Source organism: Gymnoscopelus microlampas (genome assembly GCF_963454915.1).
Source record: "Gymnoscopelus microlampas genome assembly, chromosome: 11".
Taxonomy (NCBI): Eukaryota; Metazoa; Chordata; class Actinopteri; order Myctophiformes; family Myctophidae; genus Gymnoscopelus; species Gymnoscopelus microlampas.
In genome coordinates this window covers 13,355,702-13,426,743 of record NC_139948.1, presented here as the reverse complement: position 1 = coordinate 13,426,743, position 71,042 = coordinate 13,355,702, and the positions used below count along the sequence as shown (strand labels likewise).

The 71,042-nt window shown below is 41.9% G+C and overlaps 6 protein-coding genes across 10 annotated transcripts in view; 2 read left to right on the top strand and 4 right to left on the bottom strand.

The window, feature by feature from the left end:
- prrg2 (proline rich Gla (G-carboxyglutamic acid) 2) overlaps positions 1–2,421 on the bottom strand; it is a 4,576-nt gene extending 2,155 nt beyond the window's left edge. Inside the window, exons 1-3 of the mRNA XM_084071592.1 lie at positions 2,193–2,421; positions 1,377–1,475; positions 518–684 (exon numbers count right to left, since the gene is read on the bottom strand). Of these exons, the coding sequence (XP_083927718.1) occupies positions 518–684; positions 1,377–1,461 (252 nt within the window). The 5' untranslated portion in view covers positions 1,462–1,475; positions 2,193–2,421. The remainder of the gene's footprint in view (positions 1–517; positions 685–1,376; positions 1,476–2,192) is intronic.
- Positions 2,422–5,323: 2,902 nt separating this feature from the next.
- Positions 5,324–14,610, bottom strand: rras (RAS related). Its single transcript, XM_084071952.1, has 6 exons — positions 13,720–14,610; positions 12,789–12,876; positions 11,289–11,391; positions 10,155–10,263; positions 8,865–8,983; positions 5,324–7,849 (listed from the first exon to the last, which is right to left on the bottom strand). The coding sequence occupies exons 1-6, from the start codon at positions 13,804–13,806 to the stop codon at positions 7,762–7,764; spliced, it is 594 nt and encodes a 197-aa protein (XP_083928078.1). The 5' UTR covers positions 13,807–14,610; the 3' UTR covers positions 5,324–7,761.
- A 4,910-nt stretch (positions 14,611–19,520) lies between these two features.
- Positions 19,521–23,123, bottom strand: LOC311055655 (uncharacterized protein). The gene is made up of 5 exons (XM_084071911.1): positions 22,874–23,123; positions 22,426–22,526; positions 22,042–22,201; positions 21,517–21,640; positions 19,521–21,390 (listed from the first exon to the last, which is right to left on the bottom strand). Exons 2-5 carry the CDS (start codon positions 22,516–22,518, stop codon positions 20,220–20,222), a joined length of 1,548 nt encoding a protein of 515 aa, XP_083928037.1. The 5' UTR covers positions 22,519–22,526; positions 22,874–23,123; the 3' UTR covers positions 19,521–20,219.
- A 2,472-nt stretch (positions 23,124–25,595) lies between these two features.
- On the bottom strand, positions 25,596–51,105 carry ap2a1 (adaptor related protein complex 2 subunit alpha 1). Of its 4 annotated transcripts, none has more exons than XM_084071927.1 (23): positions 50,672–51,105; positions 50,307–50,356; positions 49,403–49,502; positions 47,318–47,529; positions 42,672–42,865; positions 42,128–42,257; positions 41,549–41,650; positions 40,497–40,756; positions 40,084–40,252; positions 39,183–39,320; positions 38,648–38,830; positions 38,354–38,451; positions 37,969–38,200; positions 37,262–37,453; positions 36,690–36,844; positions 35,045–35,116; positions 34,642–34,724; positions 34,304–34,393; positions 33,705–33,828; positions 32,492–32,608; positions 32,262–32,331; positions 31,564–31,698; positions 25,596–28,094 (listed from the first exon to the last, which is right to left on the bottom strand). In XM_084071927.1, the coding sequence occupies exons 3-23, from the start codon at positions 49,467–49,469 to the stop codon at positions 28,017–28,019; spliced, it is 2,901 nt and encodes a 966-aa protein (XP_083928053.1). In that variant the 5' UTR covers positions 49,470–49,502; positions 50,307–50,356; positions 50,672–51,105; the 3' UTR covers positions 25,596–28,016. The 4 variants fall into 4 exon arrangements, with proteins under 4 accessions (XP_083928053.1, XP_083928055.1, XP_083928052.1 ...); XM_084071929.1 differs by lacking the exon at positions 50,307–50,356 and adding an exon at positions 35,703–35,771; XM_084071926.1 differs by lacking the exon at positions 50,307–50,356.
- A 5,142-nt stretch (positions 51,106–56,247) lies between these two features.
- Positions 56,248–64,420, top strand: prmt1 (protein arginine methyltransferase 1). Of its 2 annotated transcripts, none has more exons than XM_084072990.1 (10): positions 56,248–56,317; positions 58,704–58,790; positions 58,929–59,084; positions 59,377–59,440; positions 59,870–60,012; positions 60,319–60,406; positions 60,995–61,110; positions 61,612–61,762; positions 62,508–62,629; positions 62,842–64,420. In XM_084072990.1, exons 1-10 carry the CDS (start codon positions 56,291–56,293, stop codon positions 62,923–62,925), a joined length of 1,038 nt encoding a protein of 345 aa, XP_083929116.1. In that variant the 5' UTR covers positions 56,248–56,290; the 3' UTR covers positions 62,926–64,420. The 2 variants fall into 2 exon arrangements, with proteins under 2 accessions (XP_083929116.1, XP_083929115.1); XM_084072989.1 differs by having other exon boundaries at positions 56,256–56,317; positions 58,695–58,790.
- Positions 64,421–67,303: 2,883 nt separating this feature from the next.
- Positions 67,304–70,042, top strand: LOC311056317 (heat shock 70 kDa protein 1-like). The gene is made up of 2 exons (XM_084072861.1): positions 67,304–67,402; positions 67,953–70,042. Exon 2 carries the CDS (start codon positions 67,966–67,968, stop codon positions 69,883–69,885), a length of 1,920 nt encoding a protein of 639 aa, XP_083928987.1. The 5' UTR covers positions 67,304–67,402; positions 67,953–67,965; the 3' UTR covers positions 69,886–70,042.
- Positions 70,043–71,042: the final 1,000 nt, after the last annotated feature.

Below are 71,042 nucleotides of genomic sequence, written 5' to 3'. Positions count from 1 at the left end.
CAACCTCTCCAACACACACCTACTCTAAAAATGGGCCTAGTTCCTCAGTGAAAAATGTGCTACTGACATCTGGCTTCAATTGAGGAGCCTTCTAGTCCAAGAGTCACTTTTTATGTACACTGTAAAACCCTGAGCCTTGATTTAACTCAGAAAGTGTACAAATGTAATGGGTCCATTTGGTTACATTTGTACACTCTCTGAGTTACAAATAGATACATTAACACAGAGGATTTTGCTTTGTAGTGTAACTGTAAAGGGTAAGAATTTGACTTTGAAACCAGTTTTGGCTACCTACCACCATCAGAGATGGCTGAACAGTCAGATTTAGAAATCAGATTGCCATTTAGAAAACAATGGGCCTCTATATTAATGACTGCTCAGAATATAGAGCTATTTAACATGTATTTTAACAAAGAAATATATGACTTACAGCAGCTTTAAGCCCAATTCAAATACTTCCAAAATAGCAATTCTACCAGCTCAGTGGATCTGACTGTGTACTGTCTCCAGTCATTACCAGTGCCTGTGTCTCGTCCTCAAACACCTCCCTGGCCTCTTCGTAGTTGCATATCTCCTCTATACACTCCCTCTCCAGGCTGTCTGTCCTAACCAGCTCAAAGTCCCAGCTATTGTAGAGCAGCGAGCGCGACAGGAAGGATGCAGCTGGCCTGTCCCCAAGGAACACTGGAACCACCACGAGCACAGAGAAGAGAAAGTGAGACACACAGAAAGATGAATAGGCTCGGGTAGGGCTGGGCAGTTAACTGAAAACATACCGATATCTGACTTAATCTTGCTCATGTAGGTTAATCTGATAATTGAGAAGATTTTTTTTTCTTTCTCAAAACACTTGTTCTGTATTATACTTCTGTTGTACAAGTGGTGTGTGAAAATAGACGATCTATAAGCTCACTAAGCGGCGCATAGTGACGTGTTGTGAGCTTTTTCAATAGAGGCAAAGATTTGAATTAATATTGATTTGAATTCATACCGCCCAGCTCTAGGCTCGGGCTAAGATAGACATGGACGTTAACTTTCACATGAAATGATGAGATCACATGAACATTTTTGCAATTCAAAAATGCAAATCAATACAGATGATAGATAGAGGAACCACATACAAACAAGGCATGCAACTTAGATAAGAGAGAGCTGTATTATAGTATTAAGTCTGCTCTCCTAAAGAATACAATTATACTCTCACCATCAGAATTGTCATGACTGACTAAGACAAATGAACACACACACACACACACACACACACACACACACACACACACACACACACACACACACACACACACACACACACACACACACACACACACACACACACACACACACAGCTCTAGAATCTTCAATCTAGTAGTGTTTACCTTCATTGTGGTTGTAGAGAACTCTTGCCCAAGCCAGGTGGAGCAAGGATAGCATGGCAAAACATACCTCTGCTGAACCTGGCATTGCAAAAGCAAAAACTACAAAAGAAAGGGGGAGGGGGAGGTATAATTTAATTAAACTGACCATTTTCACTACCTTTATTCCAGTGGTGGAAAGTAACTAAGTACATTTACTTAAGTGCAATTTTGAGGTATTTGTACTTTACTTGAGTATTTCCAATTTCCAATACTTTTACTTCTACTCCACTACATCTCAGGGGCAAATATAGCAAATATGATATTATGAAACATACATTAACCACTTTAGCCCTCTACAAGCTCACAGCGCCCATTGTGAGCTTGTAGATCTGCTATTTTCAAACATTTTTGATTCTGATGCCAATACTTTTGAACTTTTACTCAAGTAAAATGTGAATTTTGGACTTTTACTTGTAACAGAGTATTGCTACATTGCAGTATTGATACTTTTACTTAAGTAAACAATGTGAGTACTTTTTCCTTTATTTCATACACAAGATCAAGCCTTTCTGTGCTTGAGACACAGATCACGGGGCTTTGACACCACCTAGTGGTGAATAGTTAGAACAACTTTCTATCCAATCTATCAACCAAAAAAAGGTAGCAGGTAATTATTAATAAACCCTCCTGCTGTGTGAGATCATCTCTGCCTGTTCAGGCACATTACATAAACATTTGATTTAAAACGATTACATTTTAAATTATACACAGGCTAGCACATATAAAACAGTAGGTTTGGTGAACCAGGGGCGTTTTACAATGTTTCTTGCCACTTACCTGAATGGAGTTTGCTCAGCGCTAACAAACTTTGAGAGTAAATGTACCAGAGATTACTCCTTTCTTTCTTTCCTGATGTCTTCAGACTGTGTTCCACCCAGATGTAAAGCTTTGCTTAGATTAATGTAGCACAATTTCTAACTTTCTCCCAGGGTTTCAGTAGCGAGAATTTGCATCGTGTTCCATATGCTAGGCTGTTGTTCCCATAAATACGCCGTGACGACTCTACCTCACATCACATACCTGTTCCACAACATACCTGACTGCCTGAGGCAGAGAGACATGAGGGAGTTTCCTTGTTTGTGTGTGTGTGTGTGTGTGTGTGTGTGTGTGTGTGTGTGTGTGTGTGTGTGTGTGTGTGTGCGTGCGTGCGTGTAATGGTGGAAAAGGTACTCAAATGTTTTACTTAAGTAAAAGTATCAATACTGCAAGTAAATGTCCAGAATAAAAAAAAATGCTTGAGTAAAAGTACAAAAATACTGGCATAAAAAAAGTACTCATTATGCAGAATGTCTCATTTCATTCACAGGCTTCAAATGTATAAAAAAACTTTTGAAAATAGCAGATCTACAAGCTCACAATGTGTCGCATCGTGAGGCGTTGTGAGCTTGTAGATCTGCTATTTTCAAATGATTAACGTATGTTTTGTAATAATAATCTCAATCTACAAAGTAACTACAGTTTTCAAATAATTGCAGTGGAGTAAAAGTACAATATTTGCCTCTGAGATGTAGTGGAGTAGAAGTAAAAGTAAAAGTGTGTGTGTGTGTGTGTGTGTGTGTGTGTGTGTGTGTGTGTGTGTGTGTGTGTGTGTGTGTGTGTGTGTGTGTGTGTGTGTGTGTGTGTGCGTGCGTGCGTGCGTGCGTGCGTGCGTGCGTTAAAAACATTGAAGTTTTATTTTTACAGGCAAGCAGAGCATGATGTAGGCAGACCAACTAGAATAATACTAATTAAAGGACGAGAAAAAAATATACATATATATATTGTATAGCCTATATAGGCCTACTTTATAATGATCAGAATCAGAAAATCTGCAAATAACTATTAGGCCTATAGACCCCTTAACAGACGACGTCACAGGTCACACTGATAAGAATCAGTATGCGCGCAACCAGTATGCGCGCAATGAAACCCATTCTGTCAGGTCTCGCTAGGACGCGCCTCACTAGCCAAAACACAAGAGGGGGTTGGGGTGTGCTGAAACTACCGCACCCCGAAACAACAGGTTGTGAAACAATCACCTGTGCGTCCAGTCTCAATGTTAGTAAACAAATAATTGGTCTATTACTTGCAGATTTTAATCGAGAACAGCAAAAAAGAAAACTAAAAACCAAATAAAAAAAGTAGCTATTGACCACTAAACTACTGAACACATCATTTATCTGCACACTAGGCTACATCAATTCCCAAACACAGAAAACATGATTACTTAAAACTAGCTATTTGGATATCCAAGCCCCATCACAGGACCACAATGGAAATAAGCCCCCTGTGTTATCCCTTTAACACCAATCCTTGTACAATTTGCAAACTGTTAATAAAGTATTCAACCAATCAATCACATTGTGTAGCCTATCCTCAGTAGGCCAGCTATTAAACCATCGAATCCAGAAACCGTGGCATGATGTGGCCCTTTGGAACTTCTCATCTCTATTCAATGCCAGAAGCTGTTGACAGCAATGACAAAAATGCTGAAAATCTCACAAAGCCAGATCGGTGGAAGATGGTCTGGGAGACTACAATGTGTCGCATAGCGACACATTGTGAGCTTGTAGATCTGCTATTTTCAAATGGCCAAAATGTATATAGGGCTGAAGTGGGTAATATATGTTTTGTAATATTAATCCAAATCTACAAAGTATCTAAAGTTCTCAAATGAGTGTAGTGGAGTAAACGTACAATATTTGCCTCTGAGATGTAGTCGAGTAGAAGTAAAAGTACTGAAAATTGGAAGTACTCCAGTAAAGTAAAAAATACCTCAAAATTGTACTTAAAGGGCAAGACCACTTTGGTAGAGGTTTGGGTTGTGTAGTTACCTTGCCATGATGTAACTCCAAAGATGGGCAAGAAATAAAAAATAATTGCTCCATTGATTAGAAATTGATAATTCAAAATATGCTCCTCATTGACTTACATTGTACGGTAAAACAGCTCTCAAAGTCACTCTTTTAGCACAAAAACGAACGCTTGAAGTTGATTCAGACAATATAGAACATCACCAAACCCAGTACTGTTTTTGTTTTAAATAAAAATGTCAACTTCCTGTTGATTTTGCCATTTTTAATAAGTAGAAAACCCGGACTGGATCAGCGGATCCGGATCCGGATCTTCAAATAGTAAAATCAACAGGAAGTTGACATTTTTATTAAAAAAACAAACAGTACTGGGTTTGGTGATGCTCTATATTGTCTGAATCAACTTTGTTTGGGTTCATTTACGTGCTAAAAGAGTGACTTTGAGAGCTGTTTTACCGTACAATGTAAGTCAATGAGGAGCATATTTTGAATGATCAATTTCTAATCAATGGAGCAATTATTTTTGATTTCTTGCCCACCTTTGAAGTTACATCATGGCAAGGTAACTGCACAACCCAAACCTCTACCAAAGTGGTCTTACCCTTTAAGTACAGTAATTGAGTACGTGCTTAGTTACTTTCCAGCACCACTTCCTCAACCTCTAGCACTCCCTTATTTTTAACTCTATGTACAAAAAAAAAAGGTATTCATTCCTTGTATCACTTCTTGTTTCCTCTTTTTTTTTTACACAGTAGGCGCTATACTGTGCAGATGTATAATGGACCTGTTCGTGTTATCCATGTTATTTAGATACATAGCGTTTGCTTGACCAAAAATGCTAAGAATGTTATTAGATAGCATGTTGTTTAGACAGATGCTAGGTTTGATGTTTATCTGGTATTCTTGTTTCTTTGTAGCACTTAATTGTTTTCTTTGCACTCTATTTACTTGACCATTTACCCCGTCATTTGTTGACTAGGTTTCATGTTGTTTATTCTGATTGTGTACTTTGTCAGTCACTCCCAATAAGAGCGTCTGCTAAATGTCTAAATGTTACATAGTTTGTTGGCTCCATGTCAGAAAGGAAGCCAGCATCACAAGTCACAACAAAGGCAATTATTAAAGTAAATAATATTTTAATCACATACAAAAGTTCTTTGGTTTTATTTCAATACAAAACAACGTTCTTGTAGGTTAAAACGGAGCAATCAACACAAATGGAAACGTCATGAAAAAAAAAAAACAGCTAAAAAAAAGCTACCAAACAGTCCAAAGCGTTGAAAAGGGCAGATATGGAATTCAATTCATTCTACTTTGGATCGTTTTGTACAAGTAACCAGATGGGGGATACAGGCCTTCAAATGTTTTTCATCATAAGCAGGATAAATCAATAAATCCAATAACTACACTCACTTAAATACACAAATAGTGATACTGAAAATACAAAATGAAATGTGGCGTTCAACAAGATGCAAAAGAGTAAGGTGTGACATGAGGCAAGGAGATGCATAAAGATGTCAGTCCAGTGCTTGGATGTTATTAACCACTTGAAACCCTATACTTAGTTGACCAGGGTCTATCCTAGGCCCCCTAATGTTTTCCTGCTACATCAAATCTCGTTGCTGAATATAGACAATCTACAAGGTTGTAGATCGCCATTTTCACCGACTGTCTGCCCCAGAATAGGGACGCTACGGTTCATGTGGTTAATTAAGCAGTGTCCACTAGTGACTACAGTGCAACGTACATCAATTTTGTCCTCTCTGTCCCCAAAAGGCAACAGACTGTTTGGACATCTTGCACTGTGTGAAACACAAACAAAAAAAGACTGATCGAATGCCATCTTTATGCACCTGCCACATTTCATTTAGTGGAAATGAACATGGCATAGAACCATCGATTATGATATACTGTATGATCAGATCCCTGATAAGTCCACGGGAGCAAGAATGTAATTGTCCTTGATCAAGAGAACACACTAAAACACAGTGCTACATATTCACTTAAAAAACACAATAGATGTCAGTTAACAGTGAGCAAGTGATCCATTACTCATTGAATATACAGGCTATGAAATGCTTTGCATACAATGTTTTTTTGCAATATCTTGCCTATGACTTCCTCTCCACACAATCTTGTTTTTGCACATTCCTTGAAGACAAAAAGTGAATACTAACAATCGATGCTTGATTTGTGGCAGTGCGTGCCTGAAATGATGTGCATGGCATTGGAATTGAAAAGCAATAACTTGAAAAGCAGGCCAATACCTGAAAGGGATAAAAGTACCAGAGCACAACTTCAAGTCTACTCACAAACACTCCTCCAAATCACTTGAAAACATCAAACTAACAACAAAACATACTTTTTAGTGTCAAACTACTGTTGCCTACCAGTCCATAGCTGAAATTGTGCAAACGGAATAGAACTTTTGTGGTCACGAATACTGCATTGCTTAATAAAAGTACCAGTGTTTGGAACACTTATCTCCAAGTCTCTTGTGCAGCCTTCTTCTCTCACTAGCATGCATTCATTCAATCCATACAGAAACACAATGCGGAGTTTGACTCATTGCCAACAAATTGCAATGTTTTTAACCACTTAAGCCCTATTAATTTTTTTTCAGAAATAGCCGATATACTAGCTCACAAGGTGCCACATTACGACACGCTTTGAGCTTTAAGATATGCTATTGTTTTTGATTATTTTGAAAATATATATTTCACCTATGACATGCCCAATATAGGGACACCAGGTTTAATGTGGTCAAATGAGCCTTGCCCAGCACTTAGCACAATCACACACCATGACTTCCCTTGGAGGGACTAATAGGACATTTAGGTCATGATGTCTGCCGCACAGCTCAAAAACGGGGGATGTGAGATGATGCAATAGTCTCGCACAACTCTATTAGAGGATACAATGCATTATTTCATACCGCATCCTCCTGACTACATGGCGGTGTAAATTCAAGACAGAATTCAAGTCCACTTGAGAACCGCTGCAATGGCAAACATGTTGTGAAAGGCCAGAACAAGGCAGCTGGCTGACAGCTGTCGGAAGATGAAAGCCTCTATACTCAGAACAAACAAGTGTTTTGGGTGACGGTGGCCTTTGATTCAGCATGCTGTTGCCTTCTGTCACTCTCTTTCTCTGCTTCTAGTTTGATCGGGACCTCTCCCTTTTTACATCCTTTTTTTTTGTTCTTTTTCTCTTTACAGAAATGACAGGACCTCAAATATAAAAAGGTTACAATGATTTAAAACAAAGACGCTTTGAGCAAAAAAGTGCGAATGAAACCATTTGAATTAAAAAGAATAAAATGTTACACTCCATCTTTTTGCTCAGCTCTCTTGGACCCCCTTCTCTAAGCAGTGCCAGCGCACAGACACAGACACACACACATACACACACGCACAATATACCCCCTCCTATCCATGCACCCCATTCCTCTCTTCTCTCCCCACTCTGGTGGACAAGCGCGCCCAGTGAGCAAGGGGGGGGGGGGTGGTTTGGTCTCCATGGTAACAGCAGAGGAGATGGCGGAGTAGGGTTGGTTAGAGGACAGTGCAGGGACACCCACTGCTCTTCTGCTTCCGCGTCTGGTTGGCGGGGATCGGGGGGCTCTCCGTCTCCTGAAATTTTCTGTTCCCGGAGACAGTGGTGTAACGAGGGACGAAGAGAAAGTACCAGAAGGTAGGGGGTGGGAGGTAGAGCAAGAGAGGGAGGAGAATGAGTGATTGAGGGAATTTGTTTTTCTGTGTGTCAACTTGCAATTACAGCTTAGACAATTACTGTAGCTATTTAGACAAATCAATAAAACTTTAAATAAATATATCATTTGGATTCAGTTCGAATTAAAATTTACACTAAAATGTGTTATCTTTTTCAACCATAGCAATGGACAGCTGACGAAACAAGGCAGTGAAAATCTACCATTGCATTGACAAAGCTTGCACCAAAACGATTATATAAAAATAAATAAATAAACTTTCTTTCATGTAGTTTCAGACATCATTGCAATTACCCCTCTCCATCAGGAGAGCGAGACAATGGACATAAAACACAGATTATAGCTTTAAATGAATCAAATCAGGATCAGGGGCAAAGAAAACTTGATTGAGAAATTCCTTAGTCATTCACGCTATTTCACGTTATTTTACTTCCATTTCACACAGTCATCGACAAATTGATAACTGGTACTCTACTCAGAATATTGCCACTGCTACATGGTTAGCCTTTGTGGCACTCGAGAGGGTAAATTCCTTTTGGAATTTGGATCTTGGACTTCATGTAGCCAGCCTGTGATGTCAGTCATCTATGACATCAGTTGTCTTAGTCTATGACGTATGGCTCCAAACTTGGGGACATTTTCAGCACAATCAGAGCCCCTTTGACTTCCATTATAACATTACAATTAAAACGTATATATACAATGTTTGTACTTCTGAGGCCCACAACCACGGGCAGTTTGCACATGAAATTTGGCGCTGATCGGCCCAGCAGTTAGCGAGATTAGCTCCGGACACACACACACACACACACACAGACAGACTCTCTCTTTTACATGGCGAGACTCCTGCAGAGCCACGCGGCGCCATAAAAGGACAATGATGTATTCAACTGGGTCATAACTGACAGAATGATTTCTCGGCAGTACCTTATAGCGCGCACCACCTCCAGGAAGGCTTCGTCCACATTGTAGCGGTTCTTAGCCGAGGCTTCCATGTAGTGGATCCTATTCTCTCTGGCAAATCCCTGGGCCTCCTCTCTGGAGATCTGGAGCAGCAGAGGGAATGCACATATTACAGCTCTTGCATCCATTATTTATTACCCTGTCCGTCTTTGCTAGTGAACACACACTTCTGGTTTATCCAACTCATATTTCTTTAGCTACCTTGAGGTGGCCGAGAACATAGGTCTTCTAACCTGGTTGGCAGCACACTGGCGTAAGGCACAAGACCCTGAGATGACAGTTCCTATTTACAGTTTATGATAGCAAATTTGATAATAATGCAAGCGCTAAGACCAACACAGTGTTAAGACGCACTCAGTGCTAATTTACCCATTTGGAGCGGATACAAATGGAACCAAATGGACACGTTCCATTTGTACACGCTCAGAGTTAAATTAACACAGAGGATTGAACGGTGTACCATTTTCTTTTAATTGAAAGAGAATGGCCAGAGATTTTTTTAAATGGCTTTAATGTCTTCGGTGTAGCCCTGGGGCTACACGCTTCATGCTCACTTTATCCTCCAACTGCTACATCAATTTCACATATCAATACAATTACCTTGGAGAAAGAAAGGTTAGTGTAAGTATAGCTACGTGCTATAAGTACATTGCATAGCCTAAGGTTGTTGATAATCATGACTCACTAACATTACCAGCTGGTAAAGGCAACTGATTTTACCTGTTTTTTGGCTTTGTCAGACATCTTTTCATGTTCACAAACGTCTTTGACCATGAATACAATCTGCAAAGATGACTGGAATGGTGACCGCACTATTACAAATAGCCTTTCAACATTCCAGATGATCTGCAAGTCATTTCAACTTTATTTTGTAGAACTCATGTAAAAGTGATGCCAAATACAGGTGACAAAAATACACCAAGTGAAAAATACATTTATTTTCTGTAAAGATTGAAATGATGAAACAGCAGAGCAGGGGCATCCAGGTAGTCCAATGTATTGATGAGCCCAACACATAATACACTTAACGTCCTGCGTTTGGATCTGGCTGTGAGGCCTGTACTGCCATTTCTAACTGGTTGCACGCCAGTGCCGAACACCAGAAGTAGCCGATCTACAAGATCATAATGCATCGCGCAGTGAGCTTGTAGATCTGTTATTTTCTGATGTGTAAATCAAGACTAAGCCGCCTTATTTTTGTGTAAAAATAAAATGCCTTCAGAATTAATCTATGAATGATCAGGGCAACGTTACCACTCGCTGTTGCTCCAAGTCTGCTTTGTTTCCGACCAGTACCATGGGGAAATCATCTCGATCCTTCACCCTCAGAATCTGTGTGTGGAACTTGTGGATCTCATTGTAACTGTTGAGGAAAGAGGTAGATGGTACATATATTGTATCTACACATCCATTACTGAATATGGCGGTTCATACACTGAATTCTGGTGATTCTTATTGTGTGATCAATTCCAAATCAATCGATGTGTCTACATTGGTAGGTCTCTTTCATGAGTGGTTCTATCCATGATCTCTACTGATTTGCATTATATCCCCCAAAGAATTTGCATTGACTGATGGATCAGTCAATGCACATGCTATCAACGTATCCCAGAATAGAAAATACAGGCAGTATATGAATAGAAAAGGTGGATGCAACAGACCACTGGACTTCATTGCTTGAACGGAGGAATGACTCGCATAATACTTCAGAAATAAACCTTTGATAGCGTCTCCTCCTCATGAAAGTGTTTGCTTTTGTGCTTTGTGGTTCTCAATGTGGGGTCTGGGGACTAAGCTAAATGATTAATAGTTAAACTTCACCATTATTCCATTTACAAGAAAGTACAATTACAGAACAAGAACATGCATGAAATACTGAACATTTTGATCGGAGTTCCACTGTTCGACAGTACCTATAGCATAGACTGTTAAGGAATTCTGGACCATCTGAGAACAGAATCTAACAGGGGGTCTGTGACTGAGGGTCCTTGAAATGAAAAATGAGTTTAATTAACTGTGACTTTCTCTGAGACTGTCCATTAGTACACTCTCAGAGTAGATTCTACAGTGTGGTGTTACTGTTAAATGCAAGACCTAACACCTAAAAGTATCTTTTTGAAAATAGCAATGAGAGGCCAGCTCATCGCAGCCTCACCACATCACACACCGTCACTTCACTTCCTCTTTCTACAGTAACCCAGCCCACTGTTATCACTCCGCCTCAAGTGACATGCCCGTTAACACGCAACGTAAAATTAGGAAGTAAGATCCATCTCTACATAAACGTAAATGTCATTAACAAAAAAGAAACAGAAGACATTGGGTTCCTGTTTGATTATGAATGAGAAGAACATTCATTCATGCACACATGCACACGTTTCCCATTACCTCCCAGTGTCGTTTAGGGCAAACACTAGTAAGAAGCCTTCTCCAGATCGCATGTACTGCTCCCTCATAGCCCCAAACTCCTCCTGGCCGGCTGTATCCAAAACTAAACACACACACACACACACACACACACACACACACACACACACACACACACACACACACACACACACACACACACACACACACACACACACACACACACACACACACACACACACACACACACACACACACACACTTCAAGTTAGTTAAGTGGTTAAAACCTAGTCCTATTCCACTGGTGTAAAAATCCTCCTCTAACCTCATCTACCCATCTACCAATAGGCAGCCAGATGATGGTAGAAAAGGTAAATGTAAAATGTATGTAATGGCACAAATGAAAAAGAATTCTGTTCTGGGTTGAATAAGAATTGATCATTACAAGCCAGAGGAGAATCGCACACCTACAATACAAACACAATTCAATGGCAGTGCACAATTAAACCGTAAATCATTTGAGCGAAAGGCATGCTTATTCTTATTCAACCTGCTTAAAGGGAAGATAAAAATGGGAATGAAATAGGCATTAGGGAATGCAAATCTGGTAAGTCGTTGACCAAAAGAAGGCATCAAAATGGAGTAAAAACTCATGAGGTTTGATGAATATCTGTTTTGGATTGTTAGATCAGGCCATACTCGTCTCATTAATAACTGTGCTAATTCAGATGGCTCTGCACACAGAGCCAAAGTGCAAAAACTAAAAACAATATGTCAGCAGGCCCTTAAACTCTGACATGACCTGCTAATGAGTTTTTTTTTATTATGAAGATCTTTGTACGTTTTGCTTTTGTCATTATAGTATCGATTTTGGCTACTTAAAAGAAGTTCGGTTTTCAAATTGCACACAAAAAGGGTGGTTGTTTCTGCATTTGGTTGACATGTTCGGCTAAGCTTGAGACATTACCTCAAGCAGACAATCAAACTTTTAGCAAACTTTGAGCATTTAGGTCTCCACAGAAGCATCTCTGATGAGCCACACATTATGGCATTATTCATGCACAATGACAGGCCATGAGAAGGAGGGCAAAGTTATATACAAGATTTTATCAACCAACTTGGTGACCCAGGCGCTTGTCAAGTTAAGGCCCCCTCAAACGACTACACCTTAGCCTTAGAGCGTCAACATTGGCCAAGTGCAAGTCATAACATGGGAATGAATCATCCATGCACTCATACAGTACTTTGAGGCTGGGGCTGGATCTGGCAAACTGGCATGCTTCTTCTCTTACCTCACAGACAGGGAGCGGCCACATGGTGCAACGTTACTGTACTCTCCCACATCTGGTCAAATACTAGCCAGAAACACTTTGATTGATCGATTTTGAAAGCCAGTGCTACCGCCTATATTGTCACACATGTGTATGCATTTGGGAGGGATGGGACAATGCGATCAGGCCAAAGCAATGACTCACACACACTCTGAGTAATGTATGTTGTAATGGTCCTTGTGGTACTTACTGTCTAACCGGGTCTCCTTCCCATCCACGGTGCAGATTTTGGTGTAGGAGTCCTCGATGGTGGGGTCATAGTCGGAGACGAAGTAGGACTGAAGGTTGAGAAATGGGAGGTTTAGGAGAGAAGACATTCCGCTGTGCGCCCTTATTTACATGCAAATGTCTTGGTTTGTAAATTGCAGGCCAAGTGACTTTCAGAGAACATTTTGAGGCAGGCAGTGGCACACACTGGAGCTAAACCTAATAATTATACACAAGTAGGCTCATGTTAATATGTTAATTCTCTCACACACACTCCAAAGAGTTGGTTCCATTCTACAAATGGAACCAATTTGGTTCCATTTGTAGTACAGTCTTTGGATTTAAATTAAATTGGATTTAACTCAATCTTCTTTATTCAAAAGGCAGATAAATTACATTTTTTCATGAGCAGCAGTGGTGTACATGTACTCAAGTACTGTAGGCCTACTTGAGTACAAATTTAAGGTATTTTTTTTCACTTTCTTCAGTATTTACAAATGTCAACACTTTTACTTCTACTCCACTACATCTCAGAGGCAAATATTGTACTTGTACTCCACTACAACTACATGAAAATATTAGATATTTTGTCATCTTGATTATCATTCCAAATATACATTAACCAATTCACCCCTATAAATATTTCGGCCATTTGAAAATAGTCGATCTACAAGCTCACAATGCGCATTGTGAGCTTTCAAAAGATGTGTATACATTGAACTTGTGAAATGGGACATTCTGCACAATGAGTACTTTTACTTGGTACTTTAAGTACATTTTGATACAAATACTTTTGGTACTTTTACTCAAGTAAATTTGAATTCCGGACTATAACTTGGAACAGAGTATTTCTACATTGCAGTATTGATACTTTTACTTAAGTAAAACATGCGAGTACTTCTTCCATCACTCACCTGAATAAACTGGATGGTCAGGGCACTCTTGCCCACTCCGCCTCCACCCACGACGACCAGTTTGAATCTCTCTTCTTCTCCAGACATAACGGCTTTAGTACTATTATTATTACTCTTGATTAAAAACGAAATCTAAAAAGTGGAGTTCACTGGAGACGTCGAAAAGACTGACGTTTACCAGAAACTATAAAAAGCAACAGGAAAAAAAACACTTAAAAATCGTCGAGATGCTGAATTAAAATGTGACCAGAGAAGTTATGATAGGGCCCAAAAAGAGAAGTATGTAGAAACCTGATGCATGTTACAAAACAATTTATTGTTTTTAAACATGTACTTTTGTCTTTTTTTAAACGATCTGCGACGGTCCAAGTCCAAACATTTCCCCCGATGGCAACAATGTATGCAACAATGTAGCTTTCTATATATAAAAAACTGTTATTATACTTCCTCCTCGTTACTTTGTATCACTTCCATTCACATCTGGATGGATCGCGCCCCGCTGGTACCGTGGTGGCCGTCTTTTCTTTAAGGATTAATAACAATCTTTGTTTAAAACAATCAAACTTTCTTGCCCCGGAGAAAAAAACGCCTTCCGCACCCGCCTTAAGTCAATTCGTCCCTGGTGGTGCCAACTTTATGACTCTGGATCACAAACGATCCCTTCGATCGACCCCCAACAGCTCCAAATCTTTCCCTTTCTTTGGGTCAGATCGTCGTATGATCACTGTTGCACCTAAAACTCTTTCTCTTCGGTTTTACTCGCTTTTTCGGAACGATCGCCTCATTTTTTCCCCTTCTCTTCTTCTTATGGGTGGCTTTTCTTTTTTTGTTCGCCTCAAGGCAAACTTTTTTTTCTTCTCCTCAGTCAAAGGTTTCTCCTCTCGATCATCTCATGCGTATGTTGGAGGGTCAGTGTTGCCAGGTTTTGTGAGAGAACCAAGCAACTAGGTCTATGAAAACAAGGCTAACAAGCCCAAAAGTAGCGACCACCTGAGCGCTCTAACCATTGGGTAATACCAAATAGCCGATCTACGTGAGCTTGTAGGTCTGCTATTTTCAAATCCACAAATCTTTTAGGGGTCTCTGGCACAATTATCTTCAGAAGGGGGGGTCTCTGCAGACAAATACATATTAATGTGGGGGTCCTTGACATGAAAATGTTTGAGGCTAGGCTACACTTTAAAAACAAGCCCAAAAAAAGCAACCCGCAACTACCAATATTTAAAATTTACAGACAAACAAGCCCAAATTCGCGTATAATAAGCGGACATGGCAACACTGTTGGAGGGAGGAGGCGTGTCGGCCTCTACCGTTTCCTCTAATAAATTCTCACGCATCCCCCTTCCATGCTCAGGATTCTAGGGCGTCACTGGCCAAAAAAAGAACAGATCTACAAGTTAACAACGCGTTGCACCGCGACGCTTTGCTAGCTTGCAGATCTGTTCTTTTTTTTTGGCGAGCTGCTACACCATCCGCGTTGCCAGGTTTTAAGAGAGAAACAAGCAACCAGGTATATGAAAACAAGCCCAAAAGAAGCAAATTAGGCCACATGAGCACTTTAAACCTACACGTATTGGCTATTTGAAAATAGCCGCTCTACAAGCTCACAACAATAACATGTGAAATATTTTGAATATTTATTTTTTAAACATTCTACACACAAATGCTCCCTGAGAAGCACTGGTTTAAATAATAATTGAAACATTTGGAAGCAAGCCTAAATAAGCAAGTAGGCCTACACTTTAGAAACAAACAAGCCCAAAAAACGTAACCCGCAACTACCAATACAAGTAACTTTACAGAAAAAGAATCCCAAAGTCGCTTATAATAAGCCAACATGGCAACACTGTACACCGTCGTACTACGGAGTATATAGGCTTTAGCTCCTCCTCCACCTCCTTATTTGGTCATGTATAGTGGACATTAAACACATACTTACTGTTACTGTATACTCGGACTCTCTCTTTTCCCGGAGTTTCGCCCAGGTGCATGTGTAATAGACCAATTATTTGTTTACTAACATTGAGACTGGACGCACAGGTGATTGTTTCACGCAATCAATTCCCAACCTGTTCTTTCGGGGTGTGCTGGTTTCAGCACATCTCAACCCCCTCTTGTGTGTTGGCTAGTGAGGCGCGTCCTTGCGAGACCTGACAGAATGGGTTTCATTGCTCGCATACTGGTTGCGCGCATACTGGTTCTTATCAGTGTGACGTCGTCTGTTAAGGGGTCTATTTGGGGGGTCCCTAGATGGGTGCATGTGTATTTTGGGGGGTCCCCAGATGGGTGTTTCGCCCAGGTGGATGTGTTTTTTGGGGTCAAAAGGAAGGCATTTGGACTATTGTGTATTGGGCTTAAATTTATCCAGTTTTAGACACCCTACAGTGGGGTTTTGTTTTTCTTCTCTTGTACATATTTTTCACTCTTCATACCAGTAACCTGTAAGCTGATTGTAGCCTATGACGTTCCGTATAGTTGTGTGTGTATCTGTTAGACCTTGTAGTGTGAATTTGTACTTCCATGTACTGTTGTTCTCATGTCTTACTAAATAAAGTACATCAATCAATCAATCAGTCAGTCAGTCAGTTTCCATCTAAAATGCACTGGGAGCAAGTTTCAGTGAAAAGTTTGGAAATGTTCTGAAAATGCTTCTCTAAGCCTAATAAGGCTATTTTGACCCATGATTTTGAGTGTCAGTTTTGTCAAAAGGAAGGCATTTGGACTCATGTATTGTGCATTACGTTTCAATTTATCCAGTTTTAGACACTCTACTACAGTGGTCAGTTTCCATCTAAAATGCTCTGGGAGCAAGTTTCAGAAAAAAATGTTCTGAAAATTCTTCTCTAAGCCTAATAAGGCTATTTTGACCCATGATTTTTTAAAGATTTTGAGTGTCAGTCTTGTCAAGATCTGGGTCCCCAGATGATTAGCTTAATGTACAACATTGTTTTCTCACTCAACAGTAAACAAAGTAACAAACCAACATACAGAATAAGTGTATACAAGGTATCTGCACATTTGTAAAGTGACAATTTAATGACTTTTAAGACCTTTTTAATACTACCAAATTGGCCAAAATGTCAAATATTACATATAAGAGGCAAACATTGTGGAAATAGCAGATCTACAAGCTCACAACGCCTTGTTGCAGTGCTTGTAGTTCGGCTATTTTCACAATATTTATCTGTAGAACCAAGTCAAACTAAATGTAATGCAATACAATTCCAAGTGCTTGTCAGGGTGGGGGGTCCCCAGTTTAAATTGATTATTTTGGGGCGGGGGGGTCACCACTTGAAAAGTTTGGGAACCCGACATGAATAAGGCATGAAACGTTATTATCAGGTCAGAAAGCCTCCAGTTATTACATCCTGTTGATTAGTATATTATATTGGACACAACACACATTAAAAGTTTTACTTTTCCTATTTGAAAACCGTTGACATCTATCATTAGGTTTGTCTAACAGACCTGGCCTGCTGATTGCTTATTGTACTTTGACCTTTAAGATATTGTCCACAAGTCAATGTCCACAACTCATTTCCCAGAAGGACGGACGATGACGCCGTGACTGGGTACTAGTTGCATAAAATGAATAATGCAATACTAATATATATTATATATGAGAGAGAGAGAGAGAGAGAGAGAGAGAGAGAGAGAGAGAGAGAGAGAGAGAGAGAGAGAGAGAGAGAGAGAGAGAGTTAATACCCAAACTCAAAACTAAAAGATGGCTGACCTCAAAATACAAGTGAGCATAGTTTTAGTAGTATCCTCTGCCCCCCTGTCTCCACTCCTCCTTTTTCTGTAAATATACCTGTTTGATGCTACTGAGTTTTCTATCAATATGTATTGTATTGTATTGTATGTATCATATGTATTACTGATGAATTGGGTACAATGTACCACAATGGAAACAAGCCCTGTGGGGCTTTTTGTGTTATCATTTTAGCATAACCCTTTGACTGTACTACATGTACTGTTAACAAACTTGTTAATAAAGTATTCAATCAATCAATCAATCAAATTAATGGTTATTGAGTACCGTAAATTCCTAAAATGGCCAATAGGTACCAGGGTATTCAGTTTAAGGTCATGTTGCAAGAGGTTCCAGGAATCTGGTGCACCAATACTGAAAGCAATCTTTCCCAGGTCAGATATAGCTGGCACGAGGTACCTGAAGAACTATTCACTAGAGCGAGTTGGTGCATTAAACCATAGTTAATGTTGAAATGAATAGTTACACCGCCAAAGCTTGCACAATAATATGCTAGAAAAATATACTACCCCTGTCATAGCTGCTGAATGTGTACAGAGTAGATTAAGTATTATATTGGACAATGTTGTCTCCCTGACAACCAACTAGCCAATCACAACCGGCCCTGCTGGCTATTCCCTATGCCCACTAGCCATGCTACATATCACCAACAGAACAAATGTTGTGTTTAGAACATAACCACTCCTTTATGAAAGACAAAACTGGTGCTCTTGTTAATAAGAGGAAATTAAACATTTGTTAGGTACTCATTGAAAACGCGAACCATATTCACTTGTAATGAAAATGAGATAAGACAACTCCTGTGAAGAAAAACTTAGACTCTTGAGTGAGACCCCAGCCACCCCAATTATAGACTGTTTCAGCTGCTACCGTCTGGCAAGAGGTGCTGCAACCTCAAGGCCTGGAACCAGCAGGCTCCAAGACAACGTTTTCCACCAGGCTTATGAACAATGGACACTTATGGCCTGTTGCCTGTCTGCCCCTGTCACACACACACACACACACACACACACACACACACACACACACACACACACACACACACACACACACACACACACACACACACACACACACACACACACACACACACACACACACACACACACACACACACACACACACACACACACATTATTTAAACAAATCCCACAGACACCCAACACTTTGTTTATAATTGTACATATAAACATACACACACGCAAGTATACTGTGACTGTATTCATGTATGTATACAATATATATATATATATATATATATATCGTACATGATGCATGTACGATATATACACACATCTCAGAGACGTATTGTATGTGACCTGCCTGAGTATATAAATTATATCCTGTTCTGTATTTTAGCACTTATTTCCTGTTTCTATTATTATTTTATTGCTATTTTTGGTGTTTTTCCTGTTGCTGCAAGTTGTTGTCAAGCAGTTAAAACCCAATAATGTTACTCTCTTATACTTTTATAATGGGATGTAACATTAAAGAATCTTTAATCTTAATGTCCAAGGCAATCTTATGCCCTGTTGAAAGACCTCTGGTCAAACGAGCTGGCTCATATTTGACAAGCCATTAAATAAAGGCATTTGAACTTAAATAGTTTAATCTTTCCCTCCTTGTTTTCATTTGTGTCTTGGGCATTGTGGATATCAAACAAACTGTCAAGGTCCCCCATACAAGATTTGTTTTAATACGTTTAAAAAAAAAATCAAAAATATTCCACACTTTGTCCAATTCTTTTTGAAGATTCTTTAAAAAATAGCAGATCTATGTATATATAGACTATAGAGGCAAAGTGGTTAAAACTGATTTTGATGCGATATCAACTGATTTTGCTGGGGACCCCCATGGGTCCTTGGGGGGTTTCCCGGGGGTCTTCAATCCCTCTGTTCTGAATCAACTACAAGTGGATGAATCCCATTAATCACAGTGCCCCCTGGTGGAACTGATAACCAGAGCAAGTTAGAGAGTGAAAAAGGTAAAAAGACCAAGGCGCTGGCAGATTAAAATATGTCATCTTTAATCAACACTGATTTCATTACAAGCCATAGTGCCAAAATACCATCCTCAAAATATTGGCATTTCATAAATAACAAAACAAATTCAAACACATTGTCAGTCAATAAATAGGAAATCAAGATGATAGACTATTATTCCATAATGATAGGAAGACACTGTCCACCGTCATAAAATGCACGAGTACAGTTCTTTCTCAGGTAAGGTTGATAATAAATAAATAGGCATTAGATGAAGCATTCCTTCAACAGCTACCAAAAAAAAAGAAATCAGACAAACAGATATTAGACATGCAATTTCATTCCCCTGATAGGACACGGCCGCGCACGCACGCACACACACATACAATTACATCCTGAAAAAGAGTACCCCACGTTTTGTTTAGCCACATGAACCCTAGCATCCCTATTGTGGGCATGTCATAATAGGCGAACAATACCAGAAAATAGTTGATCTACAGCTCACTGTGAAGTTGTAGATTGGCTGCTTCCGGCTAAGAGATTTTGTGTAGAAGGAAAAAAGGAGGGGACCAAGTATAGATCCCAGGGGGACACCGATCAACAAAGTATATAGGGTTTAAGTGGTTAAATCTCAATAGCAAACGTGCACACACGAACACACACGTGTTCCCCACACTATTCTCACTCTCTGCCCCCCCCCCCCCCCACCCAAACATTTCAGTTCTTATCAGTGGTCCCCGCCCCAATCAGCATCTGTAAGGTAGGGCGGCCTGTCCCATTTTGATGCGGGGGGCGAACAGCACACCAAGCATCATCCTCTCCCCCCAGCCCAGCAGCTTGTTGAAGGTCAGATTGAGCGGAGACAGGAGGCCCTGCTCCTCCGGTGAGGTCTCCTCTGACTCTGCCGTAACAGAAGGAGCCGGCTTGGTGTCCGTCGAGGGCTGTTGGTCTACTATGGCACTGCGCTGTCTGTCCGCTTTCCCCCTGCTCATGTCCCTGACTATCTTTCGGGCTGCGCTGGGCTCCCCCTTCTTTCCCGTGTTATGAGGGCAGCTGTTTTTCTTCCCCTGGGCCCTTCCCTCTCTCTCCCCCTTCCCTCTGCTTTGGGCATACTTGGTGCGTGAGGAGCTCCGATCCCTTCGCTTTGGCGCTGTCTGTGCAGGGGAGCTGACTGCTGCTGAATGCTCGGTACTCAGCCTCGTTGCCTCGTGCACAGCTCCCATCTCCCTCTTGTGGACAGTTTTGGGAATAGCAGTGCACGCTGTCCGCCGGGTGTTGTTGCTCTGCAGGGGTTTCGGATGGTAGTCAGGAGTGGGGGCGTTTCCCAGCGGAGACAGGGAGAGGGTGAGGCTCTTGCGTTTGTCTGACAGAGAAGCAAAGCCTGTTGGGATTTGCAGCTGATTGGGCTTTGGTTCTGGTTTAGCTGGCTCACAGGGACTGAGGGCTGGAGGAGACTCACACGGCATCTGGACTTCTCTTTGGTGCTGGTTCAGGTTCAGCGTTAGGTTGAGAGTCCTGAGTTTTCCAGAGAGCGACAGCGTCAACGGCGACGCGTTCCTCCGTTCTTGCTGCATGTTTCCTGTAAAACTCGGAGTGTTCTCGTTTTCAGCTGAACGGAAATAGTTCTGCTCTGCTTTCTCTGTGTTGCATGAATTCTCACTGTGAACTCTGGTGGCCTCGATTAAGTCATTGGTAATGTGGGTGCCCTGGTAACTCATGTTGTTACTCATGCTCTGATTTGCTGACAGCGGACTAGTGCATCTATAGCTGTCATTGTCATTGGTCTCCACAGATGTGATTGGCTGGGCATCTGGGTTGCAGTCTGAGCTCTTCCGATTCAAGGTGCCCTGGAAGAGCTGCAGCTGCCCAAGGAAGTTGAAGTTCGGGGAAATCGAGGGCCGGCGGTCTTTCACAAACCTTCAAGAGGGAAATACAACAAGAGGTCAAGACTACAGTGAGGATAGCTTCTAGTTTAGGAATTAAATAGGAATATGAATGCTGCTATTCTACTACGATGTCACAAACATAAGAATGAAAACCCACCTGTAGGCATGATCGAGGTCCATCCCCAAGCTATACATGATGTAAGCCACAGCCAGAGCAGGGGAACGAGAGATGCCTGCCGCGCAATGAACTAAGACTGAACACCCTGAAGACATGGCGCCATCTGAGCATAGATCGAGAGCAATGGAAAGAGCAGGAGAGAGAGACAGAATTTAGGTCAGTCTTGCAGTTCAAAACCAAACAGCATATGCTAAATTGTGCAACACTCTCATTAACCACTTGCCCTATTTTATATTTTGTCATACGATGGTGTTGTGAAAATAGCATCTGCTACTTTTGCAATTTATTCCAACTTTTTTTTTAAATTGCCTATAACGGCATGCCCAAAATAGGGATGGCCTCTTTTGAAAGCACTCTACTAACAACATATGTTTCAACAAAGGGCGTGTACATTAGGAAAACGTCTTTGATTGTTGGAATAATGTTCACTAAAGCATGCAGGATCCACAGCTATTCCAGTGGTCTGCCGTGCAGCGAATAATGCAAGTCTGGCATCATCCTCACCGATGAAGCCCAGCGCCTGGGGGATCCAGGGCAGCAGGTCGTCTCGATGGGAGTCGTCAATGGGGATGCGTAGGTACTGGGAGCAGGGCAGGAACGTGGGCTGCGGGCTGCAGCGGCTCACACTCAGCACATACGAGATCCCTCTTGCACTGAGACCATCCTGTATTATCCAGTGAGACAAGAGGGGAGGGGGGAGGGGGGAGAGAGAAGACGTCATTGTTTTGAGTTTGCAGAGGGATGCATATTTGGTTTTGCAGCAAGGGTTCTTCAGGAATGCCTTTGCAAAAACAGAGCAGGGTACTAGGTATGTCCAGTCCTAGATGTGTTTTAGCACAATTTGTAAGGGAAAATCTCAGAGGCTGACCAGAAGAACACCATTATTACCTGAGTAACGTCAGTCTCAGCACCCAGGTAAAGATGGGGCAGGATGAGGGACAGCGGTGGCCGCTCATTGTCTCTCTCTCTGTAGAAGACCATCTCTATATCTGATGCAGAAAACATGAAGTTGTATTTAGATTAATTGCAGGAAACTCATTTTAATTACATTTTCCATAAAACTCAACATATAATTTAACTTTTATATTGTTTTTACGAATGAAAAATAAAAATAGTCACATTGAATATTACTTTTGCAATTGCATCGAATAACATTGCTGAAACAACATGGTTTACTAATATGTAATAACGACTACTGCAAGTGTAATGATTGTTGAAGTGGTTGCTGCAGAAGCCCTTATTGTCATGCAGTTTGCATTCTATATCAACATGCATACCAAGTAGCTTAAAAATAAGTAATCTAATAGTGACAAAATATTTTGGATTCAATACTTACAGTGAGGATTTCTTTTTAAATTATTTTTTAAATTTCCTTCAAAACTGCAGATATGCACTGCTCACACGAGACTACCTCGGCCAACGTTATATCGGTTAGATCACTGCAGCGGCTCGGTGCAAAATGTCACTATAATCCCGTCCAAGAATTCAGATCGTGGAGAAAGTCGTTTTTGCAGAACATTAAACAAATAAATAAATCGAACTATAAACGAACAACTAACGTGCGTCTATCGTTTCCTCTTGCCTCGTCCTCGAGTCTCTGCGAATGCCGTTGTGTTGTTGTCTGTCTTATACCTGCTCCAGGGGGATATAGGGATGAGGTAATGCTGTTTCTGGAAGCTAAGAATAGTCGCATTTTGGATGTGATGTCATTTTCAGCCAATCAGCGAGCCGAGTGTCAGTGTTACACCAGCATCGGTGACTCTCACGAAATCCGTTTAGCCGGAGGGCGCAGTTTAGCATTTACAGGAGATTCGCGAAATGGGCTCTATGCGCAGCAGCCATATACTGTAAAGAAACCGGGCCTCTTCTTTACTTCCTTCACAGGTTCAACAAAGGGAAGTAACTCGTTCTCATGCTATTCATCAAAAATGTGGAACGCCCTACCAAAAGGAGTAAAGGAGTGTAAAACCCTACTCTCTTTCAAAACAGCCCTAAAGATACACCTTCAGGAGGCTGCAATTGGAAAATGGCCCCTGTCTAAGTCCTAACCTAACCTACCCCCCTACCCCCCCCCTCTCTCCTTCTCCTTTTGTACATATTTCTCACTCTTCATACCAGTAACCTGTAAACTGATTGTATGACATTCTATAGTAGTTGTGTATATCTGTCTGTCTCTTATATGTCATCATGATTTGTGTGCATGCTGGGGAACTCATTTGAAACAAGCTCAGTGCTTTTATGAGTCTTCCAGTTTAGTAGACCTTGTATTGTGAATTTGTACTTCCATGTACTGTTGTTCTCATGTCTTACTAAATAAAGTACATCAATCAATCAAGGTGTGTTACCAATGCTACTAATGAAGGCTGCGTTCCATTCTGGTCAAACGGAGTCAGGCTGCTGATATTGTGCATGTTCACTGGAAACACTCTGCTGCTACACCAGTGGGTCTCAAAGTGTGGTCCAGGGACCCTTATAAAATGGTATTTGGTTCCTTTTGTACGCTTTGAGTTATGGGGGAGTTTGGGAACCAGTGCTACTGTGCTACACTAAATGGAACAGAGCCTTAATTTGTATCATTGGTAACACACCTGTGAAGGAAGTAAGGAAGAGGCCCAAATTCTTTGCAATATGGCTGCTGTGCTATTGCAACAGTCGTGAGCGAGAGTTTGAAACTTCTTCAACATTATTCTCGATAGAATTAAATAACCACCACCTCCCGCCATCACATCACATCATCGTGAACTGCAATTGCAAATAAAATAGCCGGAAATGAAAGCAGCGCCCTCTGGCGTCGTATAATTCCGCGGGTCACCGATTTTGGGGTAACACCCAGCCTCCGACATGGTGTGTACACGCTCTATTTGTCCCCACGTCATCAGTTCAGCCGGAGAGGACCTCGGCGTTTTATTGTGATGAATCGTACCTTTTGATTCAACAGCCCCCCCACCCTCCCGACACACTATTGTTACAGAGGGGAGGGGTATTTGCAAACACGCATGATGCAGCTGCCATGTCCACTCACCAGAAAAGCATTTATTTAGGCGTAGCCTACTTGCGCAAAAGACATGTAGTATATCCCATGAGCCAAGTGTTTGTGTTTCATGCTTTAACAATAATCCTGTGTTCATTCCGTATTATTGCAAACGCTATGCGTCATTAAACGGGCTGGGATGGCCTCTTTGCTAAGTGTGCGTGCGTGTGTGCGTGTGCGTGTTTGTGAGAGGTAACCATGATATCTGCACTGCAGCGCATGCAGCCGCATCATTGCAGAACCCCCCCATGAAACGGACGCACCTTTTATTGCATGAATGACACAAGAACCCATCTAAAATGACACCAACCAACCATAAGCGTTTCTGTCTATTTACTTGCTTGCATCCGATTTCTTGTGGTTGCAGATTTCTGTCAGCGCTGCAGTAGATGGCCTAGTTTGCCTTGATATGGATTGGATGGTGGAGAATTCCAGGCAGGAAGAACCAATCGAGGAGAGTACTGTAGGTCTTCAGAGGTTGACCTATAGAGGCTGAGTATTCCCAATGCACACTGGTTATGACAATTATTAACCAAGAAGCAGTTTTTATACAGGCTACATTATGCACATAGAGATATATTAATCCTATATTTCAGATGTCTTTACATCGTTGCACCTACGCCTTACATTTGTATTTGCATACACTACATATATTCTGGATTCATTGTGCACACCCCCATACACATCCATGTTTACATTACACTTTTTTACTTCTGTAAACCTGTGATGTGACAATAAAGCTGATTCTGATTCATATACATTAAAACCTAGTCAAAAACATCGTAACCTAGTTAGATCATTTCATTTGTTTATGTCAGCTCCATCATAACTTCCTCTGTATCGTGTATCCTGTCCCCAGCTGATGAAATGACATCATGTTCCTTCATGAATCAGTGGTTCTGTTTGGCCCAGTCTCTTTAATAAAAGCCTACGGCTGTGTGCAATGAATCCTTCTCATTTTTCTCATTCATTCTCTCTCTCTCACTCACTCACTCACTCACTCAAGAATGAGACAGTGAGCACTGTGTAGAGTATATGGCATAGTTTTACTTTCACATTATTCAGTACAGAGTAAATCTTAAATCTAACACAGGTATTTGACAGGTTTTTTTCTTTTAACACCGATACACGGGGCTGCTTTAGCTAGCGGATACTGCATAGACGCACACACACACACACGCCCGCACACACAATGACAATGACTACATTTGTTTCCACTACAATGATCAGTGTCCTGTGCACATAACACAGGACGTGATACCTGTTGAACTAATATGACCATGTATCATAAATGTCATTAGCTTTTCCATTTTTTTTTCTCTGTGGTTACATCGAACCTTGCACACCTGCACACACACGCACCCACACACACATGCATACAATGCCCACCCTTTAACGACAATCCCCTGTAGTTGCAACTGACAGTTGGCTGTCATATTGGTCAGCCTGCTCTCTCCCCTCACATGAGTGTGTGTGCATGTGTGTATATGCATGTGAGGAAGGATAAAGCTGAGATCAGTCTTAAACCTGAAATGTGAATGCACACACAAATAAGTGCCATAGGGTACACACCTATGGAAAGGTGTCAGCATTTGAAAGGATTGAGACTCTTTTTCCATGAATCGCAATCTTCTCCCAATATATATATATTTTTAAGTGCGTAGTCAACGCACAGATCTGAGAAATGTTATTCTATGGTAGCGATTGTTCTGTCAGACTCTCCTCTCGAAATATTAAGGATGAGCCAAAAGAAATGTGAAAGCATGACCGCCATTGCCTCGGCAGCTGCACTCTTCATGTGCAAGTCAGTCGAGGTCGGCTCTCGTCCCTCTCAGCTTGGCCACCGCCAAGGAGTGCAATCTATGCTTTCTTAGGATATGACCCGCCACGGGCAGTCAAGAGATCGAGTTGAGGTCCTTAAGACCCCATAACGGCCCCCAGAAAAATGACTGCCAAAGGTGTGGTCGAATGTCATTTCGTTATGACTCGCTTGGGTCTGATCGTTAGGGTCACGCTTGGGACGGCTCTAAGACATCTTTGTGAGCTCAGAGGAACGCGCCGGCTTCATCTATATGTTTTAACACTGTAAACCTGGACAGCTACCCTGCTACTGCGCTTTAACTCTCACCAACTCCCTCTCTTTCTCTCCACCCCCATGCCTCCTATCCAAATTCTCTCTATGCCACCTGCCACAAACATGCTCGCCAGGGATGAACCCAGAAAGCAAGACAACATACAAACACATCAATAACACATCAATAAGACCACTATGAAAAAATAAAACACAAAAAAACACAAGTTAATCAAAAAAAATAATAAAAGAAGGCTACTCAATTAACGATTTCATAATATTTAATAAACACAAATGGAATCATTATAGTTTCTATATAAAGTACTGTGTATGGTGTAGTGGGGGGGGGGTGATGGTAAAATGTGTGTGCCGGGATTATGGAAGTCTCCGGAAGCCTCCTAAAGTGCACTGGCCATTTCCACTGGAATTATTGAGTAAAGGGGGCGGAGACTGGGTATGTGTGGGGGGGGGGGGGGGCTTTGGGATTTTCTAGGAGTAGCTCCGCAATAACGTGGATACTAGGCAGGGGGTAAAATTGTGTAGTTTGAGACCTCAGATGTCGGATTTCATTAGTGTAATTCTGCGTTGATACCCCGCCCACCACCATAGTCCAGCATGTAAAGCCCAAACGTGTGCGACTGAATGAGACCATGTATGTGAACATGTGTGTGTGCAGAGTAAGTTCTCCCGTTTGCCTTCAAGGAATGGTCTACCATTTGAAATTATGTAAAAAAGGAAGAAAGAAAATAAAATGAAAATAAAAATAAACTAAAAAATATCCCCGATATACCACCTTACCCCAAGTGTGTGTGTGAGCGTGGGTGTGTTTGCACGCACGCACGCAGACACAGACACGCGTGCCAGCTGTCATCACAACTACAGGAGCAACTCAGGGTTTGGATAGGCAGGACGGAGCGGAACGGAACACAACGCCACGACTCTGGGAGCACATGCGCACGCACACGTTCATACACATACACACACACACATACACAGCCATACACGCCACATACACAGGTAAACACCGATAAAAACAAGAATCATAGCGCTCATGATAATAAACAGGAATTATAGTAGAACTGGAATCATAATTTGTGACAATAATAATGACATTAATATGGCTGCCGCGGCTAGCGACAGCTGCTTTTTCCCTTATGTAGGTTACACCTCTTTTTTTTTACTCATAGATTCTTTGTTGGAGGAGAGAGGGACAAGGGGACAGGGAGGTTGGGATTGGTCCGGGCGAAGAGGATCGTGGAGGTTTTGAAACGCTGGTCCTGTAGTTTCATCGGCAGGGGGATACAGAGCACGATGGTCTGGGTGCTTGGGGAGTGGGGGGAGTTGGGGTGGTGGTGAAAGGATTCTGGACCCCCGCCTTTAGAACTGTTCTGCCAGCAGCTCACAGAGACGCTTGGAGACCGTGTCCTTACTGCAGCGCAGTGTCAGACGGTACATCTGAAGGACAGGTAGACACACAGGGAGAGGACATTGTTTATCTTTTAAACTAGCCTTTGTAGATGTGAAATGAATCAAGCTTGAGCAACTGCATGGCCTATTTGTCGCCTAAAATATAATCAAACAGATTTCGATGGACTGTATAAGTGAAATAGATTCTTTCCCGTTCATTTCATTGTTCAAGCTTTTTTTATGCCATAGCCTGGAGGGCCGATTGTTCTGCAATTGGCTAATTTGTCAGGCCAAACGAGGTTAGACTACATCCCATAACCTGTAAGGATGATTGCTCTGAGATTGGCCACTTCATTGTTACACCAACCAGCCAACCAATGATGTACTGTAACTACAGTACATGACATCAGCTTCCCCACTGTCCACGTCCCACTCAGCTTCCGTACTGTCTGTCTCTCTGTTTCCCTACCTTCTGTCTCTCTCTCAGCTTCCCTACTGTCTGTCTTTCTCAGCTTCCCTACCGCCCGTTTCTCTCTCAGCTTCCCTACCGTCCGTTTCTCTCTCAGGTTTCCTACAACCTGTATCCCCTCTCAGCTTCCCTACCGTCCATCTCTATGTCTCTCAGATTCCCTAAATCTTTCTTCCTCTCAGCTTGCCTACAGTCTGTCTGCCTGTTAGCTTTCACACAGTCAGTGTCGCTCGCAGCTTTCCTAACGTTTGTCTCCCTGTCAGCTTTCTTACTTTTCATCTGCCAACACTGACTCTCTCTAAGCGACAAAAAGAAATACATTAAAAACAGAAATCGGTGTATTTTCTATTTTCGTCCAAAAAAATAGTTCAATACAAACCGAGAAACACTTACAAAAGGAGGAAAAGGAGTCACAAAATGGCATTCTCCATAGACATTAATTTGAGTGTGTTCACACTACAAACAGATAGCAGGCCTATAATCTAATCTCTCAAAACAGATTCTGCTACCAGAATCTGTCAGCACTACTGCCTTAAACATGTAACGTTGTTAGTAGGAACGAACACAGAAGCACCCGGAAGGAAGTTGACTGAAAAGGGGAGGGGCCAAACCAGAGTTCCTGTATACAAATTTGGTTGTGCCTTTGGGGCAAAAACAAAGAAAAAAGTTTTCCTTTTCTTTTTACAGAATGGGTTCCTAGATTGACTTCAGTCACATCACTGATGAGAACTCATCATTGACATGGAATATACAGAGATAGAGCAAGAGAGACATGCCAGTTTGGAGGGCACTGACATCCTGAAAACAAGACTGCAGTGGAAATAGTTGTGTAATTGGCATTCAGTGTTCATACTGATGTTTTACCATATCAGCATATTCAATCATGAAGTCATGTCAAATCTGTTTGACCTTGAAAATGCTCATCATCCTCATCAATCAATCAATCATAGTTAATAGTGTGAGCTGATTTAAATGTCTAGATAGGACAGCATGGATATGTTGCCTCTATTTAGACTAGCAGTATCTGTTACCAAAGGTTTCACACATTCACATGGAACCTGGTCTGACTGTACACCTTGTCAGTAAGACTCCCTTCATTAAAGGAAACACCTTCAATTAAAGCAAAATTACACTTTGTTAGATGTCAAAATAGTGGTGAGATATCTTCAGTAGTAGCTCCATGGATGAGAAACTGATATTAAAAAAATTACTTCCATTGCACAGTGAAACAGGTCTCAAAATCACTCTTTTAGAACAAGGAACACAAACAAAGTAGATTCTGCCAATATACGTAAGATTACAAAACCGGGCACAGTATTTTAATTAAATAAAAAAGTCAGCTTCCCATTGGTTTTATTTTTTGAATTAGGAAGAAGATCCAGACTGGATCTATGGATCAAATAGTAAAGCCAACAGCTTTAAAAAGAGAAAAAAATACTACGGCACTCTCCTAAAATGTAAGAACAAGAAAAACATTCTACCAGCTTGTGCCAAGCTAAAATCCTTGAAAAGTACTGTCATGACTCTTGCATCCAACTAAACATCCCCAAATATATATATATACAGTATATATATATTAAACTCAAGAGTTAAATTAAGGTGCCTTTCACATCTAAAGCTCACTAGTGGATTTATTCATGCACTCTTAAGCGCCATTCACACTGAGCACTATAACAATATCGTTCACCATTGTATTTTATTTATAGTTGGTGTGAACTCTGCCATCCACTTGACTTAGAACGATTTTTAAACTATATTGTTATAGTTATAGTGCTCAGTGTGAATGGCCGTTTACAGGCACAAACAAGGCTTCTAATTAAAAGTGCAGTATTAAAAAACATATTCAACTCCTTTGAACAGTTAAAAAATATAGCAATTTTACTTATTAATCTATACATTTTTATGTAATATAATCCTGACCTCATTGCGGCTGTGAGTCTCTAATTGACAGATGACCCCATCAACAAATTATGACTCCATGAAATCAAGGCTTCATGGGGTGTGTAATTGATAGAAAATAAGTAATTTCTTGGGTGAACTACTCTTTTAACTAGGCCATTGTATCAGACAGACCGCTGACAACGTTGTCAGATAAAACTGTATTGCTTGGGCAATTCATTTTTTAAAAGTATTTCGCATGCCTTACTGGGTTTTTAAAATTACATATTGGCAGAGTCTGCTGTGTCCCTTTGTTTATGTGCTAAAATAATACATTTGAGACCTGTTTCACTGTGTAATGTAAGTTACAGAGATTGCAGAGACTATTTCTGACTATTTGTGAATGTCAATTTCTAATAAATGGAGCAACTATAGCCAATCTCACCAATATTTGGAGTTGCATCATGACAAGATGTCTACAAAAGCCAAACCTCTACCAAAGTATAATTTTGTTTTAAATGTGTTGGTATGGCATCCATTTTCTGACAGCTAGTTTGTTTATTTTCTGAACCATATTTATCCTAATAATCAATTTTATGTTCTGGTGTATCCCATTAAGATACACACAGGGGAAAAACCCAAAATGTTCCTCATGCTGTGTTGGTATTGATTCTGCTGTGACAGCAGTGGCTCTTGCTTTGCTCCATCAACAGAATCAAGACTAACATCAGCTTCCCTGGCTAACTGGAACAAAATGGCTTTCCTTAGAACACAGTTAATACTGAGCTTCTTATCAGAAAACGTGGCCACACTTCTTGTGCTTTGAGCATCAAGGCAACATTTAGTTAGACAAAATAAACTGCCAGAAAGACAGAGTTTGAATGTCCTTTGTACAATACGTCTGGTAGAGGAAGGGGGGTAGGGGCCCTAAAACAGCAAGTACGGTACTTAAGACATGACTTTGTAGCTAGACAAGCAAGCATAGACAGACAGACAGACAGACAGACAGACAGACAGACAGACAGACAGACCACACAAGAGAGAGGTGAGACACTTACCACGACACCAGGCTTGGGTTTCAGCAGCACATAGATAGACGAAGACAGCAGTGAGATAAGCCCTGACAGCAGCATGGTTAAACAAGGACAGAAGAATGTGCTATGTCCTTACCTGGGCCTGTGCGTTGGGCTCCAGTCTGAGCAGGCAGCCCACCTGCTGACCCTTGGTCTGAATGACGCCGGCGCACACATAGTTCTCTGGGTTAGGATCCACGTTTTCCAGCAGGGCACATCCCAGACCCAACAACTACACACACAAGCACACAGTAATTGGATGGGTGGCATCACCTCAATATGAAGGGAGAGATTTCATTTCATTCCATTTATTAGTTTGTATAAGGCACCACGTACAAACAAAATGTATCTCAAGCAAAGGGAAAATGTACTTTGTACCAGATTTACGTAGCTATGAGATAATTTGCATCTGTAGTCCCTGGGCAGGTGAACAGAAACAAAAACCTATCACTCAATCAGCAATACAACTAGCCCAATAACCGATCATACCCACCTACATAACCTAACATCCATCAAAACAACACATAGGCTGCACATATCCGGAGTTAGACAGGTAATCAAAGTGTTGGAGCTGAACAACACTCTTAACGGCGGAGGAGCAGCATTATGGATTATCTTATGCACTAAATGGATGTCGAATTACAACATTAAGTAGTCAAAACGTAATATTTTATATGAGTATCTAAATAGAAAGAGAGTCAGAGTGGATGTGGCTGAAAAAAACGCTTGACACCTGAGAGGAGGGAGTGGAGAAGTACAATCAATATTTAGAAAGTGGTCAACATGACTGTGTACCTTAGCCTTAAGTACTTCTGTGTCCATGCCATGGTTGGCCTTAAAGATCTTTTGTGCTTCTTGCTGGGGCCTGACAAGAGAAGGGAGCCGACTTTAGTAAGGGAATTAAACGCCATCAAAACAGGTTGAATTTGTGTCCGAAAATACAAAGGAATGATTAAATGTATTTGTTTGTAAAAATGTACTTCAAATGGCCATTTTCAACTAGGTTCTGGCAAACACAGACGTACTGGCTGAGCTGTTTCCAGCGCTGAAAGAAGTCATTTGAGGCCATCTCAGTGGGCTGGAAGAACTTGTTGATGGTTACTGGCAGCTTGAGGGTGAGATTCTGCAGAGCACCTCCATATCTGCACCACAGAAACATAAACACACACACCACGGCACAGACAAAACATGAACTTGGGATAACACTGTAGGGCGGATGGTCTGTGTATCTGCACAATGCACATGGTTTGTGTACATATAACATGCATACATAGTAGATCAAAACTGAACAGAAACCGGGGTGTGTATACGGTATCAAAGTGTCTGTGTGATGGAATTCAGTGCCAGGTGGTATATACTGTAGGTTTAGGGTCATGGTTTAAAATGCAAAATCTTGTAGGTTTAGGGCCATGGTTTAAAATGCTCATAGTATAGTAGATATCTATGGTCTGTGTTTGTGTACAATATATGGCCAAAGGAGTGAAAAGACAATGACATGCATTGACATTAGAGATGCAACGGTTCTCGGTTTAACTCATTCAGTGCCATTGACGTCGCCGACGTCACGTTTGTATAAGCCCAGGGTGCCAATGACGTTTTTTTTTTTTTATGTTCAGAACCCAAGATATCATGATTTGAAGATTTGCTTCTCCATTCACTTCTTGTTTAACATCTTACTGAAAAAGGCTGTATCTCGCTTCCTAAGCACTTTTTTTTTTACAATGTATTTTTGGCTCTGGCACTCAGAGCCAAACTGCCAGAAATAAGTCAGGCACTGAATGAGTTAATATAGAACCGTGCCGTACGCAATCCATGGTTCAATACACACTTTTCTTTTTGTTTACGCAATTACATTTTGCATGACTTTACATGCACTTCTGCCAAATCGATTGACTGTTTTTAACAATTAAAAATTATTTTGGTTAGTCATGCACATGCCTAGACGTTTTTGTTCCGTGACAAAGAGAGTAGAGATGAGCATTAATGCTTATTCCCGCAAATCACTTTCTTTTTATGATTAAAGGCCAGTCATTCTGCAAAACATCGGCGGACATCCAGATGAAAACACTTGCCACCTCTATCAATTTTCTAAATGCAGTGGTTAGTTAGTGTTAGTAGCAATGTATTTGTGGGTGTAATTGATGGGTGTACAATTGTGGTTTAAGCTTGGATATGTGGCTGCCCGTCTCACCGTCACACTGTAGGAATGTGCATAGCTGCGTGTCGGTGTGTGCGTACCTGAACTTGATGTTGAGTAGCGGAGCTTCAGAAAAGTCATTGATACATTCAATGTTGAGGACCTGCTGCACCTGTGCACCTCCCTCTACTAGAGGCTCCACTGGCTTGGTCTGCACGTTGAGCTGTGGATCTCGGCAGTCAAGGAACACTGAGACACACTCCAGCTGCAGGCTGCTTAAACATTACGCAACAACACTACCACACATGGCACAAAACTAAGGTACGTTAATTCTAACGCACCTTTTTTAAACCAATTTAGTCTCCAATAATATAATCTCCCCCCTGTCTTCGACAACACAACCAATTTGATATTCTCGAAGGAGTCCCAGACTAGAGAGACTGGATCACAAGAGTCTCTGCCTATCTCATATTAAACAACAACCGTCTTATAACCCTAAGGATGAGCGATTTCTTTATGATCTTCAAAATGTGTCTGGGAATCTAAAATCCTTTGGTGTGGCATTGGCCTAGTCACCGACTAAAGCCTGATTTATATCTTATCGTATGAAAATGTTGCACGTCTAAAATAGCCAACCTGCAAGCTCAGAGCTCGTAGATTTGCTATTTTTGATGCATCACTCCTTCACTGTAAAGGATATCAGACTGCAGATCTCCAGGGCAGCTAACTGTTGTTGTGAAGCCGGCGAACTGCACTGATGTTTTGTTCCCGTAGAAAAGGTACATCCTCCCTGAGTGACATATGTGCACACACACAGGCAAAATTAGAACATTACAGAGGTATGACTCACAGGCCCAAGGCTAATTAATGCACACAGCAGAGACTCTGGTCTTGTATTTTATTAATGGCAATAACATTTTTCTATTCTGGCTTCATTTCTTATTTGTCACACAACCATGTCGTTGACGAAAATGACATTATTTCCAACTTGCGTGGAAGTGTGAATCTGACTTCATCCTCCACATTGCTCTGACTCACCCAGGTTCTGACGGTACTCAGACTTGATCCCGATCTGCAGCAGTTGGTTCTCAAACAGCACACCGTTGTTCTTGCACACAAACCTAATGGGTGACAGCAGGACCCAAACGAAGAACTTACAAGAGGCCAACAGAACTACCATGCGGACGTGTTATGCAGAAAACCATTAAAAATTGCAGTTTTTGTGATCTATGGAGTGCAATGACAAAAAAAAAGCCTGGTGTTAAACTGTAATGGCAACGTTTGAAACAGATAACCGTTATGAGAGGACAAACCAGAATGTGTGGTGCGCAGTTAGAGATCTTACTGTTAGCTGAAGACATTAGAGAAACCCAAAGGAGAGGTGGCACCACTGAGCCGGGGGTAAGAGGGAGAGAGAGAGAGAGAGAGGGGGGGGCCTTACTTGTTCAGAAGCTCGTCAGCCTCGGGCAGAGGAGGGGCGGGATCTTCAGAAGCCGCAGAAGGGGGAGCAGAGCTGAGAGATCAGACAATAAGATGGATGGATGGAAGGATGGATGGAGGGATGGAGAGAGTGGGACCAGCAAAAGAGGGGAGGAAACGAAAGCCCCAGAAGAAAAGAAATAAGAGGATTTGTAACGAGGGGGGGGGGGGGGGGTTGGGGGGTAAAGCGGTAAATGAAATAAAAAGCACAAGTGATTGAACCGGTGTGATGGAGTGAGTTAAGAAGGAGGCCAAAGCAGTGAGAGAGCAAGAGGAGGGGGAAGAAGGAGAATGCAAGATGGTTTTAGTAAAGCATCAGAAAAGTCACGTATTATTTTGTACAACATTTAAAGCATTTAACAAAAAACAAAATAAAATGAGTATTTTGTGGCTATTTCAAGTATAGTAGATATAGTTGGAACAGACTTTTAAGTAAATACGTACAACACCATGAGGCTACTACTACCCACAAGACAAGTCATGATGACAACAATAGAGTAATACAAACTATGGAAGTATCTTTAAAAGGCTGAGGAAAACTATATGGATGTGTGTTTGGACTACGCCAGCCATGTTTGTAGTTTTCTGGGTGACGCTGTAGACTACTACTGGGCCCTTACTCCGAGTCACCAGGACCCTCGACCAATAGGGAGTCAGAGGTCTCGGTGGGCTGTTCCAGTTCTCTGCCAGTGTCCAATCACAACGGAGGACAAGAGATGGACGGGCAGACACACGCGCGCACACACACACAGTCGAGCCAAATGCAAAGAGGACACACATGCACGCAGACACACAGATGTAATTGCACGCACGCACGCACGCACGCACGCACACACACACACACACACACACACACACACACATAGACAGGGAAGTGAAGGGAAGGAGAGACAAAAAAAAAAACAAGGCAAGAGAGAAAGACAGTCACATACATAGCAAGATAAAGAGAACAGACACAGATTACACAAACACGCAGAAGAGACCGACAGCCAAGAGACAACGACAGACAGACGACCAGCGTGTCTCACAAACAGAGGTCCTTAAACACATCAGCAGCTATTTTACATGGTACTTTTAGGAAGGAAATGAAAACACACAAAGAGTACAAAACGAGGAGCTTAATCCTTAATCCATCACAGAACTATGTTAAGTACCCTATAAGGCACTGTTTCCCAAACACTGGGTCGGGACCCATTTGTGGGTCACGGACACATTTTTATGGGTCATGGGTAAATATCTCTTTTTTTAAATAAAAAAAAGGAAGAGAAATTCCATAAAAAAATATGTGTAGGAACCAAACCCAAACTAGTGAAAATAGCAGATCTACGAGCTCACACTGCGTTGCATCTCAACACGTTGTGAGCTTGTAGATCGGTGATTTTCACTAGTTTGGGTCCCGGAGAGACAAAATCTCTCTTTTGGGACTCTAGCTAAAAAGTTTGGGAACCACTGCTATAAGGCTCACTTAGATATAAGTGAAAATGAACATCAATTCCTTTGACATTCCCTCTGGCATCTCGGCAACATTATCTCGCAGCTCAGTTGCTGCACAAACACACACTACTTTATTCTAAACCCAGCTCTCTCGTGGTGGCGTGAACTTTCACCTTAGGAAGCCGTCATCGTTCACACCGGCGGAGGGGGCGGCGGGACCCGCCTCGGAGAAGACGTCCACTAATAGGCTGCCGGCACTGGGCGCCGCCGAGCCGATGGGAGCGGAGGAGCGAAGGCCTAGCAGGTCGGCCGATGGGGAGGGAGTGGACTGGAAAACACAGGACTGAATGAGCGAGGAGGTGTGTGTACATCAATCACTACACAAGGTGTAAAATTACTTGACAAACTCAGTGTAGTAATGTTATGCAAAACCCATTACTCTTATGCTAAAATATTGTGGAATTATTTTCACTCTAGATAAGGTTGTTATTCAAATATCAGTCTCCAACCTCAACACTTGAATATAATTTAGAACAACATATCTGCTAATACATTAAAAGCTGATCTCCATCGTGTCTGGGGACAATGTGCAGGGTCCATCGCCCCACAGGAGATGATGATCCGCAATAGCCAGGGTGTAAATGTGACATGAATAAATCGCATGCAAGTAGGCCTGTCACAATTATTACATAATCACCTTTTTTGCAAATGGGGTCAAATAGGCACACATCATTTCTCAACTTACAGCATTTGAGGCGCCGCCCATGGCTGACGAGTCTGGCCCCCTGTCACCTCCTCCGTTCAGCTCTCCTCCCTCTCTCTTGCCCTCCTCCAGCTCCGGCACCGACACGGCACCGGGTCCCTTCTTCTTCTTTAACTTGGCCAGGATGGAGGACTCTCTCTCTGGGAAGGGTGGCATCTCCTCCAGGACTGTGGCCTGCGGACACACAGAGACAGTATTATTGACGCATAGCGATAAGGCAAAATCAAATATGACAATACTTTTTGACCAAATACCTTAACGTCGATATTTTGATGCTTATCATATTGTGATGCCATCTTTTTTTATATGAAAGAAATACAAAAATATAAAATCTACAAGATCATAGCGCATCACATCTCTGAGGTTGTAGATCAGCTTTTTTTCCTTCTTTTTTACATTATTTAAAGGTATAAAATAGTGCAAAAAAACAAGAAGAAAACACTTAATGCCATTTCACGATATTCTGCTATCCAAAAGTCCAACTCTAGTCTCATCACGATATCGATATAACATCTTAGTGATGTTCTTGCTTTGAGCACAGGAGTCTCGAGTTACTGTAAAGCCTGATTTATGCTGAAAATAGCAAATCTATAAGCCCAAAACGAGTCACAGTCAGTGCGTGCAACCAAGTATAAATCAGGCATAAGATTGATTGTTGGTTGACTGTCCTTTAGCCAGGCCGAACTAACCAGGACGTCAGTGCTGGCGATGGAAGAGAGCTTGAGGTACTCGACGGCGCGCTGCTGCAGCTCCACGTCCGAGTTGCGGATCTGGCTGTCGGAGCGCAGCACCTCCTGGATGGTGGCCTTCGTCTCAGGGAACAGGTTGATGAACTTGATGTAGGCAGAGAGCAGCAGGGCCCGCGTGGGCACCGAACACAGGTGGAACTTAGAATGGAGCAGGTTGAACTGGACCAGGGGGCTGGAGGAGAGAAGGGCAGAGATACGCAGAAAGGAAGCACGGGCGTGGGCATAAGGAGAAAATGGAAGAGGAAGGTTAATAGATAATAAAAATGTTAATAACAGTACAACGGTCTTCCGATTTTCAACCTGTGACGGGGAGGTTCTGACATACCTAGAGCGCGGGTCGCCAGCGATAAGGTTGCCAAACTCTCCGAGGATGTAGCCTCCGACCTTCACCATGTTCTCATGACAGGCAGGGGCCTGCAAGGCCTGGAACAGAGGCGTGGTGCCAAGTTAAACAATCAGTCATAGATCTCAACTCAGCCACTATAAAACAAAGAAGTTTTTTATAATGGCCTTTCTGACCAGTAACCATCACCACGTACATAAACTTTTCCTAGTTATTACACCCCCCCCCACACGGTTTTTACACATTGTCCCGCTGCCATCTGTCCATCCGTCGTACCTCAAAGACGGTCTTGGCGGCGTAGCCCTGCACGTCGTCACGGTTGATGACTATCTGGATGACACGATACCAAACTTCCTCGCTGACATAGTCGCCGGCGATGCGGATCAGGTTGAGGATGGTGTCGACGTACCATGAGTAATCCACGGCGTACTTCTCTGCCAGGATGGCCACCTTCAGCACCTGTACAACGGCAATAAGGAAGAGGAGACATGGGGCGTTGCTTAGACATGGACACTCTTTTCTGGTGATTTGGCACAAAGGAAATGTTCTAATCTATTAATAATCTAGATTATTAATCTATTAATAATAATATCCAAAGTGGAATATTTGTCAGTTTTCTGTGGCATTTTGTCTACGTCCTTATATTCTGCTGCTTTCTTGTCAAAGAAAGATAGATTTCAACGTTTTCCACAAGGCGGGTGAAATCTTCCAGTCAAAAGTGCCACCCACGTGCACAAGTGAAAGACTCGGTGGAAAGACGTATTTGAATTCACTATCAGGTTTCAGCGGTGTGCACACCACACAAACACACCATCTCCTCTCTGATGGAGTAGTCGGCAGTCTCCAGGTAGCTGAGCATCTCGGCGACGATCTGCTTGGCGTTGCTACGGTCACACATGGCATAGAGCAGGTCAGCTGCTCTCTGACGCACACTCACATCCCTCTCAGTCTGTAGAGAGAGAGAGACCCGTATGACATATACTCTCACAGATGACTACATTATGATTATTCCATACCACATTTAAATATGACAAATATCAATGAAGAATACATGAATCAAACAGATTCGTTCTTTAATAATAATAGAATTAAATCAATCACACGTAATAACACATAATTATCCTCCATACTATGAAACCTAAAAGTCTGAATGTCGTGGCATCATGCTGACATTTAATCAATATATTGTACAACTCACTGTGAGATGGTGAAAGAAAGAAAAGAAAATAGCTTGGCCTGCCCTAAAGCCTTACTGAGGCTTTGTATGAATTAAACAAAAAAACATCTAACAAATCCACAGCCTGCATTATTATTATTATTCATCATGTTAGAGCAAATCCCCTTTAAAATATGTCTGGTCAATCAGATTCTCAAAAGACAAATATAGTTCAATAAATTAAATTAATATCTATTCATCATGGTGTCTTTCAACAGTATAAAGGAAATCATTCTAAACCAATTGTCTATCTCTCTACTGCTTCCCCTTCAACCTGTATTTTTATCTACTGTAAGTCTGATTTTTATCAAAGAAATGGAAATACATAATTGAATTGTGCAACTAAGAAAGTTTAGACAAAATATGATACAATCAAGACATAACAATTCCAAAACATACTCTAGGGGTGTGTGTGTGTGTGTGTGTGTGTGTGTGTGTGTGTGTGTGTGTGTGTGTGTGTGTGTGTGTGTGTGTTCAGAGATGGGACAGGAGCAACCTTGAGGGCATTGATAACGGTCTCGATGTGCGTCTTGACAGCCTCATGGGAGAACTCGGAGCTGGCCAACGTGCACATGCTCTCCAGGGCCAAGTAGCGCAGGTTGGTCTCCCGATGCTGCAGGAACTGGCCCAGCTGATTACAGGCCCGCACCAGGAGGTTAGGCTCACTGAGGACCAGTGACGGACAGGGGGAGAAAAAAGAACGTTTAAGACACGTATATAAACATAATTCCTCCCATTTTGTCTGTTTATAAATGTATGGGTCAAATGCATTAAACCTGGAATCCATAACATTTACGTCCTTCGGCACTCGCTGGCTTAAGAGCATCAGTCTGATTCTAGACTCTCATTACAATGAGTGAATGGATATAAAACGTTGAGTGAACACATGTTTTGCTGAGCAGGCCCCACCTGTCATAGTGGATGATGAGCGAGATGGCCTCAAACAGGATGGCGTTCTTTGCGTTGGAGTGCTGCACCTTCTTGGACTTGGGTGGCTCCTGGGCCTTGTTGAGGATGGTCTCCAGACACTCCACCAGGCGGCCCTTGACGGCGCCATCCTCCGGCGGTGGGTAGCACTGCAGCAGACGAAGCAGCTTGCAGGACAGCCACGGCGCCGGGACAAAGTAGTAGGTGTAGTCCTGTAGGTCAGTGGAGGCTGACGACACGATCTGAGGAAGAGGGGAGAGTATTGTCATCCTCTGAGTGAACGGAGGAATTACCTGGATTCTTCTGGGGAGAGATGTCGCCCATTTCTCCTCAATTCAAATGACGTCTCTTGGAGTATGACATATCGTTGCGGATCAAAGACTTGACTCCAGAGTAGTACAATTTTAAGTCCCTGTCCACGTATCACCTGTTGTGGTTTAAATCCTCTTTCTTTGTCCGCATTTAATAGTCCAAGATCTATGAATATATATTGTTTCTTCCTCCAAAAGTCCAATATGTTTGCATAATAATATCCAGAGTAGAACATCGAATATAAACACCAACTTTAACCACTTACGGGATGAAACCCAAGGCTGATTTTGTAGTTTGTTTTCCAGTTCAGAAAAAAGATTACAGCATGGTAAAAACATGGCAGGCTGCATAATGCTGACTTTATAGTACACTGTGAGGTAAGCAACACAGCTGCACTTAATAAAATTAATAAAGGGTGTGTTAGATGTATGTATTTCAATGTGCATTGACAATGCACACTGGCACACCTTCATCAAACACACCCATTATTAACTGCATTAGCTGCAACTGCATTGCATACTAGCCTGGCAAGTTTTTAAATCAGTAGTTTTTAACCTGAATTGGATAACAAACTCAAACCACAAAATCAGCCTAGGGGTTTAAGCCCCTTTAAGCCCCCATTTTCTGAAAATGTTTGCCTATATTGACATTCTCAAAATAGGGACGCCAGATTGAAAGTGGTTAATTTCAACACACGCAAAAACACACACAAGGCCACCCACCCTGCTTAACCGGGACACAGCCAGGGACACGCAGGTCTTGAACTCGTCTGGGTTCTTCTGGCTGAGACACGTGATGAGAGAGATGGCTGCTGTCACTACGCCCTGGAGAGAACAACAACAAAGACACAGAAAAACAAAGCAAGAGAGAGACGATAAAAGGGTCCAGGTTAAAACACAGAGAGAAGAGTGTTCCTCACAGGATAGCAAAATAGCTGGTTAACTGGTCAGTTGTTGAATCGACATGCTGTTGGTTGACCTAATTATCTTAATAATAATAACATGTCAAAGCCCAACATTTTGTATTATTATTTTATGGCTCACTCACTGTCTTTGCCCCCTCATCTGAAAGTCAGAAAAGTCTGAGCTACAACTTCTCTCCAGTTGTCTCATAACTCTCAGTCATAAGGCTTTGTCCATGGCAGTCTTATGAGCCACACTACACCAACACTCCAACAGAGCCATCATTAGCATCAGGCAGCATCAGTGACTCTGCCTTTAGCCACAAGGCTACTGAGGACCCCAGGTGGTTTAAAGAGGAACAACATAACTGAGGAAATCATTGCAGGGCCTTGGTCTCACCATGTGCTGGTCGTTGAGGAGGTGCACCACGCGGGATGTCCACTCGCCCATCAGCACCAGGTCAGGGGAGGTCTTGTACAACCTCAGCAGACACAGGGCGGCGGACTGTTTCACACTGTCCATGGTGTCACTGTGGGCCAGTACATTCATACACATGAGCCGGCTACACAAGCGTCAAACAGCCCTTTTTACAGGGACAAAAGGCTGATTTATACATCGTCATACACCGGTGCCACTCGCTGAAAATAGCCCATCTACAAGCTCGTAGAGATGTTATTTTTGGTGAGCGACACCATTGTATGATTGTGCATCTATAAATGAACACAATCTATGTGAGTGTGCCTGTGAACTCTGACAATGGGTACTGCATTAGTATTAGTTAAGCATTAAAAAGTCAAACTAGCCTATTTCGTTTGAATGGACTTAAACTTTGCTGAATGCTTGTGAAGGTCCTGTAAGGTATGTGAATGTGAAAGCGAAGACATCAAAATGCCTTCACCGCATCGCCATCGTGCCCCAAGGACCTATGTACCCTGTGCCTTACCCGGCGACCAGGATGCGGGGTATCTCTCCGGCGAAGGCCTCGGCCATCTCGCGGCTGCCCACGTTGGCAATGCAGTGCAGGGCCAGGCACATGAAGGTGGGATTACGGCTGGACAGGTCATTCTTGATGGCGTTGTTGATGAGACGGATCAGCTCACTGTTGCTGTTGACCAGCACAGAGATGAACAGGTAGCCCTGGGGGGGAGAGCATGATCGAGAGAGAGAGAGAGGGCAGAGGGAAGCAAGTGACAGAGAAATGGAGGAGGAGGAAGGCATGGAGATAGATGAAAGAGCGAGGGGGCAGGAGTTTGTTGGTCGTATAATAGGTGGAGAGGTCATGGAAGCAAGGAGATAAGAAATATCCCCCAGAAAGCAAAGTTGACGAAGAAGAAGAAGACAGAATAGACAGGAAATTGGGCATAAACAGGTGAAGCAAAATAAAGCCCAAAACAAGATGGATGAGAGAGCAAGAGAATATGACAAGAAAGGGGAGGGGTTGACCAACAGGAAGAGGAAAAGGATGAACGAGTTAGACAAACAGATGAGGCAATGTGAGGTCATGCAGAGTGGACAGAGAGAATGAAAGTGGGGGGGCAGGAGGAAATGGGGAATGTGAATGTGAACAAGAGGACAGGGAGAGATGGAGCAAGAGAGAGAGAGAGAGTGAATTAGAGTGTGTTGGCGTTTGACAGTGCTGGTCTTCAGTGTTTGCCGTGTGCTGAGTCAGACAGCTGGACAGAGCAACAAGCGGCCTGCCATTTCACCTCTGATCACGCAAACAGTGAAGGAACCACAGTAAAAACAAACCACCCAGCTTTCACTGACAGTACTGCTCTGAGAACCTTGATAAACATGAAACGTGGAGCTTTATATCCTACTATAATCCTACTATCCTACTATAATTCTAGTAATAATTCTAGTAACCTCTGTAGTGGTACGTGAGTGAAGATACCGGGTTCTCCTCACTGGCTGGACCAATTGCTCTGATTTTGCACACAGCCATTGACCATTACCATCTGAACGCAACTGTGAAGCCCGTTTTTCAATTTCATCAAATCTCAGCTTCTTATTAGCGTTTTTGTGTCAAACACTGTCGCCATGGTTACGGGGCTGCCCAGCTATGGGACGAACTGCCCCACGGATGCGCTGCGCCGACCGGGTATGGTCTAGTGTTTGAAAAGCAAGCAGTGAAGTAAACAGCGGCTTGGTTTGAATGCCTTGTTAAGTGATGCCTGGAATGAAAATAGGAAAAAACTAAGTTAATGCCCCTTTCATGCTGCCACTTCCCTGCCCATCCAAGTCCCCTGAAGGAAGCTAGAGCAAGATACTTCCAAACTCAAGTGCCTGGAGTTGAGAAATAGTCAACTACATCTCCACAGTCAGTGCGGACTGCGGAGCTGGCTCTCAAAATAAAATGCTGCACCAAGTTTTAGGTAGAAATACTACAGCAAGGAGAGTTTAAGACAGCAAAAAGTATCTTAGTTTTCCTAGCCTTAGCCCATATGGTTAACAAAAATCCAATATAGTAGTAATAGTAATATTTGTAGTAGCAGTGGTAGCTTTTAGTGCTAAAGAGGCCCAAATGATTGCGAATTTAACGTTTATTATTAGTATTGATGATTACAACAACCACTCCCCATGCTTGAAATGCAGTGGTCAATCTCTCTAAATTGGTGCCTTTTTAAGACCAAACTAGAAATTAATTTTCTTTTCCTGAGCAAACAATGTCATTATCGTTTCTTTTCCTTTTTTACAAAACAATATTCGGACTACTTTTGTATAAAACCTGAGAGCACAGTGATGCTCTTAAAGTGTGTGAATGGTTTTGGTGGTGGACACGCCTAAATATATGCTGTGTGTGTCGCGTGCCGAAAATAGCAGATCTGCAAGCTCACAAAGTGTCGCATCCATGACACATTCTGAGATTGCAGAACGGCTATTCTTGGCTACGGACACGTCGCCCCATTAACGGCAACGCCTAAAACCTGTATTTCACCTGCAATAAAAAAAAGGCAAAAAAGAGAGCCATATTGTTGTTATGTTATATAATTGAAAATGCCAATAAATATATTGTTTTAAAAAAGAAAAACGCTTTATTTGAAACAGCCGTGCTCAAAATCACACAGTACCAGAGTGACATGGTGGGTGTGAAAAAAAGACAGTGTCATATCTGACCGAGTAATTATCACAGCAAAATCCTCACTTAATTTAACTCAAGAGTGTGAAAATTGACCTAGATGGACCCGGTCCATTTTAGGTACATTTTTACTGTCATTAACATTACATTACATTATTACAGTCATTTAGCAGACGCTTTTATCCAAAGCGACTTACAATAAGTGCATTCCACATAGGTAGGGAACAAAAATACTAATCACCAGAAGTCTTAAGTGCATTTCCTGCAAAAACAAGCAACCAAGATTAATTAACAACTTAAACCCTATATACTTTGTTGACCCATAGGGGTATATACTTGGCCACCTCATTTGTTCTACACTACAAATGTGGCGCATTGTGAGCTTATAGAGCTGCCATTACCGTGGAATGTCCACCTATTATTATGGCATACCCAGATAAGGGACAATAGGGTTCAAGTGGTTAAATGAATAGTAAATGGTAGTTGTGGGAATCAGACATGATTGAATTGTGTGTCCTCAGCTGGTGTGGCGGCCTGGGCGGTCTGTGCTCCAACCACTTGGTTTTTGAACTCCTGACACATCACTGTTCTGCATCCTCAACATTTCCTCTCTTCTTGTCACAAACTGTCTGGCAGCTACAGAATGGAAACAGAGTAGCCACAGCAGCTAATGCCAAGTGCACACTTTTAAAATACTGTCCAACCCTGCACATCTAACGAACGACTGTCTAATGATCGTCTTTTAAAAATCGTTGAGGTCGCACAGCAAGCCATTTACGAAGGACAGAGAATCATAGTCAGGTTGCAGATCACAGGATATTCACAAGACTTTTTCAACAGCTCGAGTTGTATCAAGTTGCCACGGCAACACAGTGTGCCAGGTAGCACACGAGCTATGAAGACGTTTATATTCAGCACAAACTGCGATCTTGTTCCACATTTTATTCTTCATCCCCGTTATGATAAATGCCTGACGCTACGTTTACGTTAAAAAGACAGTCATTCTGCTGCCACATTTCCAACCTCTCTTCTTGTTAGATACTCCTGGGACAAAAGTCCTGTAGTGCACACTAGGCATTAGGTGCATGTTCTACTTTCAAATACAGCACACTCAACTTTATCAAACTCTTTCATGTGGGTTAACTGGGTTTTTGTTTGCTCACCTCGCTATATAAGCGTATAAAGAAATACTGAAATGATCAATAATCTCAGGTCAGCATTTTACTCTAAAGCCAGAGCCAACAATGAAAAGAGGTAGGCTAAAACGTGTCATACAACTCCAGAATATATAATTAGGGATAACCCTTTGTTTAGTAATGAAAACATTGTGGGTTTACTCTTAAATAAATCGTATATGACAAAGTGTTTCGGTTTTGCTCTGTAATAATTATTGTTCCTTATGTCCATAGTCCTGAGATTCAGTATAACAACCTGTTATGTTACCAAGCTCAAGTTTAATAGATTTGCTGAGTTCCCTTTTCCCAACTAAAAAGTTGTTTCTTAAATCATGGGAATGAGACCATTTCAGGTGATCTGTACTATTACTCAAAATAATAATTAGAAGGGGAGGAAAAAACATTAGGCTTTGAACTAATCTGTAGTTCATTCCTCAAATCCTCATGATTTTATGTTATGCAATAATCTTCAGTGACAAGGCCTGTGGTAGTACCATGTTTGATTAAGCCCTCTAAGAACTGGACACTGGTCTGCTCTATGACGTTTCACACAGCCTGCCCTGGGGGTCTTTGGGGTTTGGTGGCACAAGAATAATGGACAATTGAACAATGGAAAATGCCAAACACAGCATTGGTGCTGGCTGTTGCTTTGCCTTCATACCAGGCACCAATAACATAATACATCAACTGAGATTCTGTTGATTGTAATATTTCCATGGTTTATCCAGAATTTTACATGGCACAACTGGCAGAATTGACTCTATTGCAAATAGCAAGTGAACAACATTCAGAGTGTACAATACATTTCTTCCTATGTGAGAGGGAGAATGGAAGACTCATATTCTGCCATTATACCAAAACAGCTTAAGGCTGGAATGGGTTAGCACAATGTGCTGAGCTGCACAATAAGGTCAACCTTTGATCAAAATCACCTTTATATGCCTGACCTCAATTTCATACTATAATATACAGCAATACATCGTAGAACTAGTTCTAGAAGGGTGGGTGCTTCCAAGCAAAATATCAGGACACCCAGGTCAATGATCTCTAGTTCTGTCAACACAGACAGTTGTGACCCTTGAATTAGGTTAGGTGAAATTGCATGAGCAGATCTTGTGGTATACTATTCAAAGGGCAGCCACAGAATGATCACAGGTTTTGGACAATCGTGAGAGGGATAAAGAGTGGAAGTTTCACTCACTCACACTCACACTCTCACACACACACACACACACACACACACACACACACACACACACACACACACACACACACACACACACACACACACACACACACACACACACACACACACACACACAGTAGAAGACTTACTATCTGTTTCTCTGTGTACTTGTTGGAGCTGAGCAGGTTGACAGCTTCCATGTGTCCAAAGTCAATGTCATGGCCGAGCAAGAAAATGAAAAGCAGTTTGCAGACATATTTCTTCTTGCTGTAGCCATCAAGCGCCTTGTCCCCCTTGAACTTGGAGCGAATGTTGGCTAGCTCCTTATTAATCCTTTTGATCTCAGCTTCCTTGCTCTTACCTGGGAAGGAGGAAGAGAAGCAAGGCACGGTCAGCATGGCCATTTTTACTACTCCAGAGTGTGAAATGGAGGATATGATGACCGCATTTAATCTAATTAATAAATTGGGGGTTAATGTTTCACACATTCCCGTTTTATAAGTACATAACACAGATTCAGATGATGAAGACTTGAACTTGAAATTGACAAACAAAATTGAAGTCATGACCACAAGTATATTATTGAAATGGTCATGAAAAGGCACAGATTTATTATGAGGGGAAAAGAGTAAAGTTTAAAAGCGAATGACGAGTGAACATAAGGATAGCAAAGTGAGCTGGGTTTAGCCGTGAGAAAGGGGAACAGAAAGAAACACAGGGCTAAGATAATGTAAGTAAGTAGCAGGGAAATGGTTGTCTTGGGAAAGTGTTGTTGTGTCTAGTGAGCTGCAGAACAGCTTGCATATGGCAAGAAAACGAAGGGACAGATACAATAGAATGTTCCAGAAAGAGTGGATAGGTAAGTTCTAAGTTGGTCAAATGTATCTATCTAGGGCTTCGGGCACAATCTTCGGGCACAATCTAGTAGCCCTGAATGAGCACCATAGTGTAGGCTACATCAGTGTCGTCAACAATGACCACTAATTAGCCACTAATCGACCTCAGTTGAGTCAGTAGCAGTAAGACTATCACAATCAAATCAACAATCCTAGAACTGATCAATGAACACTGGCTGTGGAACTAAATAATTTAACTATGGTTCTTCTGACTGCACTGCAGATTTAACATGTAAGATTATAAACCACAGTCAGTGGCCCAATATCTGTACTTTTGTGTTGCAAGGACATTGCTGCTTGCACATATAACTAGGTATATACAAACTGGGATAATGATCACAATCAAGTCAACCCATTTAATTTCTTGGCACTTGTGGAAACGTCTAGGCCTATCCAACAATTTAAACCTGGGTCTGCAATTAAGGCAGTGTATAACAGCTATTTTTGTGAAAATTACAAACAAGACAGGTGCAAAACTCCCAGCAGTAAGATGGGCACTGTCAGGGCTGACAAGACAGGCTGGTCCAAGGCTGAAACGGTTTAAATTAGAAGCTGTAGTGTAGTGAGTAGGTGATGGGACATTGATGGTGTAGAATAGATGATCCACAGTGTCAAATTACAGTGCACGATTGTCCTGTGTCCTTAGGGTTACTATGAAGTGGGGTTATGCATGTGGCAAAGTCAGATAACATAGTAGACAGTGGTTTCATTATTTCCTCCCCGACTATAGGTGTTTGATGAGGCTGTGTTGGTATGGTCAACGTAATTAATGTATGGTACAGTACCTTTGTCAACTATGAGCTCTGCTGTACATCAGAGAATAGATGTACTTTATAAAAACGGACAGTTCAACAGTTTATAACACATACACTGTATGCTACTCCTCTTTTGTGTGTGTGTTTTTTTTAGATGAACTCAAGGTACCTGGACACCTATCTTGTAGCTAAGGTGTAGCGTTGTTACTCAAGATCACGACCTTAGTGCCACCAATATATGCGACAGCCTGATAAGAGTATAATCTAGGAAAACAGAAGGCCACGCTTTACTATCCGTTACTTCTTACTACAGTCAGCAGAAGAAACGGATAGTAATCCGTGGCTTAACTGGCACGTTACTGGTTTAGTCACTGAAGTGGTCAACTAGACACCACCACACGAAAACACGACCCACTGAGGGACGCTACAGTGTGTAGCAAACGGGCACCAGCAAAAAAAATGACCCCAGGTGATATTTTCTTTAGCTTAACAAGAGGAGCAGAATCGAGATCAACGTCAGGGGCAAGAAATAAACGGCCTGTGTCGTGTAGAAATACATAGTATAAAATCAATGGTTACTTACAGTTTCTTATGTCCGAAATGAACACCGCTAATCCGCGCATTCCATCTCCCTTCGACACAGCCGGCATTTTCGCAGCTTTCTGTCCTCACTCTCCTCCGGCCTTTAACCCCCACAACAACACATAATACACAATGAATTGATGTTGGTTCAGGTTTGTACAAACTGGAAGAAGCCACAGCTAACGTCAACCACTGGCTCTGGTCCAGAGCGTTAGCGAGTTCTCTCTGACGCCCTGCCAGGCGCGCTGCTATTCTCATAGACCGAAAATTCCTCTACCGTGCGAGGTCTCCAACTTAGTAAAAAATAAATAAAGACGACCTTTTCGCTGCTCACCGAAACAAAAGGAATTTTGTGTTGTTCAAAGTCTATTCTCCAGGGCGGGAAGCCTCCCAGGACCTCACCTTCTCTGTATAATACACCTTTTGGGCATAAAATAAATATGTCTGCCAGATGGAAATGATGCTATTTACTCCACTGCGCCCTCTACAGATCTAGTCAATATAAATATACCATAGACAAGATCTGTAGAGGGCGCAGTGCAGTAAATACAATAATTTCCGTCTGGCGGACATATTTTATTTTCTGCTCAAAATGTGTATTATACAGAGAAGGTGGGGTCCTGGGATGCTTCCCACCCTGTAGAATAGACTTTCAAAAACACAAAACTGCATTTGTTTCAGTGAATAGCGAAATAGTTTTGTTTGTTTTTACTAAAGTTGGAGACCTCGCACGGTAGTGGAATTTTTGGTCTATGAGAATAGCAGCGCGCCTGGCAGAGCGTCAGAGAGAACTCGCTAACGCTCTGAACCAAAGCTAGTCAACCACCAACACACGGGCTTATTATTAAGCCATAGCACCACGGTGTCGCCTGCCGAAAAGAACACATCTACAAGCGGAAGCGTACCGTAGTAGTAGACCCACTCTTGTCGGCAAGCGACACAGCCGTCGGTCGTACTACGGAATATGAATGAAGGATTAGTTTAAATCTAGCAGCCTTCAGCCTTGCTAATTAAGTCGTAAGGCTAACCACTTAGCAGCCCCGGCCGTTTGCTATACAACTTTATAATTAGCTACTATAACACGTTCAGTGTGAATGCTAACTTCGCTAGCATCTATCTATATCTATCTATATCTGCCAGATTACAGCTGTTCGGCGGATCCGCTAGCAAGCAGTAGGGGAGCTAAGAGCTAAAAGCTACAGCGGAGCTATTTCATTCAATCCTTCCGTTCCTCCGTGTTTCTGCTGGCCGCGGGACAGCGACAGTATACCTGGACTGGAGCAACGCTTGTCGGACGTCAAACCGGGGGGTCGATCGCCGCGGGGATCGGATGATTCACAGGACAACTCGGTCAGATGATCCGCCCGGTGGGCAATAAAAATAAAGCCCCGAAAAAATGACACAACTTATCTTCTTGGTGAGAGAGTCACGCACGGCCAGGGCTAGCTAAACAGCTAGCTTTCTAGCTGGGCTAGCAATATCATTCAGAATGCTGTTGGTACATATCACCCACTTGACGCTGTACGTTAACCAGCCAGTCAAATGTATCGATTTCCATACAGCGATATTCTATTCACATTCCAGTTATCGTTGACGGCTGGTTAAAAGAATGTTGGTAAATAACCAGGTTGTCAATAATTGATGTCAATTCAATTGTAATTCACCAGTCCTCCTCTCCGCTTTTGCCTGAACTGGGCTCGTGACAGCAGCACAAGCAGCGGTGTTGCACTGAAATCAGTGACCTGTCAAATTAAGTGGCGCCAGCGGTCGCTGTTTTGAAAATGTGTGGCCGCGGGCTGAGAGCCTGGCCCTGAGAGAATCCTTTTCATGATCACCCATGTGATGATATGACCCGACTGTACAGCCGTCGGGCATCAAGCACAGTCCTTTACACGTGACTTGCTGCTGTCGTCTCCTCTCATTTGAACAACTGTAATGTATGAATTTGCCGCGGATTACAGCAGCGACCCCTGGTGTCACATGATTCGATAGACAACCAATTTCTCTATAACGACTTGACTGGTCGACGCAGTTGCCCAGTCTCGCGCACACTCGCTTCCTTTTCGCCTGCCAGCTCCAAATACAACAACGCTGATTGGTTGAAACTTTTGATTGAGTTCGGATCGATCAGTGGCAGTTCATCAATGAAGGACTATGAAGGATAGTAAAAACAAATAATAATACTGTCCAAATGGTTCTCACTTTTTTTGTGAATTATAGCAAATCTTAGATTTACTCTAGGAAGGGGAAAAAAGAAAGTGTGCTCCTCAGAGCGGAGATCTCCACCAGACTGGCTGGGTTGCCTCGCCTGGGCTGTGTCGTGAGTCATGGGGTGCAGCCATCAGGACATGAGGAAGCTGTGGGGGAAATGTCATGGGGTGCAGCCATCAGGACATGAGGAAGCTGTGGGGAAATAGGCAACCATTTTTGTCCAGTCATGACATAGTCATAGACTGGTTAGAAAAATAGTTTCAAAAAGTTAAATATTTCGAAATGTATGAATTATGTGAAAAATAATACTTCCTACTATCACCATTCACAAGAAATGTTGCGCTGATCAGTCCAGTGGTTTGGGAGATTAGCCCCGGAGAGACACACACACACACACACACACACACACACACACACAGGGGAAGGGATGCATGCCTTGTGAGCTTGTGGATCTGCTGTCTTTGCTGCTTTTGCACAACACTGTCTGGAGGGATGTTGAAAAGGGTGAACTTCAGGAAAGCAGCTGGTTCTGATGCCATACCTGGGTGGGTCACCAAGACCTCTGCTGACCTGGTGCCAGTATTCACCACCATATTCAACCTCTCCCTTGCCCAGATCATGGTCCCCACATGTTTCAAGAGGTCCACCTCTTGGAGGTAAAAAAGATTTGAAACATAACTGCTCAGTATTCAAAGGTCTTACACGCCCCTCTTGACCGCTGAGGTGAACCAGTGGAGAGGGTGACAGCTTCAAGTATACTTGGGGTGCACATTACCAAGGACCTAATCTCTCAAGAGACAGATTCAGCAGCCAGCAACTGCATTTTCCCCCCTATTTTTTTGCAGATGGGCTCCCAGATTGCCACAGACCTGACTGGCTTGGAGTATGCACACAGAGGCTGGGGCAAAGAAAGCAAGGTAATGCCTGTGCCACCTCAGGCAGCTAAAGAAATTTAAGGTATTAGAGAATATCCTGAACTTTCTACTCTCTGAGTATCCTGACAGGAAGCGTGGCTGGTATGGACAGAGCTATATGAATATAATTATGAAGGACAAACATCATCCTAATGGATAGTTTGTGATGATGCAAAATGGGAAGGGCTGACATGCCTCACAGCCCTGGGCCCAATGCTTTTAAAACTCATTTTAAAAGGGCGGGACATCTTTTTGATGAGCAAAATGCTAACGCCCCTCAGCAAGGTGTCCAGGAGAATGCCGGCTCATCTGCTGATTTTGACTTCTCCCCCATCCAGGTATCGGATGTTATGCTTGCCCTGTTCACACTGGACGCTAAAAAGTCCTCTGGCCCAGATGGCCTTGATCCTTTCTTTTTAAAAGTTTAATCTTTAGTTATTGTCTATATAACCTATCACCGACATTTTTTATATATTTTTATTCACCCAGAGTTTACCGGATGTGGAAACAAGCTCATGTTTCACCTCTCCTCAAGGTTGGCAATCCTTGTGATGTCATGTCAATAACTATTAGGCCTATTTCAAATCTCTCTGCCTTGGCTAAGATTATAGAAGGTCAAGTATCGACACAGCAGGTAAAACTCTTTGTTGATGCACACATGATTTTAAATCCCATGCATTCGGTTTTAGAACAAAACACAGTACGGTAACAGCGTGCCTTAATGTTATTGATGACATCAGGGCTGCCTTGGGTGAGAAATCTTTCTGTGTATCCTTATTCATCAACTTGAGCAAGGCTTTTGATACTGCTGATCACCATGTATTGCTAAAGGTCCTTTCAAACATTGTTTTTTGTCACAATGTGCTAGGTTGGTTTAAAGGCTACCTAGTCGGCCGCACACAGTGTGTTAAGTTTGGTGATACACTGTCTACCATCACCCTAGGTTCCATTCTAGCTCCACTTTTTCTGTTATACGTGAATCACATATGCAGTCAATCTAAGCACTATAAGTATCATATGTATGCTGATGACACAGTTCTGTATTCTTGTGCCCGATTGTGTCTCTCTGCAGCATGAACTGTTAAATAGCAAACTGCTATTAAATGGCCAAAAAAACAAGGATATGCTATTTGCCCCAAATATTATAGTCACTGTCCCATCAAACATCACCACTCTGGATGGATTATCCATTGAATGGGTTGAGCTTTACAAATATCTTGGGACAACAAGTTACATTTTAAACACCACATTGATTCTTTGGCAAAGAAGCTAAAATTCACGCTGAACTTCTTTTACAGAATGAAGTCCTGTTTTTCCCCTCCCTTCCGAAAAAAGCTGGTCGTAGGCCTCTTCCTGTCACAGCTTGACTATGGTGATACTGTCTATCGCTTTGCCTGTTCCTCAACACTGGGCAAACTCGATACCCTTTTTCATGCTGCACTGAGGTTTATTACCAATTCCACCTTACCTCATTACTCTTTTCTGTACCCTGTATTCCTTAGTTTGTTGGTCCTTCTTAACATCTTGCAGGTTGCTACACTGATACTCTCATTTACAAAGCTATTCTCTGTAATCTTCCATTTTACATTTGTTCTAAATTTGAACTAGTCCAAAACTCTCTCAATCTCAGATCAAATGCTTGGCTGCGCTATGCCGTACCCCCAACAAAATCGGAGGCTGGAGCCTTCATATTTTGGGCCCTGGTCGTGGAATGACATGCAGACCAGACTCAAATTGGATCCCTCTAGTGAGTTTTAAAAGGGTTGCCATGGGCACACTTCCCAGACATTGCTCCTGCTTTGATGTGTAGCAAATGTTGTTGCCCTTAGTTTTATACTGGTCACTTTGTAGATTCTCTGTTTTTCCTTGAGCTTCCTAGGTAGCGAGTATTGTTTTTACGGATGTTATATGTCTGTCATTGTTATTGTCCTGTATTTGTTGTTACTGGCAGAGCTGTGTAACATTTATTGCCTCTTCTCTTGGCCAGTTCACACTCGTAAAAGAGACTTTAGTCTCATTGTTGTGTTTTTTTACTGGTTAAATAAAGGTTAAATTAAAAATAAAAAATAAAAATGAATGTTGGGAAAGAGTTTTTTCCCCCTGTGGCTGTCAGAGCCCTGAAGGAAGAAATGGCCAAAAAACTACATAACAAAACAAAATAAAACAACTGCAATAATCTTGAGCTGCTGCTCAAAATGTTACTTGCACATGTACATACTGTAGACAAGTGTTTTAATGTAAGTATATACTGTATGTGTTCCTTCTGCTTCTTTTGCACACTTGAACTGCTAATAAAGATACAACGATACAGGATATATTATATTATGCCTCTGCTCTTGCACATTTTAGACACTGATGCTAAAAATATGTAGTATTGGTCTTTATTGCCATTCTACCGGTCTCTACCTTTATTTCTATTTCAGTATTAATACCTTTGTTTTGTTTTTTGATTACTTGTTGTGTTAGCACAGTTCTGAGTAACAGGTCCCACCGATATTTCACTGCTTGCACAAGCAAAGTAGCCTTGGGAACCAGCGCTTACCAAGCCATGTAGCCAATAGGTCAGGAGCCAATAGGCTGTTTTCGTAGCATGAGGCAGCTTGATGTACAAGTAGTAAGTACCTGTCCGGGACTTACCTCCAATCCAACCCTTGATGATGAGTGCCAAGCATGGAGGCAGTTGGGTACTATTTATAGTAAATGGTACCTGGCTGGGCATTGACCTCTGACCTCCTCGTTGAACTGGTGTACAACTTGTCAGTGTAAGTGACAAATAAAACCCTTCTAGTCCCAGGTCACTGTGCTCAGGTCAGATTAAGCCACAGAATCACACATTTCAGGTGTCAAGTCCTCAAGTGTCAATGGTAGCATGTTTTAGTATGTTTGTAAAATGTTTTTTTTAATTCAGGACTCTCAATTTAGAATCCAATCTCTCAGTGGGTTTTCAAATGGTGGGCGAAGTTTGATGAATTGAAATCCTATCTCTTGGCTCGTGGCTCTTTTTCCCCCAATGACATGTATTATTTTTGGAATCGTTCCAGGTAAATTTTGGCTCTAGGATTGAGTGACATCTTCAATTAGAGACTTTTCTATATCTGCTTTTATTGTCTCTGGGCCATTGCAACATCATTTCAGAGTTTTATTTGTATTATTCAACACCAAAACTATCTTTAAGCTGACAATTCCCTCTCGTATAGGTTATGATAAGTCATTGGCATAGGAATTTCCTGTGACCTTTCGAGTGTTTGGGTGAAACAGTAATATATCCCACCAAACCTTATTGCTCAATCAAATACAGCTGACTGGAAACATTTAAATGGTCTGCACATTTATAGGGTCTTACACACAACAATTCTCACACATTTGCAGAAGCTGCAAATTTGCAAGGCACCAACCTGCTCATAGGGAGCAATTCAGTGTCTTGCTCCAGCAGCTCCACGATGACAGGAGGAGCCGTGGTAGGGACTGAACAGTCTAGTTTTACAGTACTATTTTTGACATTTTGTAGTATTGACCATTCTGTTCTTTTTTGACAAGCGACGCTCTCGCGAGATGGAGCCTTCAGCCTTCCCCAAACTCGAGATTGCGCTCACCAGAAAACAACCAATGAACGTTCATTCCTCTGACACCGTAGGCGGAGTCTAACCAAATCCATCCAATCGTAAATCATATTTTATCTTAATGGGCGGGGATTGGGAGGGGCGCCTTTCAAGTGTGGTCCGCATGCTTGTTCCACCTCGCGCAGACACACAGAGCGGACCGAAATGGCGGAGACAACAGACACAATGGAGGTAAGTCCACATTATTAACGACTCTCACGAATACAAAACACATTTCCCTGGGTCAATAAGTGAGTTCTGAGACCGGTAGCGATTTCTTGCTATGGTACAAATGCCGGGAGTTGTCGTCGCACCGGGTCGTGGTCCGCCGCATATACGCACTTGGAAACGAAGCATCCATTTTACTTGATGATTAGAGAGCCCTGTTAACGTTCGTTTTACCTCGATCCATGTGTTATGCGTTTGTTTAAACACACTAACTATTAATCGATGTATGTTGTGTATGTAATATTCAAGCCGTGTATCGATGTTCACGTTTATGGGTCAGGTTTTGAGAGTTCATTGTGTTGAATGAATCACACCCATTGAATCAGTTCATCCATATAACTCTGCTGGGACCCGTGTTGCCAGATTCTGCTTGAGAAATGAGTAACTTGGTCTATGAAAACAAGCCCGAAAGAAGCGACTAGGCCTCATGAGCGTTGGTTATTTTAAAATTGCCGATCTACAAGCCCACAGCTTGTAGATCGGCTATTTTTAAAACGTATTAAAGTTAAACATTTTGACACTAATCTGGGACTGATCACAAAATTGTTTAAGATGGGGTGGGGGTGGGGGGGTCCGTGGACAAATACATTAATTTGGGGGTCCTTGACAATAGTTTTTAAACCACTATTTTAAACAACATTTAGGAGGAAAGCCCAAAATACCGCAACCCGCAACAACCAATATTTACAAGCAACTTTACAGAAAAAGAAGCCCAAAGTCGCTTACAATAAGCGGATATGGCAACACTGTGCTGGGACCGCATGGGGGCTAACGTGTTAGCCGGCTAGCAGCGCTATAAATGCTGCCTCATGCTCCTACAGAGCCAGTTAATGGTTAAATAACAGTGCTATTTAACCACCCAGATAATAAAGTAGATGTCTACGTGCGTCTCACTGGTCATGCGTGTCATGGAATATAATGTTAAAGAAGCGAAATGTTCACGAGTTTTAAGGGTGAAAGCCTGTTGGTCCAGCTAACTGGTAGCATAGCATGATGATATAATAACTTGGATCTCACAATGGGAGTTGGTTGGTTTTAGGGCTCAGATTCACAACTTAGGCCCATGAGGAATGTCATAGGAGGATTTTTGTTGTTGTTGCTAGAGCAGAAAATGAGTGTACGTGTTAATGGATGAAGGCGGCCTGCCTCGGCGTCATACCTATACCAACCATGTGCTCCCATCCTTTTGTGCATGGATGAACGGCAGTGGTGGAAGAAGTACTCACACATTTGTTACTTAAGTAAAAGTATCAATACTGCAATGTAAAAGTCTGGTATTAAAAATGTACTGAGTAAAGGTATCGGCATCAAAATATACTTGAAGTATATAAAATAACAATAATCATCAAACTACAAAATAAGTCACAATTTCATATAATTGTAGTAGAGTAACATATTTGCTGCTGAGATGTAGTGGAGTTAAAGTACTGAAAATTGAAAATATTCCAGTAAAGTCATTTGTACTTGAGTACGTTAGTTACCTTCCACCACTGAATGTCGGGAAAAAGTTGAATCATCTCAGTTAACCCATTGGGTTATGTAACTGTTACTGTTAAATGGACGATCTATCTCAGCTGTAAGTCGAACGGCATCAATATGGCGCCATTTATGCACGTATATTATCCAGATTATGATAATTGGTAACTGATGGTTGTAGTAGGCAACCGTTTTAATTGCATAAGATGGAACAAAAAGATGAGCATTGATGTTTTGTAAAGTTACAACGACCACATGGCTAATACACATACAGTACATCACTAAACCGATTATTCATTATTCAATTAGTTATATTTATTTTATCAATTCATTTCTGTGAGTTGATTACTCTTTTAACCTCTAGACTAGATGCACTAATTTACTGGTTTAGTGGAGACGGGGCACCCTGCTGCTCATTTCATTAATGCCCCCCTCTGCATCAGTAGTGACACTACTGATTGTTTCGTCCAAATTAAATTTGACAAATTACGTAATTAATCACAAAAGTGGAGTAGCCCAATGATTACTTATGTTGTTGGACATGACATTTGGTCACACAAAGTAAGGGCAAGGTCAGGGAATTGTACCTTGAGTTTAGAGTTGGACCCCTTTTATAGTACTGTATAGGATGTGCTGTTCTTTTCCCGTGGATTTATTCCACATTCTGACCGATGTGAGATGAAGGACAAATTGCCAACTGTCATCATCACAACGCTATTTGAGTTACTAGTCTGTGAAAAAGTTGTCACTTTGCTTGCCTCAAGCACAACATTGTAAGATGATATTAACCGCATTTAAATTTCCGTTAATTGTCTGAACGGTCTCACCCTTTACCTGGTTATAACTTTGACCTGTCTTTGGTGAGATTTCTCAGGGGGAGGGCTCGGCCAAGCCTGCTGCTGAAGACATGACATCAAAGGACTATTACTTTGACTCCTATGCCCACTTTGGCATCCATGAGGTACTTGGCTGTGGCTAAAGATGAAAGCAACAGCTTAATCTTTGACTGTATCTAATGTGTGTTGTAATCATCAGAACGTACAGATTGTATGTAGCATGAGGTTCATTTGTGTTCTTGTCCTCTTCATGGCCACTGTAGGAGATGCTCAAAGATGAGGTGCGCACCCTGACCTACCGCAACTCTATGTTCCACAACAAGCACCTGTTCAAGGACAAAGTAGTTCTGGATGTGGGCAGTGGCACCGGTATCCTTTGCATGTTTGCTGCCAAGGCCGGCGCCAAGAAGGTCATAGGGGTAAGTAATGCTTCTTCATGTTCATCATAAAGACCACTCACTCTATAAAAGAGCCCTTTCTACTGCTTCTAATCAACATCTCCCATCATGAAGTTGCACTGCTATATTTAAGGAGTCATGTGTGGAGTTTGGGAGTGGCTGGAATGTCTGATACAAATAGCTCAGGAAAGCCTGCTATGCTTGTTTATAGTCATCATGTCATGAGTGTTTCTTTCCCTGTGGATATGATGACATAACTAAGTGAGATGTTGCACTAACATGCAGTAAGACCTTCTTTCTTTGTGTTGTGCAGATTGAGTGCAGCAGTATCTCTGACTATGCCGTGAAAATCGTCAAGGCGAACAAGATGGATGATGGTGAGCAGACTGAAGGCTGATAGCCTTCAGCAAGATAACTTGTGTAGGGCTGCAACAGTTAATCAAACCAATAGATGTAATTGATTATAAAAGAATATATATTGATCTATAATTTAACAAACTGATAGATTAATAATTAATCCCTATTTTGCACATGTCGTTATTGGCTAAAGTTTCAAAATAATGGCTGATCTAGAGTGGTTCTTTTCACTATTTATGGAAAATGCCATGTGCGACAAAATATGAATTAACACATACGTGGTTAATTGATACATTGCTGTATATAAAAAATGAAACGTGCAACTATGTGCTATTAATTGATAGAATAATCACTAAGAAAATAATTGCTCGTTGCAGCCCCACTCATTTTCATAACTATCATTCGTATTTACATGTTTCTGAACTCATCACTCATCTTCTGTCTTGAAGTTGTGACGATCATCAAGGGCAAGGTGGAGGAAGTGGATCTGCCAGTGGAAGGCGTTGACATCATCATCTCAGAGTGGATGGGTTACTGTCTCTTCTACGAGTCCATGCTCAACACCGTCATCTATGCCAGAGACAAGTGGCTGGTACGTGTGTTTTTGAGTCCCGATAAACTGCCAGCAGCAGTCAAAGCTTCTCCTGGCAATCTGTACTTCAGGGCACCACTGGCTTTTGTATGCGACTGTTTGTTACACGTTGCCTGGATGACCTGGCTGTGTTGTGGACTAGGGCTGGCAGTTAAGCAGCGTCTAGATGTTTTGTATCAGAATTCTACACAGCTGTTGCCAAATGTCAGGCCTCTGAATAGACTGGTAATCTGTTGTCCCCAAGTATATTAACTGTCTTTCTTTTCGCTCATGCCTATTCTTTGACCTCCCTCGTCCTCTTAACAGAAACCAGATGGCCTGATTTTCCCTGACCGGGCTACGCTCTATGTCACAGCCATTGAAGACCGACAGTACAAGGACTACAAAATCCACTGTGAGCGGCCTTTCACCTACTTGAACTTGTGTACTGGGTTGTTGGGATAGCTAACACATGCCATGTAAACACAGACTTAAAATTACGATGTTGTGCATTTGAACCCAGCTTCACCTCATTTGAACCATGAAGGCAGGTTATATGATACGATCATAGTCGTAAATCAGTAGATGTTTGACCCGCCTGGTTAAATATATATTTATTAAGTAAATGGTGCATTATATAGCGCCTTTTTTCAAAAGCGCTTTATAATGTGCATTACATTCACACACCAACACCGATGCTAGAGGAAACTATGCAAGGCACCAACCGTTAACAGTAACACCATGGTTGGCAACACTTAGTTCCATATACCACTATCGACATTTATTGACCAGATAGAGCAAATTATCCATTTGGCTACTGTAAATGAGAGTTAACTCCAGCATCTGCGGTTTGTAGTCCTTTTTTTTGAGTGTGCACTATATTGTTTGAAAAAAAGGTTCATGATAGTGCCATGTATTGAATCCGAGAGCTGTATGGCCAAGAAATTCACAAGGACTAGGCAACCCACATGCATCAATCTCATGTGTTGACATTTCTTCATAGGGTGGGAGAACGTGTATGGCTTTGATATGTCCTGCATCAAGGAAGTGGCCATCAAGGAGCCCCTGGTGGATGTGGTGGATCCCAAACAGTTGGTCAGCAGCGCGTGTCTCATAAAGGTGGGTGGTTGGTTTGAAGTGCTGTCAGACTACAATAAGACCTTCAACAGTAACGCTGAATTATATTCTGGTCTATTCTGAAAGTGGCACGGATTGATGTATCGTCTACGGTGAGGAGTGCTAAGTGGTGCAGCCAAGTTGAGAAGGGTTAAACTTTTCTGCTGCAAGAAAAAGTGGCAGCCAACCAGTAGCATGCTGTGGTCTGAAATGAGCATGGGTTAAGCGCTAAGCGCACACAAGACGGTGATGTGGTTGTTTCAGACATGATGTATACACCCATTTAGTAGAAAAAAGCGTAGAGGAAAATTGCTACCGCTGCTGGTGTGAATTCAGCTTATAAGCATCAGTGTTCATTTAACGTTGAGTTTACAAATGTAACCAAATGGACCCACAAGGGAGACTATTACTTTTTCTTTGTGATGAGAAAGAAATCTGTGCCATCACAGCTCTACTCGCTGGGTCTCTCTCTCACTGGTCCTCATGTTTTTTTGTCTGTCACAGGAAGTGGACATCTACACAGTGAAGATCGATGACCTGTCCTTCACCTCACCATTTTGCCTGCAGGTGAAGAGGAACGACTACATTCACGCCCTGGTCACCTACTTCAACATCGAGTTCACACGCTGCCACAAGAGGACAGGCTTCTCCACCAGTATGTTTATAAAAAAAATTGCAGTAGATTTAGTTGTTCATCCATCTATCCTACAGTATAAATGCATGTTATCCGCCATCCTTGCTTTTTCCCTTTTCTTGATTGTTTAGTCTGCTGCCTTTTTTACCTCTTAAAACGGGTAAAGTAACTGTTTGGGAGTTCATTCAGTGGTAATTTGTGTGAATCGTGCACTGCAGATCCAAGGAGAAAATGTTTTTTTGTTTTGTATATCAGTGCAAGTCTTATATTGAAATCCTGCCTCAGGAAGTCTGAAAGTTAGTTGCCATGACACGGTTGGGGTTTGAATGACAAATTAATGGATAATAAGTTTGACTCGCTCAGCTTCACTTTTTAACAACGTGAAATAGTTCTGATCTTTCGATCATCCGTTGCAGTGGCGATTGTTTTTTCCTTGTCTGTGTGCTCTGTGAACCTCTAAATTTCACTTTCTGTGTGTGCCCCACATGAAGGAGAGGGGTTGGATATCAGAGAGCGTTTTGCAGGGTCAATCTAAATTGTGGTTGCCATTGTTATTACTCTTCCTTGGATAGAAACTTGGCGTTAGTCCCACCTGTGGTGCTGATAAACTAATCATTAGTCTCCCACAGTGCTCATTGGATAATAGATTTTTCATTTGAGAAGCTCCTGTTTTGTGATGCCAGACCATAATCAGTCAATTCTGTGGCGTGGGAGGATTTAAAGGTCTAGACCCAGCCAACTTACAATAACTTCTATATCTTTCCAGGTCCTGAATCTCCCTACACCCACTGGAAGCAGACAGTCTTCTACCTGGATGACTACCTGACGGTTAAAACTGGGGAGGAGATTTTCGGCACCATCAATATGAAGCCAAACGTCAAGAACAACGTAAGACCACAAATACTTATCTCTGCTTTCTCGCTGCTTCTGTGTGCTCAATGAGACGAAGGCAAATATTTGTATGCCGATCTTTTTTTGTTGACAGTTTGTTTGCCTGCTACTGTAGCTGTATTACGTTCTTTTTCTTGTCCCTCACAGAATGTTGCTGTCCATATGGAAAGTTTGCAAAATTCTGACATATTCTGTCTTTTGATTTGCAGAGAGACTTGGACTTCACCGTAGACATCGACTTCAAGGGTCAGCTTTGTGAGGTGTCCAAGACCTCCGAATACAGGATGCGCTAGTACGCGCCTGTTCACCCCCTGTGTGTTCCTGTGTCTGTGTGTTTTGAGGAAGGGGGGCGTGGAGAAAGGAGACAACAGGGTCAGAGTCTATGTGTGTCTGTGGGAGAGGGAATTTCTCTCCTTAAAAAAAACATAATTTTTTTAAGACTGGCTTTGTGTAATGTTACTTGTTAAGATGTTGAGTATATTTAACAAAAGGATTTTCAAACGTAAGGGGCCAAAGTTGTGTACTCTGGCAATTCATTGTGCAATAGTCGCTCCCAAAAAAAATCTGTTTGACGCGGTGATGTCTTTGCGCGTCTTTTTTCCGTTTACATGTGACGTTAGCCTGTGCTTGAGCCCCATGTGTAACACACACATACTCTGACCCCCCCATGACCTGCCTGTACATAGCGTTACTGTTGAGTCACTTTGGCCCCCGCTGTATAGTCATGGACCTTGTTGAAATGACCCTACTGCCCCATCCCTCTACCCCCGTCTTTATTCCCGTTCTCATCTTGGTCGTAAGAAGCGCCTCTACCTGTGTCTGGTGCCCCTGTCTGACCATAAGATGGTCTTCTGTCGGCTGAAGAAAGTCAGCCATCTGTGTATTTTTCAATTCCTTAAGGGTGATTTATACTTGGTTGTGCGCTGGTGGTGTGCACTGAAAATGGCAGATCTACAAGCTAACAACATGCATTGTGAGCTTGTGGATCTGCCATTTTCAGACGAAAATCAGACACAGCCATGTATAAATCGGGCATTAGTGTTAAAAGGGATGATTCCCCTTCAGGCCCATAACAAGAGTTGATGCTGTAATGAATTGCTGATAGATGATGGACCCTTATAGTTTTTAAGACAAATCTCTTCACCCTCGTCCCTTGCAGTAAACCATGTGTACTTAGTGTATGGCATGATAGACTCATGTTTTAGAATCATGTTTTTATATTCTAGTTCTAGATGGGCCTGCCCTCTAGTTACCCTCAGTTTCCCATCTGTCTTGGATCCTTCCTTGTTTGGGTCCTTAAGGTTTTGTGTGGGGTTATCACATCAGAATTCATTACATGCGCAAACTTGGACACCCCCAGTCCCTTTAGAGAAGCACTTCATCAAACTTGCAGAGTTTTGTTTAAAGGGGAGTTAAATGTTCTTTTAGTGCTGGGCCTGAAAAGAAATGGACCACATACTGTAGATGTCAAATTATCCCCCAATATTGGTTCTCCAAGCCTGGTTTCATTTGCAGTCCATCGGCTTCAGACTCTGCATCTCCATTAAGTAGCCTATTCAAAGTGTTTGCAGAATAGAACCCTGTTCATTGTGGGTTCAGTGAACGGAACAGTTGACTTGAAACGAATGTATCCATGGTCAGTCTTTTAAATGACTGGCTCCATGATGGGTTGTGGGAATGTTGGTAACTTGTTCAGAGTAAGGGTGGAATAGACCAGATGTTTTCTTTTTTTGTTAATGTCCTTGTCTCTGCTGCTTTTTTAATAAAAAGTATTAAACTGGAAAAAAATGCTTTTTTTAATGTAAACTATTGGGTATAAGTTGTAAAACTGACCAGAAAGGCTTCGAGATCAAACATTTCCTCAACAGTTTGATCAGAACAGTATTTCAAATGTTTCCTCTAGGAAAAAGTCAAATTGACTTTCTGGTTGGTACTAGGTAGTTACTTTTAAAATGTATAATCTGGTCTGAATTATTCACATTTGTTAGAACCCCCTGAGGACCTTTTTAGTCTGGGAATAATCAATGGGTGTTGACCAGAGTCATCCTCATGCAGTCAAATATTAGAGTTGAACCAACAACTTTTATATGTGCTTTAAAACACATAGTAAACAATTGATTAAACAGACATCCAAAACATTTGATTATCTTGGCCAGATCACTCTTGCTAGAGACAGTGATTTTGTTCCCACAAATCAATGTCCCCCAAAATCACGGTATGCACTGTATGTATTATAACAAAGACGTGCTGTACATGTTCACTGCTCCTCTATGGAATATGTTTTGAAAAATGAAATTAAATATTACAGTACATTGAACCACCTAGTGGAGGGTCACAGCAATGATATGCATGCTGTGACCCTCTGTTCAGTTCATACAGCAGCACAGACAGTTACAGAAGTGAAAAAGTTACATGATTGAAAAAAATATATAATTACACAACACTGCACACAGCGCAGGTGCCTGTTACAGCACAACATAATACATTATGTAGAATAATGCAGCTGTATTATACATGATTGGTAAATACTACAACCACAGAAACAATGAAAAGCCATCATTTCAAACACAATTGTCCATGCAAAAACGTACCCCTTATATTTCAAAAATGTGTGATCTACACATTTTATATCAAATAGATTTCACACTGGGGCTAGACTCTTTCCTCCCCTGTCGCACACTTTTCTCATTTCCAAGTTCTATGTAATGGTGACTGATGTGTTCAAATATCTTTGTCCATATACTCTCATCTTCATCAGCAATGGAAAGGTGAATGTCCAAATTGGTCTATATACCATATGTTTATTTCATTGTGTTGTTCCCTACACTCCTTCAGCACTGTTCTCCATGTTTCTGGAACTGTAGAGAAAGAGTGGAACGTCATTTAGGTTAGGCAAATGGTTACTTTTTTTTTTTGCCATCTATTTTTTTAATGAAAAGATGCCTCTGCTACTCTCCTTGTCTCCTACTATTATTTAAACACATCCCACATACAGGCATCTAACACTTTATATATACTAACATTTAACCTTTTTACAGCCTATGGATGGTACACATAAACACATGCACCTTTTTATTGATTGAGATATTTAATGACAATGCACATTATGTATAAAAATATATACACACAAGTCGACCATCAACAGTATAACACAAAAAAGCAGAAATCTTATTGACCCTTATGAAATTTGAAATGTGTATGAGGAGTGTTACATATATATATATCCTTCTAACGCTATGGACCAGAGAGCTGATACTCAGTATGTGTACAGAATATTATACTATATAGTGTATGGACTATGGACAATACCACAGGTTCAACACAGGCAATCTCCATTTTCACCGCTAGATGGTGGTGACGACTGCAGCATTACCAATGACATAATTTCTCTCAAAATTAAAACCCCTAGAAGTGCCAGTGTTTCTCGCCGGGTGCAGTGGCGTGCGCCTGTAATCCAAGCTACTGGGAGGCTGAGGCTGGCGGATCGTTTGAGCTCAGGAGTTCTGAGCTGCAGTGGACTATGTCGATCGGGTGTCCGCACTAAGTTCGGTATCGATATGGAGCTCCTGGGGGAGCCCGGGACCACCAGGTCGCCTAAGGAGGGGTGAACCGGCCCAGGTCGGAAACGGAGCAGGTCAAAGCCCCCGTGCCGCTCAGTAGTGGGTTCGCGCCTGTGAATAGACACTGCAGTGCAGCCTGAGCAATATAGCGAGACCCAGTCTTTTATGCCTCGTTTAATACAAAGCTGTTTTGTGCTCCTGCTTGACATTTACATCGAGTTGATTATAGTACAATTGTGCCTGTTTACTGCTGAGAATATCCCTGGACCCAGATATAACAATTTTAAAGTGGGCTACATCGTGACTCTGTCCAATTCCTTTCTTTTGATGGTGTAATTTTAGGCAACACAGAATAATTATGCTGCATTGTATTTTTTGATGTATTCTATATTGCGTGTGTATTAAGCAAGCAAACAATCCCAATTCCACTGTAGGCTATATCTGTATGTCTGTCATCATGATTTGTGTGCGTGGGGAACTCATTTTAAACAAGCTTAGTACTTTTATGAGTTATCCAGTTTAGTAGACCTTGTATTGTGAATTGTACTTCCATGTACTGTTTCTCATGTCTTACTAAATAAAGTATATCAATCAAACTGTCTTAGGTCTTGTTGTTACAGGCTATTTACATTTCAGGGATTCACAGATGCAAGATCAACTGTAACAATAAAGCTCACGAAAGCCAGCTCATTGTGGAAGCAAATAAAATCACTTGACATCCTGAGGATTAAAAAGCATTTCTCTTATTTCAATTGAATTTTCGAATTTGCCATTTCATTTGAATTATGGCATCTATTCGCTTCCATAGCTCATCAGTCATGAGTTATAAATAATAAAGCTAAAGTCGTGTAGTCTTTAGTCGTGTATATTTGTTTCCGTGTGTTCTCTTCACTTCTTCTGCACCGTGTTCTCCATGTTTCTGGAAGTTTAGAGAAAGAGCGGAACGTTATGTAGGTGACGTCATCACGTCGGAAGCTAAATGTACGCTGAATGCTCTCATTGGCCAATGACATCTGAAACGACCAGAAACATCCACAGAGTTGTGGAAATGTCCAGAAAGCTTTTTACACATATATAAAAGTGTAGTTCATCAGATACACAGACACAGACAGTATTGTGACAAGATCCGAGGAACACAACAGCATCGTAGGCTTAAGGAACAAGTGAACAGCGAGGAGCGACCACTTTTACTCAGAAGCTTCTCAGCACAGTAAGTACCAGCCTGTTTCTGACACTTAATTTACAGGCTATTGAAGGAATATGGGTGTAAATGATGATACTTTTTAATTTATTTGAATAAAGTGCAATAACCTCAAGGCTAGGCTAGGCTAGGTAACTTATGAATGAATTTAATTTACAGCATGTGATAAAAAAAAGATGCATCAGTTATTCAATGTGAATGAAATTCCAGGAAGCCATTGAGGAGGATTGTAATATAACTGTTGCAAGACATAATCTGAAACATAAAATGCTAAAATGCCCAATTAGAATCAATATACACAGGTAACTATAATAGTTAGGTAAATTAATATGTATATTATTTGATAGATCATAGAGATGATGAGTAGGCCTATGTTGTTCTGCACTGTAATGTTTTTTTATACAATCAATATAACTAATACTTATTATTATATTTTATTATTAATAAATAATTATATTAGGAATAGGATACACATACATTATAATTTCAATAATAATTTATACATATATTGTTTGAATTGTTTCATTTTTCTAAAATGTACCTTCTTTTTTTTTTGTAGGTAATTATTCAAAATGTCTGCAGCAAAGGGTGTTGCTATTGGCATTGACCTGGGAACCACCTACTCCTGTGTGGGGGTTTACCAGCATGGAAAAGTAGAAATCATTGCCAATGACCAGGGCAACAGGACCACCCCGAGCTATGTGGCTTTCACAGACACCGAGAGACTCATTGGAGACGCAGCCAAGAACCAGGTGGCTATGAACCCCTCCAACACTGTGTTTGATGCCAAGAGACTGATCGGCCGAAAGTTTGATGACGCAGTGGTGCAATCAGACATGAAGCACTGGCCCTTTAAGGTGGCGAGTGATGGAGGAAAGCCCAAAATTCAGGTGGAATACAAGGGAGAGAACAAATGCTTCAACCCAGAGGAAATCTCCTCCATGGTTCTGATAAAGATGAGAGAGATTGCTGAGGCCTACCTGGGCCAGAAGGTGAACAATGCTGTCATCACAGTCCCAGCTTACTTCAACGACTCACAGAGACAGGCTACAAAGGATGCTGGCACCATTGCAGGGCTGAATATACTGAGAATCATCAATGAGCCAACTGCAGCCGCCATCGCCTACGGACTAGACAAAGGCAAGTCAGGAGAACGCAACGTCCTAATCTTTGACCTGGGTGGGGGCACTTTCGACGTGTCCATCCTGACGATCGAGGATGGCATCTTTGAGGTGAAGGCTACAGCTGGAGACACTCACCTGGGCGGGGAGGACTTTGACAATCGCATGGTCAACCACTTTGTGGAAGAGTTCAAGAGGAAATACAAGAAGGACATCAGCCAAAACAAGAGAGCTCTGAGGAGGTTGCACACAGCTTGTGAGAGGGCTAAGAGAACCCTGTCCTCCAGCTCTCAGGCTAGCATTGAGATTGACTCTCTTTTTGAGGGCATTGACTTCTACACCTCCATCACCAGGGCCCGCTTTGAGGAGATGTGCTCTGACCTTTTCAGGGGAACATTAGAGCCTGTGGAAAAAGCCCTTAGAGATTCCAAAATGGACAAGGCGCACATTAACGACATTGTCCTGGTTGGAGGCTCCACCAGAATCCCCAAAATCCAGAAACTCCTGCAGGATTTCTTCAACGGCAGGGAGCTGAACAAGAGTATCAACCCAGATGAGGCGGTGGCTTATGGAGCTGCCGTCCAGGCTGCCATTCTGTCAGGCGATACATCAGGAAATGTTCAAGACCTGTTGCTGCTGGATGTGTCACCTCTGTCCCTGGGCCTTGAGACAGCTGGAGGAGTTATGACAGCCCTCATCAAACGGAACACCACCATCCCCACTAAACAAACCCAGACATTCAGCACTTACTCTGACAACCAGCCTGGAGTCCTCATCCAGGTGTATGAAGGAGAGAGAGCCATGACCAAGGACAACAATCTGCTGGGCAAGTTTGAGCTGTCAGGAATCCCACCTGCTCCTAGAGGGGTTCCTCAGATCGAGCTCACCTTTGACATCGATGCCAATGGCATCTTGAAAGTGTCTGCAGTGGATAAAAGCACAGGCAAAGAGAACGAAATCACCATTACCAACGATAAGGGCCGGCTCAGCAAAGAAGAGATTGAGAGGATGGTGCAGGATGCTGACAAATACAAAGTTGAAGACAACCTTCAGAGGGACAGGATCACTGCCAAGAACTCACTGGAATCCTACACCTTCAACATGAAGAGCGTTGTGCAGGATGACAACGTGAAGGGGAAGATCAGTGAAGAAGACCAGAAGAAGGTCATTGAGAAGTGTGATCAGGCCATAGCCTGGCTGGAGAGCAACCAGTTGGCTGATAAAGAGGAGTACCAGCATCAGCAGAAAGAGCTGGAGAAAGTGTGTAGCTCCATCATCAGCAAGTTGTATCAGGGAGGAATGCCAGCAGACAGCTGCAGACAGCAGGCACAAGGCAACTCCCAGGGCCCAACCGTTGAGGAGGTTGACTAACATTTATATTTATGGATAAAAAAAAGATGATAATGCTTGCTGTACTTACACTCAATATCTGTGACTATAGGTCGTTGCCCATGGTGTATTTGTGTTTTGTTGATCATGTGCATTCGCTGTCTATCAATTTTATATGTTTTTATTTACAGTATGCATTGCTGGGCATTGCAGTAAAATATGAAATTGAATATTTCTGGTGGCTTTGTATCTTTTAAATAAAAAATATAATTATAATTTATAATAATAATCTATCCTAAGTTATTCACATTTACATTTAGCTCTGGGTACATTGATGACATTTTCTTTATTTGGAAAGTATCTGAAACCCAACTGAAGGAGTTCATAGAGTAACTCAACATTAACAGTCGCCATTTGAAATTCACTTCTGAATGTGATGACCACAAGATGAACAGTGACCCAAACAGACTTGGTTCGTGTCATATACGGTAATAAATGTGCCTGCGGCCTTTTGTGAATAAACACTTTTGTATTGTTTAAAGAGGACTCCGTCCGTCTTTACAGTTCTAACATATACCGTAAAAGCCCTAACAGAAACTGTGTTACATAAACAATCCTTCCATCCTATTCCATTCAAGAGGAGTCTGCAAATATCCCAGTTTAGTCGCATCAATGTTCCACTTTACCAACTCAATTTAATGTATTAAATTAAACATTGTGTTCATTCATGCTAGTATAGGTTAGATATATACCAAGAACAATTACATTATAATAATATATAAGACCCTATACTGTACATGTCTTCATTTACTGATTGATGATTCCAGAAAACAATCTCCAGTCCCTGATAACATTATTAAAGTCATTGAGGTCTTGGATAGTTAAGGGTACCTGGGTACTGACAAGCAATAAGCATTAGTTAAAATAATAATCATCCTAATCATACAGATATAATGTCATGTAAACAGGTCCATTACACTCTCAGTGTTAAATTGACACTGAGGATTTTACTTTCATGTTCTGGCAACATGAGTTTATGGGACTGGGGAGACTAACAGTTTTAATGTGTCCATTTGTACTCTCAGAGTTAAATTAACAGAGGATTTTACTGTCTAGTGAAAGTAGCCATCAATATCACACAAGTGTCAGTTAACTAGTGTTTAAGTGACAGGTGCTGAGAAAAGTCCATTATCATTCTA

Coding starts and splice junctions, on each gene's coding strand:
- rras (XM_084071952.1), bottom strand. CDS start 13,806: ATGTCTGGAGAAGAAGAGAGATTCAAACTGGTCGTCGTGGGTGGAGGC. Junction 12,877..13,719: donor TGACCATCCAGTTTATTCAG/GTGAGTGATGGA, acceptor CTCAACCTTCAG/TCCTACTTCGTCTCCGACTA. Junction 7,850..8,864: donor GAGGTGGTGCGCGCTATAAG/GTACTGCCGAGA, acceptor CTCCGGGAACAG/AAAATTTCAGGAGACGGAGA.
- LOC311055655 (XM_084071911.1), bottom strand. CDS start 22,518: ATGGTCTTCTACAGAGAGAGAGACAATGAGCGGCCACCGCTGTCCCTC. Junction 22,202..22,425: donor CTGAGACTGACGTTACTCAG/GTAATAATGGTG, acceptor TGGATAATACAG/GATGGTCTCAGTGCAAGAGG. Junction 21,391..21,516: donor GACCTCGATCATGCCTACAG/GTGGGTTTTCAT, acceptor TCCCTCTTGAAG/GTTTGTGAAAGACCGCCGGC.
- ap2a1 (XM_084071929.1), bottom strand. CDS start 49,469: ATGCCGGCTGTGTCGAAGGGAGATGGAATGCGCGGATTAGCGGTGTTC. Junction 39,321..40,083: donor CCGTTATCAATGCCCTCAAG/GTTGCTCCTGTC, acceptor CTCTCTCTACAG/ACTGAGAGGGATGTGAGTGT. Junction 36,845..37,261: donor TGGGCGGCGCCTCAAATGCT/GTAAGTTGAGAA, acceptor TGTGTTTTCCAG/TCCACTCCCTCCCCATCGGC.
- prmt1 (XM_084072989.1), top strand. CDS start 56,291: ATGGCGGAGACAACAGACACAATGGAG. Junction 56,318..58,694: donor AGACAACAGACACAATGGAG/GTAAGTCCACAT, acceptor GTCTTTGGTGAG/ATTTCTCAGGGGGAGGGCTC. Junction 61,111..61,611: donor GCAGCGCGTGTCTCATAAAG/GTGGGTGGTTGG, acceptor TGTCTGTCACAG/GAAGTGGACATCTACACAGT.
- LOC311056317 (XM_084072861.1), top strand. CDS start 67,966: ATGTCTGCAGCAAAGGGTGTTGCTATTGGCATTGACCTGGGAACCACC.